General features: G+C 35.9%; 1 pseudogene; it reads left to right on the plus strand.

Moving 5' to 3' along the window:
- Positions 1–5,165: 5,165 nt before the first annotated feature.
- On the plus strand, positions 5,166–55,034 carry LOC136391380 (elongation factor 1-alpha 1 pseudogene; annotated as a pseudogene).
- The last annotated feature ends 17,055 nt before the right edge of the window (positions 55,035–72,089 follow it).

The raw sequence follows: 72,089 nt of genomic DNA on the forward strand, positions 1-72,089 counted from the left end.
ATTAGAACAGGCACTTAGAGGCAGGCAGCATCTTAGGACACAAATAGGGATTGTAGAGGTCTAAGCTACACCCCACACCCCTGCACTGCTGAGTGCTTGCTGGGGGCAAGCGGGCTGGAGGCAGCAGGGTGGTTTGAGTGAGCATGGGCAAGCTGGCCCATGGAGGCAGGAAGTGCCACTGCCACAGCAGTGGTCCGGGCTCACACACAGTCCTGAGTGGGCTTGCCTTGGCAGGGGCAGAAGTCTGAGCATCAGAGAAGGGGGTATAAGCAGGCATGCGTGAGCCTGCCAGTGACAGCGGAAGTTGCAGCCACTGTGAGGATACTGGCTGGGGTGCAAACCTTCCCAAGGTATGGGCATGCCCTCTGCAGCAGTGGCAGCAGAAGCCGGGTGACCTCAACAGTGGTCCCAGAGGGCGCACATGGCCACACTTACCCCCCACGTGCAGTAGCTGCTGAGGTCTGAATCAATGTGCAAACCTCCAGCGACATGGATGAGCCCTCTGCAGCAGCAGAGGCCGAGGCAGCACCTCAAGTGGTACTAGCATGTGGGTGCAGCCCCACTGGTGGGTGCAAAAGCTGCAGTAGACACTGCGGAAGCCCAACCCCATGAGCAAAAGTACCAGTGGTGCAGGCCAGCCCTCAGAGGCAACGGAGGCTGGGGTGGCCATGGAAGCAGTCCAAACAGCAGTGCGCAGGCATGTGCGAGCCCGCCCAAGGTAGCAGCAATGGCGGCAGGCTGGAGCCAGCAGCACCTGAGCCCAAAAGCCCTAGGCAGCAATGGTGGTGGTGGCCGGGGAGACAGACCACACAATGGGAGCATAGGGTCTACACCCACTGGAACCCTGTGACTAAACCTTACTGAGTGCTGAAAAAAATAAATAAAATAAAATAAAATGTCTGGATAGAATGATACCTGAGGCTAAGGAGTAGGCCACATCCAATACCATACATAATCACTGATCCCAACAAGTAGTCAGCAATGAGAGGCAACAGAAAGTGGATTTTAGGGGAACTTGAACTTTTAAAGGAACTTCCCCCAGGTCAAGAGTAGATAAAAACAAGCCTAAGAGTACAGTTGATATTTGAAAGGGCACCTGGACCCAGCAGAGGCAACCAAAAGATCTGGATAGCCTGTAGCTTCCAAAAAGGTGAATAAGACAAAGTCATAGGCAGTGCCCCCACCGATCTGTGCCAGGCCCCAGCCAGGGAGGTCCAGGGCAGGCACATTCATTGGCCAGATACGGAAAGCACCAGTTCAGGAACTAACAACCATTGTTAGAGGGGAAGCTTAATAAAGGGCTCCTCACACCTGACCCAGCTAAGACATAGAAAACTCTGACACAAACAGCAAAAAAACAAAACAAAAAACAACAACAGTGATAGCAGATAAGTAGCTCACAGCAGATTACAAACAACAGCTAATGGCAATCCAAGAAGACCTAGAAATAAGATCATTGCTGATGATCAAATCAGCAATTTAGAAGATAAGATAAATGAAAACAAGAAGCAGATCAGCAAAAATAAAAAAAAAGAGGCTGAAAAAGTCTGAGAAAACTCTAAGAAAGCTCTGTGACAACCTAAAGAGAAACATTATCTGCATCTTAGGGGTTCCTGAAGAAGAAGAGAAAGAACAAGGGATAGAGACCTTGTTCAAAGAAATCACAGCTGAAAATTGGAGGCAGACAACACCAACACTAAACTTAGCTAGCTTTACAAACAACACAACCAAATGAGGAGTGTATACCCAGATAAAATGGGAAGACAGAGAAGTGCAATCCAAATGAATCAACAAGAGAAACCCCCAGAAAATGAACCGAGTGAGATGGAAATAAGTAAACCACTGAATGTAGAGTTTAAAATAATGATTGTTAGAATGCTGAAAGATCTTAGAACAAGAATGGATGGACACAATGAGCACATAAATAAAGATATAATGAAGCAGAGGATCAAATCAGCAACTTAGAAGATAAGGTAAATGAAAACAAGAAGCAGATCAGCAAAAATAAAAAAAAAAAGAGGCTGAAAAAGTCTGAGAAAACTCTAAGAAAGCTCTGTGACAACCTAAAGAGAAACATTATCTGCATCTTAGGGGTTCCTGAAGAAGAAGAGAAAGAACAAGGGATAGAGACCTTGTTCAAAGAAATCATAGCTGAAAACTTCCCTAAATTGAGCAGAAAAAAGTCACACAAGTTCAAGAAGCCCAGAGAACTCTACTAAAGAGAAACTCAAAGAAATCCACACCAAGACACATCATAATTAAAATACCAAAGCAAAGAGATAAAGAGAAAATATTAAAAGATTCTAGAGAAAGAAAGTCATTCAAATTCAAAGGAGCCCCAATAAGGATGACATCTCATTTCTCAACAGAAACACTTGAGGCCAGAAGGGAATGGCAAGAAATATTCAAAGTAATGCAGAACAAGAACCTATAACCAAGATTTCTTTATCCAGCAAGGTTAACCTTTAAAATTGAAGGAGAAATAAAAAGCTTCCTAAAAAACACAACAAAAAAAAAACCTCAAGGAACTCATTACAACAAAACCAATGGTGCAAGAAATGTTAAGGGGCCTGTTGTAAACAGAACAAAGGGGGAAAATAATATAGTAAAAGAGGAATGTAGCTTTAAAAAATAAAATGGCAATAAACAACTGCATATCAATAATAATCATAAATGTAAATGGATTAAATGATCCAATCAAAAGTCATAAGGTAGCTGCATGGAAAAGAAAACAGGACCCATACATAAGCTGTCTACAAGAGATACACCTCAAAAAAATATATAAACATAGACTGAAAGTAAAAGGTTGAGAAAAAATATTTCATGCAAATGGAAATGAAAAAAAGCTGGGGTAGCAATACTTATATCAGATAAAATAGATTTTAAAAAAAAGGCTATAGTAAGGGATAAAGAAGGTCACTACATAATGATAAAGGGAGCAACAGGAAGATATAACCATTATAATTATCTACGCACCTAACATAGGAGCACCTAAATATATAAAGCAGACTTTGATGAATAAAAAGGGTGAGATTAATAGCAATACTATAATAGTAGGGGATTTCAATACCCCACTAACATCACTAGATAGATCCTCAAGAAAGAAAATTAACAAAGAAACAGCAGACTTAATAGATATTTTCAGAAGCTTTCACCCTAAAGCAGCAGAATATACATTCTTTTCAAGTGCTCATGGTACATTCTTTAGGATAGACCACATGTTAGGGCACAATAGGATTCTCAACAAATTTAAGAAGATTGAAATCATATCAAGCATCTTCTCCTATCATAAGGGCATGAAACTAGAAATCAACCACCACAGAAAAACTAAAAAATACTCAAACACATGGAAACTAAATTGCATGTTATTAAGTAATGAATGGGTTAACAATGAGATCAAAGATAAATAAAAAATTCCTAGAAACAAATAATAATGAGCATACAATAACTCAAAATTTATGATACACAGCAAAAGCAGTACTGAGAGGAAAGTTTATAGCACTACAAGCATACCTTAAGAAGCTAGAAAAAGCTAAAATAAACAACTTAACCCTGCATCTAAAAGAACTAGATAAAGAACAGTAAGTAAAACCCAGAGGTAGTAGAAATAATAAAGATCAGAGTGAAAATAAATGACAAAGAGGCTAAAAAAAATACAGTGGATCAATGAAACCAAGAGCTGGTTCTTTTTTTTTTTTTAACAGGGACAGAGAGAGACTCAGAGAGAGGGATAGATAGGGACAGACAGACAGGAATGGAGAGAGATGAGAAGCATCAATCATTAGTTTTTCGTTGCAACACCTTAGTTGTTCATTGATTGCTTTCTCATATGTGCCTTGAGCATGGGCCTTCAGCAGACCGAGTAACCCCTTGCTTGAGCCAGTGACCTTGGGTCCAAGCTGGTGAGCTTTATGCTCAATCCAGATGAGCCCATGCTCAAACTGGCAACCTTGGGGTCTCGAACCTCAGTCCTCTGCATCCCAGTCTGACGCTCTATCCACTGCACCACCACCTGGTCAGGCAAAAAGAGTAAACAAGACAGATGAACCTTTAACTAGACTCACCAAGTAAAAAAGAGAGAGGACTCAAATAAAATCAGAAATGAGAGTGGAGAAATAACAACTGACACAACAGAAATACAAAATACTGTAAGAAAATACTATGAAGAACTGTATTGCAAAAAATTAGACAACCTAGGTGAAATGGACAAATTCTTTGATATATATGATCCTTCAAAAATAAATCTGAAAGAATCAGAAAACATAAACACACCGATGACAACAAATAAGATCAAAACAGTTATCAAAAAACTCCCAACAAACAAAAGGCCTGGGCTAGATGGCTTCACAGGTGAATTCCACCAAATATTCAAGGAAGAACTAATTTCTATCCTTCAAGCTATTTCAAAAACTCAAGAAAAAGGAAGACTTCCAAGCTCCTTTTATGAGGTAAACATAATTCTGATTCCAAAACCAGGCAAAGACAACACAAAGTAAGAAAATTTTATGCCAATATCCTTGATGAATTTAGATGCTAAAATCCTCAACAAAATATTAGCAAACTGAATTTCGCAATATATATATAAAAATCATACATCATGATCAAGTGGAATTTATTCTGGGGAGGCAAGGCTGGTACAATATTCGCTAATCAATAAATGTGATTCATCACATAAACAAAAGTGTCACAGTCCAGCCATGACAAGTATATTATGGGATCTTTGAATGGGAAAAGGTATGGAATTGAAATAAATGATAGACAGGGACTTGAAGATATATATATATATATATATATATATATATATATATATATATATATATACACACACACATATGTATATATATATACACATATGTGGATATATATATATATACACACACACATACACACACACATATATACACACACAGAGATGGGTACAGGAGGATATCATGGCAAACAGTCTCTACTGTTCCTTAGGTGTAACTTTCCTGCTCCCAGAAACACATCCACTTTTATTCATAGAACATAATGTGGTCCATCAGCAATTCAATTAAGTTTCCAAGGCAACTCAAAGACAACCTCCACCATACCATGAAAATCCACTTTACACTAATAAGAAACTAACTTTCAGCTTTTTTGCAACAGATTTGCAGCCAGAAAACAGGTGTCGTGAAAACCACCACTAAGTCAAGGTCAAAATGGGAAAGGAAAAGACTCATTTTAACATCGTAGTCATTGGACACATAGATTTCGCCAAGTCAACCACTACTGGCCATCTGAGCTACAAATGCGGTGGGATTGACAAAAGAACCATTGAAAAATTTGAAAAGGAGGCTGCCAAGATGGGGAAGGACTCCTTCAAGTATGCCTGGATCTTGGATAAACTGAAGGCTGAACATGAGTGTGGTATCACCATTGATATCTCCCTGTGTAAATTTGAGACCAGCAAGTATTATGTGACCATCATTGATGCCCCAGGACACAGAGACTTTATCAAAAACATGATTACAAGCACATCTCAGGCGGACTGTGCTGTCCTGATTGTTGCTGCTGGTGTTGAATTTGAAGCAGGTATCTCCAAAAATGGGCAGACCTGTGAGCATGCCCTTCTGGCTTACACACTGGGTGTGAAACAACTGATTGTTGGTGTTAACAAAATGTATTCCACTGAGCCTCCCTATAGCCAGAAGAGATATGGGAAATTGTTAAAGAAATCAGCACCTACATTAAGAAAATTGGCTACAACCCTGACACAGTAGCATTTGTGCCAATTTCTGGTTGGAATGGTGATAACATGCTGGAGCCAAGTGCTAATATGCCTTGGTTCAAGGGATGGAAAATTACCCGTAAAGATGGCAGTGCCAGCGGAACCACACTGCTTGAAGTTCTGGATTGCATCCTGTCACCAACTCGTCCAACTGACAAGCCCCTGTGCCTGCCCCTCAAGGATATCTACAAAATTGGTGGTATTGGTACTGTACCTGTGGGCCGAGTGGAGACAGGTGTTCTCAAACCTGGCATGGTGATCACCTTTGCTCCAGTCAATGTTACAACTGAAGTCAAGTCTGTTGAAATGCTCCATGAAGCTTCGAGTGAAGCTCTTCGTGGGGACAATGTGGGCTTCAATGTCAAGAACGTGTCTGTCAAAGATGTTCGACGTGGCAATGTGGCTGGTGACAACAAAAATGACCCACCAATGGAAGCAGCTGGCTTCACAGCTCAGGTGATTATCCTGAACCATCCAGGCCAAATCAGTGCTGGCTATGCACCTGTGTTGGATTGTCACACAGCTCATATTGCTTGCAAATTTGCTGAGTTGAAGGAGAAGATTGACCGCCGTTCTGGCAAAAAGCTGGAAGATGGCCCAAAGTTTTTGAAATCTGGTGATGCTGCCATTGTTGACATGGATCCTGGCAGGCCTATGTGTGTTGAGAGCTTCTCTGACTATCCTCCTCTGGGCTGTTTTGCTGTTCGTGACATGAGACAGCCAGTTGCTGTGGGTGTCATCAAAGCGGTGGATAAGAAGGCATCTGGAGCTGGCAAAGTCACCAAGTCTGCCCAGAAAGCTCAGAAGTCGAAATGGATACTATCCCCAATACCTTCTACCCCAGTCTTAATCAGAGGTGGAAGAATGGTCTCAGAACTATTTGTCTCAATTGGTCATTTAAGTTTGTTTGTTTTTTTTTTTTTGTATTTTTCTGAAGCTGGAAACAGGGAGAGACAGTCAGACAGACTCCCGCATGCGCCCAACCGGGATCCACCCGGCACGCCCACCAGGGGCGACGCTCTGCCTACCAGAGGGCGATGCTCTGCCCCTCCAGGGCATCGCTCTGTTGCGACCAGAGCCACTCTAGCTCCTGAGGCAGAGGCCAAGGAGCCATCCCCAGCATCCGGGCCATCTTTGCTCCAATGGAGCCTCGGCTGCAGGAGGGGAAGAGAGAAACAGAGAGGAAGGAGAGGGAAAGGGGTGGAGAAGCAAATGGGTGCTTCTCCTCTGTGCCCTGGCCGGGAATCGAACCCGGGACTTCTGCACGCCAGGACGACGCTCTACCACTGAGCCAACCGGCCAGGGCCAATTGGTCATTTAAGTTTAATAGTAAAAGACTGATTAATGATTACAATGCATTGTAAAACCTTCAGAAGGAAAGGAGAATGTTTTGTGGACCATTTGGCTTTTGGTTGTGTGGCAGTATTTAAGTTATTAGTTTTTACAAATCAATACTTTTTAATGAAAACAACTTGACCAAAAACCAGTCACAGAATTTTGAGACTCATTAAAGCAAAGTTTAATGAGAAAAAAAAAAAAAGAAACTAGCTTTCAGCCTCCACCGGAGAACATGGGTAAGACAGATGAGAATCAGGTGTAGTTCTTTGTTAACTAGGTAAATGAGGTGAGGTTTGGGTCCAGCACTTCTGTCCAGATTTCAAAAATACCCTGTTTATTTATTCAGTCCCCAACACAAAAGGAAGGAGAAAAACCACATGGTAATTTCAATAGATGCAGAAAAGCATTTGATAAAATCCAGCACCCATTCATGATCAAAATTCTCAGCAAAGTGGGAATACAGGGGACATACCTCAACATGATAAAGGCCATCTATGACAAACCCACAGCCAACATCATACTCAATGGGCAATAATAAAAGCAATTCCCTTAAGATCAGGAACAAGGCAGGGGTGCCCCCTTTCACCAGTTATGCTGAATAACTCGTATTCAGCATAGTTCTGGAAGTCCTAGCCACAGCAATCAGACAAGAAGAAGAAATAAAAGACATCCAAATAGGAAAAGAAGAAGTAAAACTACTATTTGTAGGTGATATGATACTGTATATAGAAAACCCTAAAGTTTCAGTCAAAAAACTACTGGACCTGATAAATGAATTCAGCAAAGTGGCAGGATATAAAATTAATACACGGAAATCAGAGGCATTTTTATATACCAACAAAGAACTGTCAGAAAGAGAAATTAAGGAAACAATCCCCTTCACTATTGCAACAACAACAAAATAAAGTACCTAGGAGTAAAATTAACCAAGGAGATTAAAGACTTGTACTCGAAAAATTATAAATCATTGATAAAAAAAATCAAGGAAGATATAAACAAGTGGAAGCATATACAGTGTTCATGAATTGGAAGAATAAATATCATTAAAATGTCTATATTATGCAAAACAGTTTATAAATTCAATGCAATACCAATTAAAATACCAATGAACTACTTCAAAGATATAGAACACATATTCTAAAAATTTATATAGAACCGAAAAAAGAACACGAATAGCCTCAGCAATCTTGAAAAAAAAGAATAAAGTGGGAGGTATCATACTTCCTGATATCAGGTTATATTACAAGGCCATTGTACTCAAAAAAGCTTGGTACTGGCATAAGAAAAGGCATAAAGATCAATGGAACAGAACCCAGAACCCAGAAATAAATCCACATCTTTATGGACAATTGATATTTGACAAAGGAGGTAAGAACATACAATGGAGTAAAGACAGCCTCTTTAACAAATGAAGTTGGGAAAATTGGACAGCTACATGCAAAAAAATGAAACTAGACCAGAAACTTACACCATTCACAAAAATCAACTCAAAATGGATAAAAGACTTAAATGTAAGCCATGAAACCATAAGCAACTTAGAAGAAAACATAGGCAGTAAACTCTCCAACATCTCTCACAGCAATATATTTGCTGATTTATCTCCATGGGCAAGGAAAATAAAAGACAGAATAAACAAATAGGACTTTATGAAACTAAAAAGCTTTTGTACAGCTAAAGACAATATGAACAGAATAAAAAGACAAACCACACAATGGGAGAACGTATTCAACAATACATCTGATAAGGGGTTAATCACCAAATTTTATAAAGAACTCGTAAAACTCAACACCAGGAAAATAAACAATCCAATAAAAAAATAGGCAAAAGAAATGAATAGACACTTCTCCAAAGAGGACATACAGATGGTCAATAGACAGATGAAAAACTGTTCAACATCACTAATCATTGAGAAATGCAAAATAAAACCATAATGAGATACCACCTCACACCAGTCAGAATGGCGCTGAAGTGCTGGCGAGGATATGGAGAAAAGGGAACCCTCCTGCACTGCTGGTGAGAATGCAGACAGATGCAGCCACTGTGGAAAACAGTATGAAGATTCCTCAAAAAACTAAAAATGGAACTGCCTTTTGACCCAGCCATCCCACCTTTAAGAATATATCCCAAGAACACCATATCACTGACTCAAAAAAAGAAATGCACCCCATGTTTATGGCAGCATTGTTTACAATAGCAAAGATCTGGAAACAACCCAAGTGTTCATCAGTGAACGAGTGGATTAAAAAGCAGTGGTACATATATATGATGGAATACTATGGGGCCATGAAAAGGAAAGAAATATTACCTTTTGAGACAACATGGGTGGACCTGGAAACTATTATGTTGAGCGAAATAAGCCAGGCGGAGAAAGAAAACTATCATATGACCTCACTCATTTGAGGAATCCAAGGAACAATGTGAACTGAGGAATGGAACTGAGACAGAGGAGGGATCAAAGGGAACAGAGGAAAAGAGGACAGAGGGAAAGAGGATGATAGAATGGGATAAACCTGAAGGGAAGGGGGAGAATCTGTGGGGAGGAGGATAAGGGAGATGCTGAGGGGAACACGGGGGAGGGGGGAATTCATTCGGGGTGACACCAGAATCTATGTAAACACAATAAATTAAATTAAAAAATTTAAAAAAATAGTGTAAATGGACAAGAGGGATAGAAAACCAAGCAAAACCAGTGAGTCGGGTTTAATTGAATGTAGGTGACCCCATTGCAGTTTGAGATATTATCCTTTTTAAGCAACCACCATAGAACATAGCAATAGAAGCAAAGGCCTTTCTGTTAAGGTGATATGAACATTTTTTGTTATTTGCATGCACACAGACATAAATGTAAACACATACACATATATGTATATATTTACAAATCTATGAGTTGCATTAAATAGAAGAAAGCAAAGGGAGCAATAAAGAAATAATTACAAAATTTGAGAAGAAAGAACTATCTTAGTTGAAACTTGATTTCACAAATGTTCTGCTTAGGCCAATAATTTAAGGTCATTTGCTAAATTTATGGGAGAACAACTTCATAAATCCACATTAAGAAAATAATAAAAAAGATAAAAGCCCTCACAACAACTATATTTTTCAAGAAAGATTAATTAATGTGTGTTCTTTCTAAATAACATGGAATCAATTATTATTTAGCCCTGCTAAATGATATATCTTGAATTATACCTTCATAGTATTTTGAAGTTAAAAAGAATTTGAGTATCTTGTTCAACATCTTTTTACCTATTATGAGAATCCTGAGTTTTGCAACAATGATTAAACTACCCAAAGATGTTCATGCAATTATTTTTTTTAAAGTTGACTTCATGGTTAATATTATATTTTTAGTTCGAACAGGACTTGAATTGCCTTCTTCCATTTTACAATTAGCAAAGTAAGTATGAAAATTGTATGTGAAAAATATAACTATGCATTATGTTTACAGAGTTTTAATATTGAAATCTAAGAAAATAAGATGTGTAGATACCTGGGAAGGCTTTAGAATTCCTCTTTGACCTGGATATAAAAAGAGATAAATTATCTTTAATTGCCTTGTAATTAATAAATTATTTCTTCTTTTTCCTCTCCCAAGCTAATTGTTAAAAAAAATAATAGTCATTATAGACAGTTTCTTGGTGTATATTAATGGGAATTATTTCAAAGCTATATGTAACTCTGTGTCAAGTTATGCTGAAAGAGATCTTTCACTTTTTCCCTTGGTATATCTTAGATCCAAGAGATCAATGAAATTTACAAAGTTCTTACCAGTAAGATTTTATCCTTGTCTTTTCTTAGGTTTCCTGAGACACTGCAACTGCTGGGCAAAGTTCCTTGTCAGTAATACATTGAAAACTAAAGATAAGACTACAGACAGTTTAGTTGGCAAATAAATTAATAATTACTTATGAGAATAGCAAGAAAATCGTTATCAACTTGCTTAACTGTTTTTTTTCCCTGTCTATAGGTTGTATCATACATTGCCCAAAAGAAAAAGTGACCATTATCATAGAGCTCTCAGTCTATTTTCTGAGATAAAGAGGTGTGCTACTCCCAAGACTTGCTCCTCTCCCACCCCACAGTTCATAGAAGAAATTCCCATTGAAACAATTAGACAGGGAGCTTGGATGTCATTAAAATATCTTCCCTTGTATCTCCCCACCCCCACTCCCATCCTCACTGCCCCACATCGTTTTCTTTTCATATTTGTTTTAAATATTTTCCACACAGAACAGGGCAAGTTGTGAAACATGGACATGACCAATTCAGATTTGACTCATACACTAAAAACTTAGCAACTAAAGGAGAGATTCCTTCACAATTACATAATTCTGGGAAAGCATTCTTATTGGTAAAGTGTGTGTCATAAATTGTCTATATTTCAATTGGTTTGTCTGAATAAATAGAACATTATTCTTGTTTTGGTTTAAATCATGTACACAACCAATTGATCATGGTGGCAGCCACTACGATTTCCATAAAACATTTGAAGGATATGGCTTGACAAGCATTTTTCAGAATAAGGAAGGGGTTGTTTATGTTCTACAATAATTTTTATTTATTTATTTTAAATTGGTCAGTTCAACACAAGTAGATCCATTCGTCTTTTAATTTCCAACTATATCATTAATTTCTGATTAGACTTTCATTTTCCATTCCATTTATTTATTTATTTATTTATTTATTTATTTATTTATTTATTTATTTATTGACAGAGACAGAGTCAGAAAAAAAGACAGGGACAGACAGACAGGAAGGGCAAGAGATGAAAAGCATAAATTCTTTATTGCAGCATCTTAGTTGCTTTTTGACTGCTTGTTCATTGATTGCTTTTTCATATGTGCCTTGGTGCGGGGAGGGCTACAACAGTTGGAGTGACCCCTTGCTCAAGCCCGCCAATTTGAGTTTCAGCCAGCGACCTCGGGCTTCAAGCCAGCGACTTCATTCTCAAGCTGGTGAGCTTGAGCTCAAACCAGATGAGCCCACACTCAAGCCAGGACCTCGGGCTTTCAAATCTGAGTCCTCTGCATCCCAGTCTGATGCTCTATCCATTGTGCCACCACCTGGTCAGGCTCATTTTCCATTTTTACAGTGACAGAGATACAAAGTCTCTAAAAATTTTAAGCCTTGGTAGGAAAATACAAAACAGTAATCAAGAGCAAATATGTATTCTCTCTAAAAGGATGAATAAACATTGGGTAAATGATGTCCGGGTTATATTTAATATATTTTTAAGGGAGATACTTAGTTTCAAAGGACATTTTGTTCATTTTTGTGTGTTCCTCTAAGTGCAAAGTTAATTTAATGTAATGATTTAGAATATTACTAATACCATTCATTTTTCTTAAATTCAGAAATTAAATTTAAAAAGTGCTGCTCTTTTTAAACCACAATCCAAAATACAGAACTCTATTGGGTAAATACTGAAAGCCTTCACCTTTAAAATTTTCTCATTCTCCCAAGTGAATCATTATTAACAATTAATAGGCTATCTGTTCAGATATTTTTCTGTACACATAAATATACACTCTAAAATATAATTTTTCTGCCACTTGCTCTTTTAAGTCAATTAAAACCAAGAATTTCAGCAGTATATGCTTACTTGTCTAATTCTTTTTTAGTTCCATACTATTCCATAGTGTTAATGAATACTATAAAATAGAGTACACACTGTATGCAGGTTGGTATTCTGAGTACTTTAAAAGACATACAATCTACATACCCCCCCCCCAAAAAAAATCTATGATATGAGTTAGGAATTGTAACAATTTTGTTGATTTGGAAACTGAGGCAAAAAATTTCAACTTTACCTAACCATTCTTTTAGTAGTAGGCATTTAGGATATCTGCAATATTTTAACCATTATAAATAATAAGGCACTAGAAAACCGGAATTAAACTTCAGCAAAAAAAGCTGTAACTTCAATTTTTAGAATTATGACCCAACTGCCCTTCAAAATTGCTTACTGCCATATATAATACAGATTAATTTAAATCTTTTAATGTTTTTGCCAAAGTTTTGTAAAAACTTCTATTTAACTATCACTTGACTTCATCTTTCTTTGATATAAAAGCTCTTTGCTTAAACAAAGGTAAACATATTTTCATAGATTTTTAAAAATGATACAAATACATTTTTTACATTCAGATCTGCTCATATCCTTATCCATTTCTGTTGAGTTATATTATTCTTAATGATTTATGTTTATATTCTCCCCCCTATCTTAAGAAATAGAAATTAAATGTGCTACTCAGATCTCCCTCTATGGAGAACAATATTGATTCATGTCCTAGTGCTTCCCAGCTGGATTAACTAACTGTCAAGTTCACTTACATAAGATGCTTACTGAGAGCTGCCCCCGACAGTGAGCAGGTAGGGATACTAAGGCAAGTCCATTCCAGTGAGAACTGGTAGTTTTCTATATGTGACTATGTCTGGAGGACTCTGTATCATACTGGTAGAAATTAGCTTGTAACTGTACAGTTGAAAATTCAAGACTCTTCCTACTCATACCTCCTTTCTTGTTCTCTCTAAATTTTCTTCTAATTTCTGATCTGAAGCCTCCACCGACAATTCTCACTTAGGGTTTGCTTTTAGTGAATCTGAACTAATGTACTTTTTAATTTTGTTTATGAGAATCTTTCACTATACAGACATTTTATAGTTGTATATCTTTGTGGGTTTTTTTGTCAAATTTATCTTTTTCCACTATAGTTTCTAAGTTTCATTCATTCTTTAAAAGATTTTCCACACATTATATTGAAAAATAAAATTTGTTTTCTTTCAAAGGCATTTTCTTCTATGCCTTTAAAGTACTCTTTAGGACCATAAATCATTAAAATGTTTAATGCTATGAGGTAAAGATCTAATTTTACATTACTTTCTAGATACATTGTTAGCTGCCACATTATCATTTATGAAATAAGCCAACTGTTCCCTGTCACCTTTAACCCCTAAATTCCCATAGAAATATATATCTATCTCTCAATATTTCAGTAAGTTCTACTAATTTATCTGCAAATATTACTCTAACTTTGATATAAAGTTTGGTTATCTAGTATAGTGTATTTCCTTTAATTTGTTTTTCTATATTGCTTTTTGGGGATCTATACTTATATTCTTGGATATTTATTTTTTCAGTTGATCATGAGCATTAAATTACCAAGAGTTGGGACATATTATTAAAACTATACTGACTATAGCCTGGCCAAGCAGTGGCACGGTGGATAGAGTGCTGGTCTGGGACGCTGAGGACGCAGGTTTGAAACTCCAAGGTTGCTAACTTGAGTGCAGGCTCAATGGCTTGCACATATGCTCACCAGCTTGAGTGTAAAGTTGCAGCCTTGAGTGTAGATCATAGATATGACCCCATGGTCACTGGCTTGAGCCCAAAGTCACTGGCTTGAGCAAGGGGTCACAGGCTTGGCTGGAGCCCCTCATTCAAGGCATTTATGAGAAAGCAATAAAAGAAGAACTAAAGTGTCACAACTATGAGTTGATATTTCTCATCTCTCTGTCCGTCCCTGGCTGTCTCTCTCTCTCCTCTCTCTTTCTCTCTCTCTCTTGCTAAAATATAAAATAAAATATTATATTGAGTATATAAAAAAATGGTACAGAAGACATATATATTTGGAATATTAGGTCTGCTTATTTAGTAACATGATTGAACTACCAATTATTCAGTATTCTTTGTGGCCTTCTGTAAAATTTTATAATTTTTGGCATATAGCTTTTGTTGGTTTCTTGTTAAATTGATTCATAGGTATTTCATAGATTCTTCTGTATTTCTTAACTTAATTTTAAATTCTTTATTTTGTTGTTTAAATGCTTTATTTTTATTGAACTACAACGTACTTGAATTTTCTTAACTGTACTAGTTTATATGGAACAAAAAATATATTCATACAGTGTATGAACCATAAAGCAAAATAAATAGATAAATAAATTTATCAAGTAAAGATAATATGTTTTTGAGCATGATATGTTCTATCCATAAGCAAAAATATTATATACTATATTTAATAAATATAAAAAAATAAATATAATTACTTTAATTAACCTTGGCTACTTAATTTTTTTCTTAACCTTGTTTATAACCTAAGCTATCAAAATCAGTGGATTCTATTTGCCTTTTATTCTGTTAATTCTTAAAGAATTGTAAAAATAATTTTTTTCAGGGATTATGACTAATTTTATATTCTTTTATATCTTAGTTTGATTTATAATTTAACTAGCATATTTTCAAAATATAGAAACAGCTCTTTTAGATACTATTAAAGATGAAAGGATTGGAAGCAAGTAAGAGCAAGGTGAAATACCAAATTTACAGCTTCCCATCAGTCTTATGTAGGATATATTTGACAGAACCCCAGGTTACATTCCAAGTAACTGAATATATTGTGCAGCATTAGAAGGGTCTTTTCAAATTCTAGTGTGCTGCTTGTTTTATTAGAAATAAAATATACCAAGAAGCTTTTAATCGCTTAGATTTTGGGCTTTGAAACTTATACATATTAAGCCTCATGATACCTCTGACACAAAATACAGTAATTGTTATTTAAGAAAGACTATCATTTTGTTTTGTGTATACAAACAAAACAAAGCAACAATTCACTTGGCTACTCACAATGGAAAATATTTGTTGTAAATGGTTAACAAAGCATAATAAGATTGTCACTTTAAATTTAAAATCTATCAGGTGCATTGTAAAAATAAATTATGTAAAATAAGGCAGAATTGCTAATAAACACCGTATCTTAAACATTTTACATATCAGAATAACATTCAATATAAACATGCTGAAATAAGTGGTTGAAGGTACATGCTTAAAAAACAAGACAATTATTTGTCTAGCTTGCACAGTTTGCAAAGAACGTGTATGTGAAGCATGTCTATGAAGAGTTTCATATTCAGCAGCTTACAGGCTGGATCTGGTTCTGCCTCGGTCCTGTTCAGCTCAGTGGTGATGAACCAGTCACTTAACTTTTCTGTTAAAGAAGACATTGGATTCTTATGCCTCTCTTACAGGAATTTTTGTGAAGATAAAATATCAATGTGCAAATAAACATTCTCTTTTAAAAAATACTATGCAAATGTCAGTGATGATGATTCCACAAAACCTGTAATTCAAGCACTTCATTTTAAAATAATTTAAACATTAAGCAAGCCACTGGAAAGAGCTGTGCTTGTTTCTCACCCATCACACCCCACATTTACAAAATTAGGTAACATCAGAGAAATGTACTTTACCACTAATGGGTAGCAATATCAGGTAAGGAAAAATAACTTGTTCGATAAATATTTAATTTGCCTCTACATTCATGAACCTAGGTCTTAGTTAATGATGTATTTTATAGTAATAGGAAAATTTGTGCTTTAATTTAGAGGCTGAAACTCGTTTCCTAATTATACTTTTCATTTACTTACCTGATTCCATTTTCTCCTTGATTTCCTTTCCCCCATCTGTGGTTAAAGGAAAGATGTTACTTCTTTCCTACTTCCTTCTCTTGTGACAAAAAAATAAATAAATAAATATATATACACATATAAAATATATATTAATATATATACATACACACATATATATGTATAGAATAAAAATACACATACATGATGAAAATATATATATGATCAAAATTCTCAACATTTCATTCAATCATCCTTTAAAATAGTTGTTTTGTGTATCTGATATGTGTCAATCATTAAGGAGATAATAGTGCTTAGATACAACTTACTGTAAGGATAGGGAGAAAGACCATTTAAAAAATACATACATTTCAGCATGCAGATGATGTATTAGGAAATAGTACACTTGAAAAATATAATTTTATTAACCAGTTGCATCCCAATAAATTCCATTAAATAAACAAATAGTGTATAGAGATAAAAACATATCAGTGATATTGCTTAGAAGAAAAATAATAAAAATATAAAAACATTTTAAAAAGAGTATTGAATGGTGCTGAGTGAGGAAGTTTTATATTCAATAGTCTAAAAAGGCTTCTGAAAATTAGTTAGTGATTATTGAGTAATTAACTTAAGTTGGAGCTTAAGTATTAGGAAGGAACCAAAAGAAAAACAGGTACTGGGGAGAAGTGTTCTAAATGGCAGAAACAATCTCAGCACGTTTCAGTAACAAGGAAAGCTGCTCTGACTGACTGACGTTAAGCAAACAAATGTAAAATTGAAAAGAAAGGTGTAGGCAGGAATGGTGATTTCAATGGCTAGATACAAGAATAAGGTTTAGATTTAACTCCAAGTATGACAGAAAGTAAATTTACTGGCCAATGTGAATATAATTTTCCACTAAAAAGTTTTGTTTATTTCTTAAGCATTCTAATATTTTTTCATGGTCAACTACAGAGCAAAACAGAATATGCCAATTTAAATTATAATGTTTAAATATGCAGTCTATTTTGATAAAGCTTACCTTGGAATGCCCGGCAAAAGGCTACAATAAAAACAACTTCAAATTTAAAAGGAAAAAATATATATATATACAGCATTGCTCTGTGGTTGACTGCATACAGTGTAGCTTGGTGTTTCCCAACGTGGGGCCCACGCCCCACAGGGGGGCAATTCGATAGTTAAGGGGGGCAATTTGAAAATGGACTCTACACGACTTTAACTCTTTCGCCCCGGGCCATTTAAATGCAATGCTAGATATCGGTGCCAAATTTAACAAAAAATGCAATTCTTAAATAATTGCGGTAAATAATTATTAAGTATAATTTTGTTTGACGAGACCAAAATATCAACTGGGTGATTGGCGTCGTCAAGTAAACTTCGTCCTGGGTTCACCGCGGAGCGTGCCGTCTGCTGCGGGGAACCCCGGACGTTTTAAAAACTTGCTAAACAACGCAGTTATTCTCACCTAATTGGCCCATCGCAACTTCTGTAGTGTTTCACATCATTCAGTTGGTGTTAATTTGAAATAAGTGTCAGTCAAAACTGTTGTAAAAGCTCGTTGATTTAATAAATATACATATATATATTGTATAGATATAATTGGTAAGTATTTGATTTTATTTTTATCAATAGTAAACTCTTTATTAAGTACTTCTTTCATCAGGGCTAGAAAGCAATAATATTTTATAAATATTATTGGGGTTATAATAGTGCATGCATGACAATTTTAATTTTAGAAGCATAACTTTCCAGAAAATTTTGTCAAGTGGAAAAAATATAGATACCTTTTGATTTGCGGTGGTAGTGTAGTAAATATGTTATATACATTTAAATAAATATGAATTTTTAGTATATGTTTATTCTATGTCACATTGAATATATTTTAACACATATTTTAATATTAGTTTTTAATTGATCTTATTTTTATTATAGCCCATAGTAAAATAAGTGGTGCAAGCAAGAAAAAAACTCGTCAATATTCGGAGGAATATTTAAAATTTGGGTTCATACCCGCTGTTCACGATGAGCGGATTCCTTTTTGTCTTTTATGCCGGCAATGCTTGACCAATGAATCAATGAAACGAGGTTGTCTTGAGGCGCATTTGAAGAAAAATTTTGAAAAAAGAACATTAAAGTCTCTATTTACTGCTCATACTTCAACTAATAATTGTGTTCTTGAGGCTAGTTATCAAATTTCTTTATTCATTGCTAAAACTGGAGAAAATCACACTATAGGAGAGAATTTAATAAAACTGTCAATATCAGCATTTCTTAAAACGGTTCTTGAAAAAGATGACAAAGATGCAAAAGCTATGCCACTCAGTAACAATTCTGTTAACAGAAGAATAGACGAAATGAGTGAGGATATTGAAAAACAACTTATTGAAAAGCTGAAAACAAGAAAATTCTCCTTGCAAATGGATGAATCAACTTTGAGAGACAGTGAGGCAGTATTGATAACTTACATAAGATATATTTATAAAGGACATTTTGCTGAAGAAATGTTGTCCTGTAAAAGATTAGAAAGCACCACTACCTCCAAAGATATATATAATAAGCTAAAAAACTACTTAGATGTCAATGATATACCAATGAAAAATATAACATCTTGTGCTGCAGATGGTGCTCCCAATATGATGGGCAAGAAAAATGGCTGCTTCAAATTGATGAAAGATGCGAATCCAGAAATGATTCTTGTGCATTGTGTTATTCATAGGGAAAACTTGGTAGCTAAAAACATCTTGCCTGTTCTGAATGAAGTATTACATACAGTAATAAAGTGTGTTAATACTATTTAAGCTAGTGCCAAATGTGAGCGTCTTTTCAAGCTATTTTGTGAAGAACAAAATGAAGACCATGTGAGACTTTTACTTCATACTGAAGTAAGATGGCTATCTAAAGGAAACTGTTTGAAAAGATTTATGGAACTGTTTGATACTCTTAGTGATTTTTTAAGCGACAAACCTGAAATGAAGTATCTGTTAACAATAGATGGTAAAGCATTTGTGAGTTACTTAGCCGATATCTTTGAAAAATTAAATATATTAAATAAGCAACTTCAAGGAACAAATAAAACTCTTGTTGATGCAAAAGCAAAGATATTTGGTTTCATTACCAATATTGAGTTATGTCACAAACATATTAACAACAAAAACTTTAAACAGTTTCATTGGCTCCAAAAACGTGAAGTAACTGATACCGCTTTACTTGTTATTGTCAATCATTTGAATATTCTATCGGCTGATTTAAAAGAAAGATTTTCTGATTTAAAACAAATTGATTTCCCAACATGGATGATGCAGCCAATGTTAGTGGATTTATCTGATATATCAAATATGCAGTATCAAGAAGAACTCGCAGAATTGCAAAATGATGAGTCAGTTAAAGCTTTATTTAATATCAAAGGAGCGATGGCATGGCTTTGTGAGGAAACAGAAATCAAATACCCAAATTCAACCAAACGTGCAAGAAAACTATTGCTACCATTTCCATCTTCATTTTTAGCTGAATGTGGATTTAGTGCTGTAAATGATTTACTGGTAAAAAAAAGAAATCGGCTGGATATAACACAACGTGGAGACTTGAGACTAAAGCTAACCAAATTGGAACCTAATATAAAATCTCTGTGCAGCAAGCATCAAGTGCAAGGATCACACTAAATTAAAATAATAAATTAATATAGAAAAATCTGTATTAAAATTATTTGGAATTTAAATTTCTGTTTTTCATTATATGTTTTGAAATTTTACTTACTGTGTTTTGAAACAATTTCATAGTGATTTCTTCCTAGAACCTGTCATTTATGTTTATTAAGTGAACAAATCAATTTTTTAATGTTAAAAATTATGTATGTTACATAGGGGGAGACATAAAAATTTTAGAAAGGTTAAGGTGGGGCATGGCACAAAAAAGGTTGGAAAACACTGGCTGTAGCTGGTAGACACCAGTATGAGCTACATAGTCACTAAGCTCTTGGCTAGCACCCTTTCCCTTATAACCTATTTCTAAAAGGGCATGTTTTTATTATCACATGTATTACCTTTATTTTACCTCTGTGTCAGCCAGAACAATGATGCCTCAGAAATAAGTCTACATATTAATCTTAAAATTCTGTAGTTACATGGCAAGGGAAATTAAGGTTGCAGATGAAGTGATGTTAAGATTGTTAATCAACTGACCTAAAAATTGTGATATTATTGTGGTTATCAAGTGTCTCCAGTTATCAAGTATCACAAAGGTCTTTACAAACAGAGGAAGTAATCAGAAAAGAGAACCATAGAGATGCAATGTGAGAAAGACTAACCCAGACATTGATTCTCTGAGGATGGAAGAGGGAACTGAGTCAGAAAGAATGTAGCCTCTGGAAACTGGAAAACGGAAGGAAAAAATTTTACCCGAGAGCCTTCAGAAAGAAACAAGGCCCTTCCAATACCTTGATTTCAGTTCAGTGACACACTTCTTTCCTAGGAATTATAAGGTAATAAATCTAGCTTGTGGAATTCATACAAATTGTGGCAATTTGTTACAGTGGCAAAAATAAACAACAATGCCTTCCCCATACACTAGAATATATTCATTAATATGACTTGAATTCCTGTATTTTGAATTACTGATGTATGCCTATTATCTAAATTAGTGTCAGACACAGAAGGTTTCCAATAAAGATTTGACAAATAAATGATGATTTCAACATTCTGCTCAAGACCAATCAATAGCTTCTTACATCATTCAGAGAAAAAGCAAAGAATACTCTATCTCATCAGTACTGACTTCTTGCAGTGCCTCTGGATTACCAAACATACTCCCATCTCTGAGGTTTTGCCAACACTATATTCCTCTACCTTGGAAGCTTATCCCCAGATATCTACCAGTCTTTATCACTTCTTTCAACTCTTTGCACAAGCATCCTGTTAGCAGTCGGATCATCCCTGACCACACTATTTGAATATCCACCTCTCGGCATATCCCGTTCCTTTGTTTTATTGCTCTTGATTGCCTCTTTAGCACCTGAACATTTTTGACATATTTATTAACTTATTGTTTATTCCTAAATAGATAAACTCCAACAGAGAATTATTTTTTCTATGGTTTCTTCTTTGTTATGCTTGGCACATAGTAGATGTTCAAACAAATATTAACAGAATGGATCATACTATTCCCACAAAGACCTGTCTTTAAATGTGAAATACAATACTACAACACATCAAAAAGATTACTCCAGGAGAAACCTATTTATTGAAAAAAAGACTAACAAGTCTTAGATTATTGTCTGAAATCTGCAGCTCTATGCAGACACAGCCAACTGAAAGACAGCCCAAATGTCTAGAGAAATAAATATAAAAGATTTTTAATGTTAATATTGTTCTCTGAGCTCTAGTAATAATAATACTGAAGCAAGAACCAAGCCATCAAGCACAAACTTTAAGGGCAAGAGAACCAATGGACACAACAGTGAATCAAAATAAACAAGGTTATGTTCTTAGTCACCAAATTACATATTACTACATGATCTGTTTGATAGAAGGGATAGTAATATAAGATACCACTGCCTGACCAGGCTGTGGTGCAGTGGATAGAGCGTCGGACTGGGATGCGGAGGACCCAGGTTCGAGACTCCAAGGTCGCCAGCTTGAGCGCGGGCTCATCTGGATTGAGCAAAGCTCACCAGCTTGGACCCAAGGTCGCTGGCTCGAGCAAAGGGTTACTTGGTCTGCTGAAGGCCCACGGATAAGGCACATATGAGAAAGCAATCAATGAACAACTAAGGTCTCACAATGAAAAACTGATGATTGATGCTTCTCATCTCTCTCCATTCTTGTCTGTCTGTCCCTGTCTATCCCTCTCTCTGACACTCTTTCTGTCCCTGTAAAAAAATAAAAAAATAATAAAATAAAATAAAAATAAGACGCCACTGTACATCTATTATAGTTTCTTTTATACAAGGCTGTAAACTGTAGTTCTCATTCCTAAGAATGGAATAAGTGACTCCATTAAATTCTATCAGTATCTTCATAAAACTCCCTGTCTCTTTAGGCCCAATATATTGAGGTTATTTGGAATAAAAGACACCTTCTGACTGATAAGAATCAAGATCCTACTGTTTAATATTCACTAAGTCAGATAGAACAGCATGTGAGCCAAGTGTGTCTTACAGCACACTATCCTCACACTCTGTCAGCACTATTACCTGTAACACTGGAACAGTGCATAGCAACCAGTTTTCCATTTGTTCTAAATTCACAGCAAAAAAACCTATAGAGGGAATTTCTGAACCTTCTCTTCCTACCAAAAAGACAATAAATGTGCTCATTTTGCTTTTTGTTTCCTTTCACAGACTAAGCTTTGGAAACCAGAATTCAAGGGGGTATGGGGAAAAATACACATGCTTGCTTTGAAAAGTTGGAAGCTAGATTAACCACTGAACATAATATAGAGATTCCATAGATGAGGTGATGAGTGGAAGTTGTTTTGTTGTCATCTCTTGAATGATGGTCACACTTCACAGGCTTTTTGAATATAGGGCGTCCTCGGGTTACCACAGTCTTGACATATGACCCCTTGAGTCTATGATGCTTACGCCTATAAAAACTTGAAAAAATTGAGACATGAGTGTTTCAGCTTACACCATTAGTGTTGTATTTATGGACTATGTGAACAAACTATTTTGGTTGCACGCGGCAGAAGAATATGCAGTAACAGGGGTATGAGTGAGGGAGTTGGTATCCCCCAGTATGTTTACCTATGCCAATTTTGGTTCAGTTATGTTTTTGTGTTCTAGTTAATGACTTTGCAACTGTGTTAGGATAGGTAAGTGACTTAGGCTAGAGTGTGTTACAATTGACACGAAAATTTGGGTTACACCACTGTCCTAGGAACGGAACTGTGTTGTAACCTCAGGACCCTCTGTAACAAAAAATCAAGGGCCTTGTTTTGTTCATTCTAAGGTAGCTCACCACAGTTCTCCCTAGTCATGTCCTTAGTTTATCTTTCAATAGAGTTAGTCTAGAGCAGTGCAAATTACATCAAGGTATCAGAACAGACTGGTTCTACCTATGTTGATCTGGCTCTGCTTCTCCTTTGCATTTGTCATGGCCAATTATTTATATATCCACATAACAGTAATATGATGACAACAAATAACATTTCTGTAGATCTTTATAATTTACAAAGTAGTGTTTTATTAGCTTTTTTCAGCTTAATCTTCTCAATGACTTGTGAGATAGATATTTATATTTACTAGTCTCATTTTGTAGATGATGACAGTAAGAGTTAAGGTAATTTGTCCAAGTTATAAATGACAAATAAAAGATTTAAATGTGTATTTTTGATTCAAAGTCAGTGGTACCCCATGAATTAAAGTTACATGATTTTCTCTGGTTTGTTAAATGTCTATACAACTGAAGAAAAGATATCAACAATCCATTTAAGTTGCATTCACTGCCCTCCATTTTAGTGTAACAAATTTCTAACTAATAAAGAAAGACTCTTGGTAGTATGCATATTAAACACAATTCTGTAGCCAATTACCACTAGAGAAAAGACTCATTGTAAACAATAATATCATTTGTATTTACCCTATTAATATAATTATCAAATACCAATAAATATTTATTAAGGATAAGACAGAAAGCATCAGTTTCCTAATTTTAAAAGAACGATTACTTTGAACAAAAGTAACTGCAAATAAATAAAACACTGGATACAGAGAGCACAAAATTTTAGCCAAATAACTTTTGAACTAGGGTTTTTGTTGTTTTTCTTCAAAATAACTAAAATTATCAAGATGTCCAAGTAGAATTCATTCTGTGCCATAGAGTTATGGACTCTTATATCAGTCTATCTAACCTAGACATCTACATTTCTTCTGAAAACTTTTTTTTTTAGAATTGAGTAAAGTAAATCTTTCAACTTCACTAAGCTGAACAACACCACATAGGAGGAAAGTCCATGTGAAGAAAAATTTAGAAAACATGCTAGACTTTATTTATTTATTTATTTATTTTTTTTTTTTTTGCATTTTTCTGAAGCTGGAAACAGGGAGAGACAGACGGACTCCCGCATGCGCCGGATCAGGATCCACCCGGCACACCCACCATGGGGCGACGCTCTGTCCACCAGGGGGCAGATGCTCTGCCCATCCTGGGCGTCGCCATGTTGCGACCAGAGCCACTCTAGCGCCTGAGGCAGAGGCCACAGAGCCATCCCCAGCGCCCGGGCCATCTTTGCTCCAATGGAGCCTTGGCTGCGGGAGGGAAAGAGAGAGACAGAGAGGAAGGCGCAGCGGAGGGGTGGAGAAGCAAATGGGCGCTTCTCCTGTGTGCCCTGGCCGGGAATTGAACCTGGGTCCTCCGCACACTAGGCCGACGCTCTACCGCTGAGCCAACTGGCCAGGGCCACATGCTAGACTTTAAATAATACTTTAAACAAGAAGCATTTAAAAATAAATTATTTAGTAATATTTGTTCTAAACCCGAAATTCACTGTTTATAGCTTTAAATTTATAGTCAGTTAAGAAATCCAAGGTTTAAGAACAATTTCAGTTTAAAGAAGGGTTTCATTAATTTTGATCTAATGTAGTTCTTTCATTTCTACATAATACTGATTACCTTTGTGAATGTCACTTAATTTTAGTTTACTCTCTTTCTTTTCCAATATTTCTCCTAATAATTATGTTTTTCTAGCAATGAAATATATTCAAATTTTCAAACTTTTATCTCAGTAAACTATTAACGCCAAATGAACACAGTACAAAAATTGTTACAGTAATAGCCTTTAAAACACGAGGACTTAGATGAAGAAAATACATGGCTAGTGTGAATAAACTTTAAAAATTATTTTTATCTATAAAATCTGTAGGAATACCAGGTACCAATTTTGGCAAACATGAGCTTGATTCACACTTAACTCCTCCATTCTGGTTTAAATGTCACTTTTAACTTGTTCAAGATTCCTCAACTAACATGAATAAAACATCTTATAATATACAATAATCAAATGACTGTTTTGTCAGCTAACATTAAACGTCCTCTTAAACTTTTCACAAGCCCAATAATGTTAATTCAGAATCAATGTCAATATTGTAAATGATTACTATACCTATTCTTATTAATTTCTATAGAATCACCTATTGTGACTTATTCTCAGTAGCTACACTAAAATGCATCCTCTTTTTATTAAACACATGCTAAAAAAACAAACAAAAAAGAGCTATAATAATAGCAATAAAAGTACTGCTTTAATTTTGACAGTGCTTTAATATCCATTGTATCTTTTGCCCTTCTCAGAAATCAGGCAGTTAAGAAGGGCCAGTTATTATTCTCTTTTATAGAGAAGAAAACCAGCACTCATAAAGTTTGTGACATGTCCAAGGTCACTTTGCTAATATGTGGAAGAGCAGTCATGAAGGTCAGTGCTAGAATTAGAATTCCAAAGTCAGCACTTTTTATCTTTCACAAAATAGAAACACTGCTTTGATACAACTTTGAACTTTAATAAAGAACAAAACATTTTATTGTTGCTATATATAAGAGCCAAGACGCAGCATTTTTATTTTAGCTCAGAAGTAGAACTAATTGACTTTTTTGCATTTTGATGGTGATTATAGAGTGTATTTCATTTATGAGGTAAAATAAATAAATTTAGGTGCTAATAGTTATGAAAATGAATACCAAATAATGTTAAAAGAGAATATAAAAAAAGTATGACTTATTGGCATTTTTCCCCTTTTTGAACTAAATTTTAAAAGATGAAAATTATCCAGATGGATTTGCTACACAAAAAATGTCTTAAAACAATGTTTATTTTAAATACTTATATACCTATAATATTATGGGATACACAATTATCAAGGAAGACAGCATACAAAAACTCAATTATCTTTATTTTTAATTTAACTTTAATGAATTTATGGAAGTGAGATTGGTTTATAAAATTGTTTCCAATGTATAATTCTATGATTCATCACCTATGTTGTTCATGCTACAAATTATCTCCATCCATCACCATCTATCTCCCCTTACTGTCTTCATGTTGCCCCCATACTCCTTTCCCGCTGGTAATTACCATACTGTTGTTTGTGTCTATGAGTGTGGGTTTATTTTTTTTTTACTTGCTAAATTCTTTCACCTATTTCACCTAGTCTCCCCAACAACATGATCCTCTGGAAGCTGGCAGTCTGTTGTCTGTATAGATGGATCTGTTTCTGTCTTGTTTGCTTGTTTATTTTACTCATTAAATTATACATAGAAATAAAATCATATGGTATTTTTCTTTCTCTGACTGGCTTATTTCACTTATCACAATAGTGTCCAGGTCCATTCATGATGTCACAAAACCTAACATTTGCTTCTTTTTTATGGCCAAGTAGTATTCCACTGTGTAAATTTACCTTAGATTTTTAAGTTACTCATCTATTGATGGGCACTTGGGCTGCTTCCAAATATTAGCTATGGTAAAGAAAGCCGCAATGAACATAGAAGTACATATATTCTTTCAATTTAGTGTTTCAGGTTTCTTCAGATATATTCCCAGAGATGAAATTGCTGGATTATAAGGCAGTTTCATTTTTAATTTTTTTTTAGAAAACTCCATACTGTTTTCCACAGTGGCTGCACTAGTTTTCATTCTTACCAACCGTGTATGAGGGTTCCCATTTCCCCAAATCCTTGCCAACACTTGTTGTTTGTTGATTTATTGATGATAGCTGTTCTGGCAGATGTGAAGTGCTATCTCATTATACTTTTAATTTGTATCCTCTGGTGATTAGTGACATTGAGTATCTTTTTGTATGTCTATCGGCCATCTCTGTATTGTCCTCTTTGGAGAAGTATTTTTTCAGATCCTTTGCCTATGTTTTGATTGGATTGGTTGTTTTTATAATGTTGAGTTGTAAAAGTTGATTTCTCAACAAAGACATTTCAGGCTGAAAGGACCGGCACAAAATACTTAAAGTAATGAAAAGCAAGTACCTAAACCAAGATAACTTTACCATCAAGACTATCATTTTAAAACTGAAGGAGAAATAAAGAGCTTTCCAGACAAAAGCTAAATGTGTTCATTACTGGCAAATCAGTATTATAAGAAATGTTCAAGGGTTTTTCTTTTTTTAAAGAAGAAAAAGAAAAAAGACACAGAGGAACATGGTTATAAAGAGTAAAATTGCAATAAATACCTACGTATCAATAATCACTTTCAATGTTAATGGCTTAGAGACTCCAAGCAAAAGCATATGAATAAGAAAACAAAAATCATATGTAGGCTATCTTAAGACCTACCTCAGAGCAAAGGATACACAAACAGCCTAAAAGTAGAGGGATGGAAAATAATATTGCATGATAATGGAAGTGAAAAAAAAGTAGAAGTAACAATACTTAATCAGACAAAAAGACTTTCAAACAGGGTATAATAATAGAAAAGAAATGGCATCACATAATAGTGAAGGGACTGATTCAACAAAAGGCTATAATTCTTGAAATTATTTATGTACCTAACACAAGAGCACTTAAATATATAAAACAAATATTCACAGACATAACGAAGAGATCAACAGTAATAAAGTCATAGTAGGGAATTACAACACTACTCCATTGATATGCATAACTGTATCTTTAAGACAGAATATCAACTTGGAAATAGTGGCTTTAAATGATATACTGGATCAGATGGATTAATTGATATCTTTAATATATTAATTCTTAAGCCAATTACTATTAGTTTGCTAGAATAATTGTCTGTGCCATTTATTATTTAAATGGCTTATAAAGCTGAAATATTCAATAATTTTTGTCACTCAATTAAAACATCAGTTATTTCACCTTAGTAATCATTTCCCTAGAAGTAATTTCTCAGACACTTCTGAAGAGGTCACTGTAATTCTTTTGAAGCACTCATTATCATCACCAGGCTAACCATTTATCTTCTTTCTGTGACCTTAGTAAAAAGATTAAATTCAAAAATCCATAATGTACTTTGTGAGGATTTTGGTAGCTTGCAATAAAATAGGAGAAAGAATACATATTTATGCAAAATTTAAATCATTATAATTATTGAAATAAAAGTTTTCAATAGATGAAAACTTTCAAGATGAATAAAATTTAGCATAAATAAAAAATCTCAATAGAAATAACTTAGCCACTATTATGATATCAAACAGCTTTTGAGAATATTGAATCCAGATATAGCCTAGCTGGGTGGTTCTGGCTCAAGGTTGTTCATATGGCTTCAGTCGTGATCTCCCTCGAGGTTGCATCATCTGAAGGCTTGACTGGGGAATGAGGAGTCATTTCTAAGAAGGCTCATGCATGCCTGAAAAAACTTTTTTATAAGGCTTTTAATTCTAAAACTTTCTGACAATTAGAGTATTTAAGTTTACCTAAATTGCCTTGAGAACCTAAGAATACATCATTCATTTATATTTTTCTTTTATATAATTTTGAAAATGTTAAATAATCTCTATATATTGTAATATGTTTTAAGCAGTCTTTAAAAAATAGCCTATCAATATTTAATATGTTAAAAGATGAAACCCTTATAGCAAGAGAAATTTGTAAGGTAATACAATTTCAATGATTTAGATTAATACAAGTCATATATTCTCATAAATTGGAATGTTGGCATATGACCTTCTTTTATATTAATCTGAACTATAATGGAAGGCTTTGACATTTCAGGCTTAAAAAAATGGCTCAATACTTCTATGATATAGACAGTCACCTTGCATTTTTAAAAATATTCCTTCTAATTGTGCTCAAATTAAGATTGTTCTGAGAATCAAATATCTTCTACTAGAGTTCTTCATTTATGGAGATCCAGGTAGTGTTGCAAACTGCAGTCAGGTTGTAGCAAAAGAATTTTCCAGATATTGAAAAAGAAACAATATTATAATTCTGAAAGAAAAATACCAGGAAGACAAAGTGGGGTAAGAAGACTTTCATCCTAGACAAGATTGCAAATAAAAACTTTAAATCATATTAGATATTGGGAATCTGCAATTTATTATTTAAGAAAAAATGTACATTCAGAAGAAACAAATTTACAGAAAACTTATTAGAGTTGCACTTACTTCAAAGCAAACTTATTTCCTTTAGTAAAATTTAGTTTAGTTACCATGTATGAAGCCTTACTATAGAACATACAATATACCAAAGAATTATTTATTGGTATCATGTCTCCATTTTTTTCTTAGTGGAACAAAAGCTCAGCAGGATCAGCGAACTTGCCCAACTAAGAGCTGGACCAAGAATTCAATCTCAGGAGTGGTTATCCCAATGTGAGGGCTCTTACAGCTCTATTATTTGAAATAGCATTCTAACACTTGTTTTCTTATTTATAAGAACTTTTAAACAGACCTATAGTCTACAATATTCATTTTTATTCATATATACAATAACTAGATTAGTATATTTGTCATAAACATAATATAATTTGATATTGATTGCTCTTCTCCCTTGATTGCTATTACAGAAAATGTAAATATATAACAAAAATTTCTGTTTATCTTTTTCCATAATACTGTACTTTTTCAATACATTATAAATAATGACTGATGAAATGCTATTTAAAGTTGCTAATGTCATGACCAATTAGAAGCCTTGTCCAAAAACTAATGTGGAATATATATCTAGGAAACATCCAGTAACTCTTTTCAAGAATATTGAGCAATGCAGCTCATTTTCTTTCTTTCTTTTTCTTTTTTTGTATTTTTCCGAAGTTAGAAGTGGGGAGGCAGTCAGACAGACTCCTGCATGAGCCGGACAGGGATCTATCCAGCATGACCACCAGGGGGCGATGCTCTGCCCATCTGGGGCATTGCTCTGTTGCAGCCAGAGCCATTCAAGCACCTGAGGCAGAGGCCATGGAGCTGTCGTTAGCGCGCCGGGACCAACTTTGCTCCAGTGGAGCTTTGGCTGCAAGAGAGGAAGAGAGAAACAGAGAGGAAGGAGAGGGGTAAGGTTGGAGACACAGATAGGTACTTCTCCTGTGTGCCCTGGCCAGGAATTGAACCTGGGACTTCCACACACCAGGCTGACGCTCTACAGCTGAGCCAACTGGCCAGGGCCTGCAGCTCATTTTCAAGAATAACAAGTCAAAATTTTTCATAAAAAGAGTTTAGCTCATTTTTCCTGCAGAAGAGATAAAAAAGGCTCCTTTAAGTAAGTTGATTGGTGACATAAACTGGATGATTATACAAAGTCAGATATCAAAAACATACTACAATATGATTGAAGGTGACCAACATCATACAGCCTGATGAACCCAGTGATTAAAAAAAGGAAGAAACAACAGCTTTTGGGGGTTGACCCAATTTCATTTCAACCAATTTCAACTAGTTCCTTCTTCCTGTGCCAAACTAATAGACATTGATTTTTACATATGTGCATATGTAAAAAACATATATTTATATATGTACATGTATTATATGTTTATTTGTAAGGATACATATATACTGCTCACAAACATTAGGGGATATTTCAATGCTTCATATTCATTTTGAAATATCCCTAATTTTTGTGAGCAGTATATATTCAAAAGGTTGAAAAGAAAGTGCTGTAATAAGCAATCATTAAAATGTTGTGAGTCTCTACTGGTATTGGTAAAGGTGACTACCAGAAAATATTTCTTTAGACTCTTTGTATTATTGGAAAGAACACAGGATGTGATAGCAGTGGAGTTGGATGATGTCTTAATATGTGCACATATTGGCTTTTCTGTAGAATGTGGAGGATTATAGCAAATATATTACATTGCATAATGAAAAATGGGATCCAGCCAGAATATCTGAATCTAGCTCCAGCAGTTAATCTTTATTACCTTGGACCCAATTTCAGTGTCCTTGACTATAAAATGAAAGTAGTCCGTTTTAATCCATTTAAGTCATTTAATTTTAAACAAGTAAATCACACCTTCTATTGTGTGATTAGAGGATTAAATGAGACAGTATATATTATATGCTTAACACATGCCTGGCCTATATTAGCTATTCCATAAATATTTAAAAATGTTATTATAGTTCATGCGGTTACTAACCAAAATACTCCCAAAGACAAACAAATAAAAACAACAACAAAAAACTCACAAAAATTGTCCTTTGGTGTATTTGGAAAACTTTAACCAAGGAGAAAAATATAAAAAGTCATTTAAAACCTCAACCTGTACTCATTATTTTTGACTAACACTATTATTTTTTGCTAAAATCTTTAGTACATACAAAATGCCTAAAATATAAATGTCTCAAAATCCAAAGCATATTGATAAATATTTATATATTTACTTTATAAATATATATACATTTAATATTGTTGAGACCTTTAATGAGTTATTGAACAATGCAGCTAATTTTATTTTTTTGTTTTACAATGCAGCTAATTTTAAAGAATAACCATTCAAAAAAACATCAAGGGTATTCATAAAAAGGGTATATCTCATTTTTCCTGCAAAAAAAAAGAAAGATAAAAAAATAGCTCCTTTGGAAATTAGTATATAGTTCCAGAGAGCATCTGCATGTGGAGAGGCTTTTCTTACCTGAACTTCTGAACCTGTTGAAAAATTCCTCATGAGGATCTTTGTTTCATTCACTGTTCCCTCTTTGAAATATTGATACTCGCTCTTCTTATTTCCCTTCATTTTGTATCATCAAGGATTGCATACTTCATATTCCTCTTCTACAAACTTCAAATATATCTGCTGTTTATTCTTCAATAGCCTGGCTAATCTGTTTAACTACAGTGTCAGTAAACCTGCAGAATCACTGAAGAAATATACCATATTTCCAAACAAAATAAGCTCTTTACCTATGAGCCCCTGTTTATGTCTTTTTTTTTTTTTGACAAAATTTTACGCGTATCCATTTTAATGAAGCAAATTTGTCCTTGGCATATCTTTTTACCTTTTTTCCATTACCTTTACTACATTATAAAATATGGTAGCTGGAGTCTAAATTGACTTCAAGCAGGTAGAGAAATGATTATGTTCATAAATCACTGTATCGGCTTAATAGAAGTTCTGTCCCTTCAATTCTTCTGAAAATTATTTGATGATGATTGGGAAGGTGGAGAACAGGTTGATTGGAGACGTGGAGAACCCATACTAAAACCTGGCCTGCCAGATATCGAAACCAAGTTGAAAATCTTGCTAAATGAAGAGGCTGATTCTGCTGTCTGCTGGCTGGACAGGTGGACCCTTCTCCCTCATGTTTTTAGATTTGCCTGCTCAGTTGAAAACACCTATATCCTCTGATAGAAAAAAAAAATTACACAAAAAAATAGAATCAGCAGTTAATATTACCTGATGAGACCAATTAAACTAATCACATTCTGTTTTAAAATAGCCTAAATGAGGGGTCTCTGCCTACGTTGTTCACATTGTGTATATGCGTTTTCAGTAAGATAGCTGAGACAGATAATGACATAAATATCTGTGTGACCTTAAATCAATCATTTAACTTTTCTTAAAGCTAGAATCTTCAGTGTTACATGGGCTATTCTCTATGTTTAATTTAAGATTATAAAATAAAGCCTGGGATAGTCATTTCAGATGAAAGGTTGTTGAGTTTAATTTTTGTTGTTTGAATAAAGAAACTTTACTCAAAAAAAAACTTTACTCATTAAAAGCTATTAAAATGTTATAATAACAAACATTTAACTCATTTAATTGTTAGCCCTGCTATTACTAAACTGCTCTCTTTATAGTTGCATTATTAAATACTTGGTTCGTGTCTAAGAAATAAAGATTCTAACAACAATACCTGCCATCATTCATAATTTACCAAATATCCAGCACTATGCTAATAGCTATGGGAAATTACAAAGAAACAAGCAAACTTCTTGAAAAGGAATGACTATATAATCTATTATCCAAATATGAATACAGTGGTACCTTAGATATGAGTTTAATTCATTCTGTAACCGAGCTCATAAATCAGTCAACTTGTATATCAAACAAATTCCTCCCATTTAAAATAACTGAAATAGATTTAATCCATTCCAGCCCTGTAAAACATCCCCAAACCATCCTAAATTATGAAAAATGACATGTTTTTAATTAATAAACATACATGTATACTTTACCAATGCATAACAAAATATATGAAATAAAAGAAAAAAGTGTTATTTAGTACTGTATTCTTACCTTGGAGACAGAAGAGTGCAGCTAACAGAGGTGAATGGCGGAGGAGGAGGGAGGGAGGAAGGGATGCAGGCACTGTAGACACGTAAACTAAAACCGCACTTTCTTAACACTAAATGTAAATTAAAACTGCATTTTATTTACTTAAAACAAAACTAAAACTGCACTTGGTTACTTAAAATAAAATCACAAAAACTTCATTGTAAAAAATGGTACTTTCTTAACTTTAAACTTAATCTAAGCTTAACATTACATATTTTTCATTTAATCATCACCTGTTTTTGCCTTTTTGGCTGCACCTTATGCACTTACACTTGCACTACATTTGAATAAAAATCTATCCAAAGAGGTCTGCTTTTGCCTGCCTTTTAAAATGTTACAGAAATGTGACAAACAAGTGTCATTAAAAAGTGCTGAAGCACGACCAGTTGAAACTTTCTCTGGGTGTTTCTTTTCAATGAAACTTGAAAGCTTCTCCCACATTGCCAGCATGTCTTTAATTTCACTTGTAGAAATCACTTCCTCCGACTCTCCCTCCTCCTCACTACTAATCTCTTGCAGAAGCTCCGTAGGTTGCATCATCTGTAGCTCCTTCAACTCCTCAGTTGAGAGTTCCTCCTCATGTTCCTAGATGAGCTCGTTTACGTCACTCTCATCTACCTCCAGACCCATCGACTTTCTGAGGGACACAATCTCCTCCAACGCTTTTACCTTGGTCTCAGTCTCTGGTTCGAATCCTTCGAAGTCCCTGTCTGCAACAACATCAGGTCATAACTTTTTCCATGCCGAGTTCAAGGTTCTTCTTGTAACCTCTTGCCATGCCAAGTCAATAATGTGTAAACATATCACGATGTTGTAGTGATCTTTCCAAAACTCTCGAAGGGTTAGAATGGTATTCTCAGTCACCTCAAAGCAGTGGCGGAACAAGTGCTTTGTGTAAAGCTTTTTAAAGTTGGAAATGACCTGCTGATCCATAGGTTGCAAGATTGAAGTCGTTTTGGGTGGGAGGTAGGGGACTTCCATGAATTTGAACTCGAGAACGTCATCTTCAAGACCAGGTGGGTGGTCTGGAGCATTTTCAGGGATTAGTGATGCTTTTATCGGGAGTTTATTTTCTTGAAGATATTTCTTCACTGCAGGACCAAAGACAAGATTTACTCATTCAATAAAAAACTGTCATGTAACCCATGCCCTAGCATTGGTGCACCACATAACCTGCAATTTTTCTTTAAGAATCTTGTGAGTCTTAAAGGCTCGAGGATTGTTGGAATGATACACTAGCAGTGGCTTTACTTTTCAGTCACTGCTAGCATTTGCACACAATGCAAGGGTCAGACGATCCTTCATGGGTTTATGGCCTGGCAGTTTCTTCTCCTCTGTGGTGATGAAAATCCTTTGGGGCATTTTTTTTTTCCAAAACAATCCTATTTCATCACAGTTGAACACTTGTTGGGGGATAAAGCCTTCCTTTGCAATAAGCGCAGCAAAACATGCAATGTACTCCTCAGCTGCCTTAATGTCAGCACTCACAGCTTCACCATGCCTCATCACCGAGAGGATGCCAGATGTCTTCTTGAAATTTTCAAACCAGCTATGACTTGCCTTAAATGTATCTTCTGCTGCTTCTCTTGAGGTTGATGGTTCATTCTTCTTCAAGTTGCCGTAAATAATATGTGCCTTTTTGCCTATTACAGTCTTTGTCACTGTATCTCCAGCCAGCTCTTTCTCTTTCACCTATACCAGCAGGAGCTTCTCCATTTTTTCATGAATATTTGTCCTTAATTGGGACATAATTATAGTTCCTTTCATTGGATTTGTGCTTTTGATGGCATTCTTTTGTTTAAGGATGGTACAAATTGTAGATGTATTGCAGTTGTACAGCCTTGTCAGTTCAATCACTCATATACCATGCTCATGTTTTTCTATTAGTTCTTGCTTCACTTCTATCAACATTATTCTTTCTTTTCACCACTGTCCTTTACACTCACTCTCTTCGGCCCCATGATAGCACACAAAAAGAGTTAGTAAAAAATGCAAAAATAATGCAAGAATGAGTACAGCACACGAGATTTGACTTGATTCTGCAGGTAACATGTGAGAAAGAACGAGAGGCTGGTGTTGTGCTGCCAATACTGGACCCGTGTGCCAACGCGCCAACTAGTGGCAGCTTCCCGAATCACAACTCGTATCTTGAAATTTTGCTTGGATCTCGAACAAAAATATGAACCGAGTCACAGCTCTAATCTTAAAGGAAATTCGTATGTGGGTCTGCTCGTATCTCAAGGTACCACTGTACTTTTCTTTCCATCATACCAGATCTTCTTTATGAATACAATTTTTTCCTATTTTTTTAAATTTAGAAATTAAATTTCATGGGGTGATACTGATCAATAAGAGTACATAGATTTCAGATAAATATCTCCATGGCATTTGAACTGTTGATTGCATTTGCCCGTCACCTAAAGTCAAATAATTTTCGATCATCATTTATTTGTCCCCTCTTAATTCCTTCATCCCTGCCCTAAACCTGTATACTTCTGAGAACAAAAGGAGCATTATTAATAATTACACTAGGAAAATAAGATTAAACTAATTTTCTTGAGAAAACTGCACATAAGGTCACCTACATATATATATAGTATAAATGTTTGCATGAGCCAGGAGAAAAAGATAAATGTATATGCACAGTGGCATGAAAACTATTTGCCATAGTTGGCTGAAATCAGAGACAGTAGTGGCCTGACCTGTGGTGGCGCAGTGGATAAAGCGTCGACCTGGAAATGCTGAGGTCACCGGTTTGAAACCCTGGGCTTGCCTGGTCAAGGCACATATGGGAGTTGATGCTTCCAGCTCCTCCCCCCTTCTCTCTCTCTCCTCTCTTTCCCTCTCTGTCTCTCTCTCTCCTCTCTAAAAATGAATAAATAAAAAAAAATTAAAAAAAATTTTAAAAAAGAATTAAAAAAAAAAGAGACAGTAGTGGAAAGAAAATTATAATTATAAATTGTTTATTATATTGTTTCATTGCTTACAATAAAGAATTTATTGCTTTTGAAATTTATAGTAACATTAAAAAATTAAAAAGAGGAATAACTAAAAAATCTGTCAACAATCTTAAAATGTGACTAGAAAATGTTTCACTTCTCAGGCTCTAGATGAGTAGAGTAGGTAAATCGGTTAAAGTGTTATTCCAACATGCTAACGTTGTGGGTTCAACCCCTAGTCAGGGCACATACAAAAATCAACCAATGACAGCATGAATGAATGAAACAACAAATTGATGCTTTTCTCTCTGTGTCTCTTTTTCTCTCTCTCTCTACAAAATTTAATAGAAATATTTAAAAGAAATATGCAATAATTAATATAAAAATGTTGGAATAAACATTGACCAAAGACACATAGTGAACACATCCATTACTAGAACAGTCCTTTGTGACATTCATCTCATAAACATCATGCCACAGCGGTTTCTCATTAGAGCACAATATCTAGTATATGGAAATAATATATATTATTTATTTAGTATATGAAAATAATATATTTATTATTTTACAGTTATAAATCCAAAGTTTTCACTAAAGTGCATGAACATATAATATTAAATCATATTTAAATAAATATCAGGTGTGAAAATGTGCAGAAATTATAAATTATTCCTAAACTATATTTTGTATCTCTTATTGTCAAAAGCGGATTATAAAAATGAGAATATATTGCATATTGTGTGGTGACATAGACTGATATTTTTCTTCTTCTTTATTACATATTTGGACAATACATACAAATTTTGTAGAAAAAATTTAAAATAGCATTATTGCACTAATTTGTAATACAGACATTTAAAAAAGTGGTCAATTTTGTCATCAGATTATTAAACATTTTGACCATATGAATAATAACTGGTAGTTGTTAAAGTTGCTAAATTTCATCAAGCAGTTAAAATATTACTATTGTTCTTAAAGTTATATTTGAAAAAAAACTTCTAAAAAACATGTATTAGCTTGGTATAATGTGTCAGGCATTCCAACCATTGAGAAATATAAATTTACTAGCTAGTTATATAAAATAATAAACTAAAAATGGAATAATAGAAATCTCCTATTTATTCAATCAGTCATTCACCATATATTTATTTAGTTTCTACTATGTACCAGGCATTTTGCTAAGTTCTAGGTTATAGTGGTGAATAACATATGTACTTTTTTTCTTATAAAGCTTAAACTTGCTTCAGAAGTTAGCAATTAATATGCTTTATGAAAAAAGTGCAAGCTGCTAAAGGGATGTGCAAACACAATTGTGACTTAGTGTGATGAGTTAGGAAATGCCTTCAAGACTTCAGATGTTCCTGGAATTTAACCTATCAGGTTTCAGATTGTGCTTGATGAATAAAAGAGAGAAATTTTAAAAAAACTATGCAAACACTCTGAGGGAAGCAGCAATCTGGTTAAAGTATATCTTGCAGCTATGAAATATTTAATACTTCTTGATACTTTTTAACTATAGTGTACATTTGGGTATCATTGGGGTTAGGTTCCTCAAGTCATTTTTTTTGTTGTTGCTCTGAGTTAGTAGGAAAAAATGGGGGAGAACAGTGAGAAGTGTGTAAACAAAATTCTAAGAGCTCACAAGTTGGTGTCACATTTTTTGGAGGGTAATTTGCTAGACACTAAACTACTTTCTTTTAATTGTTAATGATTTTCTGCACTGTTACACCTAACTGTACTGTTTTAGTAGTTTTGTTTTTCTTTTCCTTTTTTCATAAAAACATCTCTTATTTTATCAAGAGTATGATTTTAAAATTAGGATCCTGTAAGCAGGAAAAACAGTATTGGATACAGGAAGACATGTTATTGATCATTGGGTTAGCAGGTCATTGTTTTATTTTTCATTGTGAGAGTATAATTTCCTTCAAGTATCCTGCAAGTAATCTAGATTGTGAAACTATGTAGTCATGAAAATATACATTATACCCAATAATTAATCTAGATTAGAAAAGCAAAATGTTCCTTCAGAATGAAACAATACATAAGGAGCCAAGCAGCACTTACAAAATAAAGGCATACCTTTGCACATATTAATGAAACTACTGATTATCCAATACAAAGAAAATCTTTAAAAAGCAAAATAGTTAAGAAAAGGGAGAAAAGATTCAGTGGGACATCAATTATTTTAATAGCCATATTCTCATCAGATCCAACACATGCAAGAAGAAAATGAAGTAATGTCTTCTAAATTTTGAATAAAAATTCTTATCAATATAAAAGTGAATAGTAGCTAAGATATTAAGAGTGAAGGCAAAATATATTTTATCATCCTTATCTTTCTTTCTTTTTTCATTCAGTGAGAGGAGGGGAGGTAGAAAAACAGATTCCTGCACTGGGGTCCACTTGGCAAGAATAAATACTAGGGGGCAATGTTCTACCCATCTGGGGCCCTTGTTCCATTGCTCAGCAACTGACCTCTTAGCACCTGAGGCAGAGTCCTTGCCAAGCTGATGTTTTACCATTGAACCAACCAGCTAGGGCCTTATCCTTATCTTTCATTAATAGATAAATTTATGTATTCTGTTCAACAGAAATGTTATTAAAACTACAGTAGAATATGCATCAACTCAGAACACATAAAATTGAGTTATAATTCTGGCTTTTGTTGAGAGGAAGCTGTCTTTCCACTCAGAGTCAAAGGGAGAGATACAGAGTCCTCAGACACAGGTAGTCTGTGGCAAAAGTCTCCTGACCAGAGTGCTTACTTTTCTGAAGGGACTACGCTAGTCCTTGGCAACTCTGTATGAAGGAAACTGGAAAATAAATACCCCAGTCTCCATTTTTCACTCTAAATGGGAGGAAACAAGGACCCATTAATGAAGTTCATATATTTCAGCCTCCAGGAAAAAAGAAGGGTTAAACAGGGATCGCAAACAAAAATAGCATATTTTTTAAGACCAAAGACTTGCTTTTGATATTCAATCCTTACATTTATGTATCTAATGACATCTGGTAGGCAAGCTTGTTGTGAACAGGTATTTACACTATTCCATGTATTGAAAGGTAAAAAGAAATCCAAATAGTTGTAGAACTCAGAGAGAAAATGAAAAGCCTAACCTGTGGTGGTACAGTGGATAAAAGCATCAACGTGGAATGCTAATGCTGAGGTCTCTGGTTTGAAACCCTGGTTTTCCCCGTAGGAGCACATATGAGAGGCAACTATGACTTGATGCTTTCTAATCCCTCCCCTTTCTCTCTCTCTCTCTCTCTCTCTCCTTTCTCTGAAAACCAATAAATAAAATCTTTAAAAATAAACAGGAAATAAACATGCACATAAAACAATTTTTAGCTTCTTCCACTGAGATTTATATTTCAAAATAAATTTTAAAAAATTTAATGGACATAATTTATAAAATTAGAAAATAGAAACTTCAAACACATTAAAACAACTGTCAAATTTGTTATTACCATATTACATTAATTAATAATTTTATATATATATATTTTTAATTTTACATTGTCAGATGTCAAATGGTACTCAGGCTGTAATAACAGATACAATATACATTTCTCTTAAGAGTGATATGGAAATCTACAGAGAAAATCACAGAAAATTGGTAACTTGTATTTTACTCATTGCACTTCAAGGATCTATAAAGAATGGTTATTATGTACCAATATATTCACTGTTCATTGTACTAAATTAAAAATAGTAAATTATATTAATTCCATATTAAAAAACCAGTTTTTTAACAATAAATTTAAATAAAATATATAAATTTCTTATGTTATTTATTTAAAAGAAAGCTAAATATTAACCATTTTGTAGAGAAAAATATATAACAAAGGTTAATAATTGTTAAAGTATTTAGATAAGATAAAAATCAATCAAATCTAAGTCAATACCTCAACCTTGAATTCTGAGTTAAAGTCTTTTTAAATATATATTCTCTATGTACAATATATGTAACTTTATAGCATAGAAAATTATGTGTGAGAAAATTGAGCTCGCTAGTTTATAGTCACACCTTGCATGTGAGTGTGTATATATTGTAGGTACATGTGCACCTTTTTGTGTGCTTTCCATGTAAAGGAGTTCATAATACTTTTATGGGTAGCAATTTTTCTATATGTTATTCAGAAAGTGCTTAGGGTTTTGTCTTTTTCTTCTAAATAACCAAACTAAACTTTATGAAAAAAGAAACATACATTTCTCCCTAGTAATCTGGGGAGAAAAGGATAACTTTTCATATCTCCTTTTAAAAATATATCACAAGCCAAATGTCATTAGGTAATAGTTCCATTGCATCAAGCATCTGATTCTTGTAGTGAACATGGTATAAGGATGACTAGGAAACCATCCATCTTATTCTTGACAGGTGACCTATTTTAGAATCAGGAAAGCCAAGATTCAAGGGAAGTTACTTTGCCAATGTATATTACTTACAATTCACTTGAATAATTTGCAGGACATACTTTTCTTTACTAATTTTATTAACATAAATTAGGATATGTTGTGCTATTATTTTTGAAAAATTTTTAAATATTTTTCTTTTTTTAAAAATTGGTGATATATACAGATGGTACAGAATTTTATTTTATTTATTTTTCACTTTAGAGAGAAGAGAGAGAGAGAGAGAAAGAAGGGGGAGAGTAGGAACAGAAAGCATCAACTCCCACATGTACTTTGACCAAGCCCAGGATTTCAAACCAGAGAACTCAACATTCCAGATCTGTGCTTTATCCACTGCACCACCACAGGTTAGGTCTGGTGCTATTATTTTTGATAATATTGTTAAATATTTTGAATAACCAGTTTTAGGACTATAACAAGCAAGAGGTAAATTTATTTTTTCATCAGCACGTATGACTTTCTCTAATTTTATCTTTCTATAGAGTTTATCAGTCAACATTTTTGTGTATTTTATTTGAAGTTCACATATGCAGAACACTAAAAAATGTAATAAACATTTTAAATAACACCAAATCAATTGTGAAAACTGCAACAGCTTTATTTTCTAATGATTGTTATTCATAAAGTTTAAAAAAATTTTAATTAATTAGTTTTACCATAAATGATTAGTCAGCAAATCAGTCTCTTTTAAGATCTATATTAACTTTAATATCCACAAACCAAATGTAATTGAGATCAGAAGGGCCTTTGGTATTCTGATCTTGCTGTCTTAGCTCCAACATCAAGATAGCAGTTTAGCATCATGCTATAAATAGAAAAATATAGTAGACAGCATTGGCTCATCTTTTGCTTTTTATATTCTCTTCAGGGTAAGGTATGACATATCCTAATTACTGTGATGGAGTTTTCACTGTAGGAGAAATTGTTATTATTTCATTTGACATTCAAGCAATTAGCTTTGCTACTGGATGATTTATTATATCTTATTAACCAAGATATACACTGGTATAAAAGTATATTTAAAAGTTAGTAAAGATACTGCTGTTATAACATTAAAGAAAGCACCTCAATATAATGCAAATTTATATTATGTGATTTTGTTAAATAAACATATTCACATTTCTCCTGTAAAATGTTATAACATATTCATATGGTGGTTTGAGGGTAAAGCCCAAGACATACTATATGTTGTAGCTTGTTGAGTAATTTATATTATACAACAAGCATTAAATAGCAGGTATAAATTAAGAATTATTAGATTTTAATAATTTATTGTTTTAAACATGATGGTAAATTTACAGTATTTGTCTAAATGTGTATATTAATATCATAGAGTTTCTTGTTGATGATTACTTAACAAAATCTCATATTTTAACTATTCAAATTTAGTGAATAATTTACTTGATTAATTTAATGCAGATGATTTAGTAGTAATTTAGTTTATTGGTTTGAGTATTGAAACTCTAATTCTTTGGGATGCTAAGAATTATTTTGTGGTAAACATGTATAAAGAACACCTGAATATCTTGTAATTTACTGTTTCAAGAACTAGAACCTAGTGGCTACAATTCCTGGAATGGACTCGCATATCTCTAACACAAATGAAAGGCAATAAGACAATTATTGCAATCTATTACATAACTACAAGTGTGAAGGTTGTGTGAAGGAATGTGGTGAAGCAAGATAAACAATAAAGATTTGATAGTTTGTAGTGGTGTCAAAAAGCTTTCTCTCCTGCAAGACTTCTAATAAAAAAACCCTGAAGTATGAGTGTTAGTAAATGGAGGAGGAGGGAAGCCATCCACATGCTGAAATCTAGAGGCAGGAAATATCAGGGGACAAAAAATAAACTAGAAAATTTCTAGTGTGACTCCAAAGAATATGGTAAGTAATCATGTTAATCATTCTACCACTTATTAGCATGTACCCTTAAGCTAGTCATTGAAAAACTCTGCATGAAAATTTTTTGAGAAACCTGAAATTTCCCCAACAATTTGTCATGAAAGGGGTTTTTAGACTGAGCTACATAAATCACCCCTTAGTAATTAAAAAAAAATAGGTCAAATATCAGCAAATGTATATGGTTTATAACCTAATGCAATTTTAGAAGAGGCACTACCAATTTTATAGCCATGAAAGAGCACTGAATTTTTATAATTAAACCTTATCAATAGCAGTCAAAAAGTGTAGGAGACAGGCCTTAAGCTAAAAATGTTCTTATAGCCTAGGGCTTTTATAGCCTTAAGCTTTTCAACACCCTTTTAAAATTTAGATCTTCCCACACTCTTCTAAGACTAAGATCTTCTCAACATTCTTTTTAAGACTAAGTTTTTCCCTACACCCTTGACCAGGTGTGGCCAACAGTTTTTGCCCCTGGCCAGATTAGAAAAAAGACTTTTTCATGGGCCAGATGAAATATTAAAATTAAAAAATGTTAAATACAAAAACAATTCACTTAAGTAAACAAAATTTTATTATGTAATTTGTTTATGAATAAATGTAAGTAATTTAGTACAACAAATTAACAAAAATATTAAAGTGACATGTTGAGGCGCTTTGCATCGCGTATTATTTTTTTAATATCTGGCTCTATACTTGTAGTAGCTATTCTTAACACAGCCTCCAAATGTAAATTAATCAATCTTGATCTTGTACTTTTATTTAAATTCATTAAAGAAAAAGTTTGTTCACAAATGTAAAGCCAGTAGCCACGGCCACCATCACAGCCACCTGGCTCATGCAGGTTTGCATTAGATTTGAACAGAAGGTAATGAAACAATGAAGTAAAAAACTCCATTGGTGGGCCATCAGCTTTAATCATAGCTTGCACCCAGCGGGCAAGCAGTATACACAGTGGGAAGACACTTCCCTTTCCATTCAGGGCTCTCAAAGCCACTGACTTACCCGAGTTTCCTAGAATCAAAGGTTTCTAGCTCACCAGCCTTATTCATCTCTGTTTCCCATCTCCTTCTCTCCACACAAACTCTGCACAAACTGGCTTCTCCTTCAGCATTCTGCCATCTTGGCTGCCTCTCCTCTTCTCCATGTGGTCTTTCTCTGCTCTCCTCAAACATGGGATTCTCCTAGAATGTAATCATTTTTCACCCAGAACAATGTGATCTCTCTTTCTTTTAAAACCTTTTGGCATGAAAGCCCTTCCCCAACACATATTAATATAATCATGCCCATTCCAAGCAAGAAGGGCAACTAAACTAATATTATCACCTGGTTGACAGGCTTCCATGTGGACAGTGCCATCTTTAACAAAGTGAACATAATATATTTTATCTTCCCAACAATCCACCCCTATGCGCACTTTACTACCCACAATATATAGCACCGGCTTCCCTGTGCAAGGAAATTAGGCACATTACACAAAGTACAACAACATGACAAATCATACAATTTTAACAGTTACAAAGATACACTTCACCAGTCTCTGAGCACTTTGCCAAAAGCACAAAACGTCCCTGGACTTCTTTCTAGCCATTGGAAAAGCTTCCTGGGGCAGGGGATGGCCTCCAGCTAAGCTGCCCCCTACCCTCATCAGGGTATTTCACATTCTTCAAAATCCATAAGTCCATCCAACAAAGGAGCCAGTGCCAACTCCAGTCGTAGTCCAGGAATCAGTCTAAGCACATGGGGCCTCAGCCACCATCCTCATCCCTGCCATCCTGGCAGGTCTTACTCTATCCCAAGCAGGAGCACGTAGCAATGTCAGTTAACATTTCCATCTCTGCTCTAGAGAGCATAATGGCACCCACCCCTATATCCCAAAATCACAGACCTACCAGGGGTGTAGTAGGTACTCCTTACTGCTGGGCTCTCATCTTCTGGATACTGTGGATTGCAACTCCAGCCCGATTCTCCTCATCCTCCAAAGAGGAACTGAAAACACCAGCTCCTGCTGCTGGGCTCGAGCCCCAGGCTGCCGCCACCTTCTGCTCTGCAGACCTAGCAGCCTCAACCCCAGCCTTAGCCCTGGCCTCCTGCCACAGCTGGCTCTCCACGACTTCCAGGGCAAGCTGCAACTCACGAACCTGTGATTCCTGCTCCAGTGGCTGCTCCATTTCCAAGTGAATCTCATGAAACTGGTCGGCCTCCTCCTCTAGCACTTCCTCCAACTCCAGGGTTGGCATCTCTTTCTCCCACGTTTGCTCCAGCTCCTTCCACTGCTCAATTTGCAGGTCCCAGGCAGTCTCTTCCACAGAACTCTTGGTTTCCTCATGCATGGCTGTAAAAGTCAGCCAGCCTATGATCCCCAAAAGGACAAACATGGGGAACCAGTCTTCTACTCTACCACTCAAAGATGGTGGTGGCTCCATACCAAATTCCAAATCCTGCCACAGACTATGCCAAATGTATGGCCAGTAGCCACGGCCACCATCACAGCCGCCTGTCTCATGCAGGTTTGCATTAGATTTGAACAGATGGTAACGATACACTGGAGCCAAAAACTGGTGGGCCATCAGCTTTATCCTAGCTTGCACCCAGTGAGCAAGACATATACACAGTGGGAAAACATTCCCTTTCCATTCAGGGCTCCCAAAGCCACTAACTTATCCAAGTTTCCTAGAATCAAAGATTTCTAGCTCACCAGGCTTATTTATCTGTTTCCCATCTCCTTCTCTCTACACAAACTCTGCACAAACTGGCTTCTCCTTCAGCATTCCACCATCTTGCCTGCCTCTCCTCTCCTCAACGTGGCCTTTCTCTGCTCTCCTCTATCATGGGCTTCTCCTAGAACATAACCATTCTTCACCTGGAACAACATGATCTCTCTTCCTTTTAAAACCTTTTGGCACAAAAGTCTTCCCCCAACACATATTAACATAATCACGCCCATCCTAAGCAAGAAGGGCAACTAATATTATCACCTGGGTGACAGGCTTCCACGTAGGCAGCGCCACCTTTAACAAAGTGAGCATAATATATTTTATCTGCCCAACGACAAATATAAGTTGAGCTGAAGATTACTAAATATTCCTTGGCAAGTTTTTTTAAATTTCCATATTTTCCATTATTCAATTGCTTTTAAAAATTGCACAGATGAGTACAAAAGTTGTAAATCTTTATAATGAATTTTTTTTAATTGAAGTATCGTGAATCTATTCAACCAATTATTGAAAGTTAACCCTAGATTAGTCACATGTGGAATTCTTTTCCATGTATCACTATCTTCTTAAATATCTCGATTTCCAATAATTAAAGATGCTTTTACTTCTGAGTAGCTGAGATTTTAACTTTCATTGTTATACAATGGTTAGATATCGTAGTTTATGTATAACAATTTAAAAGTACCACTTATTTTATTTTCGCAGGGTATTGTGCTTAGAATATTAAAAATTTAATTACAGACTGTATAAACTCATTACACAAGCTGGATCTGGCATGCAGGCCCTATTTTGGCCATGCCTGCCCTTGATTGTTGCATGGTGGGGGGTGATGCACTCTTATGAGGATTCTAGTTTATGCTTCAGATGTGTGACTGTATCAGAGACTTCCTTATTTGCATATAGCTCTACATTATATAGTAAAGTAGACTGGGGGCTTTGCTTTTGCTCTGGCTTGTCATCAGCTTGCAGAGACCTTCTGATCCCATCCTTTTTTCTCTGTGAGTTTATTTCTTCATTCCACACTATTCTCACTCAGGACCTGGATAATTACTAGCCATGCTGGTTTGTGGCAGGTGGTGCCCGAACAGGGACCCGAGGAAGAGAAAACTAAACTAAAGGCAGGTGACAGAACTTCTCAACTGTGCACAGTGTGTAAAGTTTTGGGGGAAAGTATAGTTGGGAGTAATAAATTATGGGACAATTAGGGTCAAAATTAGAGAACTTTTTGTAAGAGTAGTTATGCAGCTAGAATGCTTTTTTTGATATATTCAAAATGTGTGCCCCTGGTTCCCAGAAGAGGTAATGGTTAGTTCTGCTACAGGGGAGCAAGTAGATAAAGTTCTGAAAATACAGTGTTATGAGGACACTATGACAGGTGGTGCTGTACTTTGCAGCTTGAGGGCCGAGGAATGTGGGACAGTGTGGCTGCTCCTAGTTCTCTCTGGCTGCTTAATCTGTCACTCAGCTGAAATTGAGGTAGAGGAGAAGTCTTGTCATGGTCAACCTAAGCCCCAGTTATAGCAACTATGGAATTTGAGAATGGTTAGGAGACTCAGCTATTAAAGCGACAGCTTTTCCTGTTATTGTCTAATTTTCTTTAATGATTTTAGCAACAATCCTCTGAACTATTATTTTCTTTCTTTTCTATTCTTTGCCTGCAAGTTTAGGCAGGCGATCCATTGTGGATCTGACTACAAATTTTCCCATGCAGCTGCTAAGAGAAAATTTTCTCGGGGAGATTTTGTTTAGTCCCATCCTTCAGTCCCTCTGTCAGAAAATGCCCTGACTGAGGTCAGGCAGGCATCTTTCTAGTCTGGTTGTGCTCTGAAATCCTGGGTTTCTCTCTAGTTTGTTTGATTCCAGTTTCTGTTTAGTTTTTGTCTGATGTTGTCTAAAATATGATATTTAAGGCCTAAATTAAGTTTGCATGCAAAAAATTGGAAATGCCAACTCTTATATTGAAAAATAAAATAGTTTTATTTTACATTTTTGCTTTAAAATTGGAACATGTAATGAGTACTCATTTAAATTTAAATAGAATGGAATGTAAATCCTGAAAACTTGCTAATTCAGTTGGTGCTTTGTAAAGGTGTTGTGTTCTTTATTTTCTGAGTTGAGAAAATAGCAACTCAGGTATTAGGATTAATCAGATTTATAGCATGTCCACCAAACACTTAAAAGTCAATTAGAAAAAATAAAAAAGGGGGAGTCATATCCTAGAACTCCTGTGAATCTTCCTTATCATGCTCTTTTTACTTTAAATTAAAAATTTTTGCATGCTGATGTACAGGGCCATTCAGTGGCTTAGAGACTCTGAAATCCAACAAGGAAAGCCTTCACTGAAGTGCCATGGAAGGACCTGCTCACAAGAATTTGATGAGGGCTAGATCCTGTTCTCTTATGGGACAAGGATATGTTTGTATTTTTCCTAGGTCTGCTGAGTCTCCTCGGTGGGTTCCTGAACATTTGGTGAGACACCATGAGCCAGGAGGAGAGACTTACTCCACAAGAGCAATTGTATAAGGCAATTTTACTTCACTCTTGTCCCTCTCTCTGTTAAGCCTGTCTCCACCTATTAAATCCTCTTAGCACACTCCAAACCTCCTTCTCCTGCAAATTATGCTGTCCCTCTGTCTTCCAAACAGCCCCCAATATATGGAAAAAAAAAGATTAAAAAGGCAGAGGAGGGCCCTCAAACCCTCAACAAGATCTTTTAAGGTCTATAATGACCGAGAGGGACAAGAGAAGGTAGACAGAGCCCAAAATAATCAGGCAAAATGCCGGCTCTTGGCAGCCACCCTTAAAGGCTCCAATGCCCATAAGGTGCCTCATAAGACTCCATCAGGGCCCTGCTTCAAGTGTGAAAAGGAAGGTCATTGGGAAAAAGCCTGTCTGGCTCCTCAGCCCTTACCAGGGCCATGCCCTCACCGTGGGAAAAAGGGAAACTGGAAGGGGAAGGTAGGCTGTCCCCTCGCTCTTTCAAGGGAGGGTTTAATCACTTCCAGCCCTACCTTAGCCACCTCTGACCTAACCTTGTTCAGCCTGCTGGGACACGCCACTGAAGAATGAAGGTGCCAGTGCTGTCGGCCCTGTCTCACATCATCATCAATGAGCCTAGGGTGACCATCTAAGTACCTGGTAAGCCTATCTCATTTCTTATAGACATGGGGCAACTTATTCTGCCTTGCCCAAATACTCGGGTCCTGCTCATCACTTTAATATCTCTGTTGTGGGTACTGATGGTCTTATTTTCCTCCTTGCTTGCCACAGATCCACTACTTTATCTAATACATAGTGTCTTCTTTATACACTCTTTTTCTCCTCCTGCCTCGGTGCCCCAAACCTATTTTTGCCAAGACCTAATTTCCAAAATCAGAGCCTTCTCTCCTTTCACTTCCCATCCTCAGAATTGGCCTTGTTGTTACTCTCGGCCAGCCAGATTTGCCCACTTCTGTTACAAATTTACCTCTACTACCCAGCATAGTGAATCCCAACATTTTCCTCACCACACCCAAAGATGCAAAAGTCCAGGTAAAGGCTCCTTGGCTTCATTTCTCCAGGTTAAAGAAAACAAAACCTCCATCTCCACACATGCCTATAGATGGCCCTTCCAGTCTACCTGAATCATCACCAGAAACCCAGAATTGACATTAAGCTTGAGACAAAAGTTTAATGTGCTGGAAGCAGTGGTCATGGGACTTGGAGGCTAGCTGCAGAGTGTGGAAATGTGACAACAGTTCCAGTGCCATGTGGAATTTTCCTGGATGCTCCTTGTGACAGTTGTCAATGGGACTGAAGTGGGCTTGGGTTGAATCTACAGGGAATGTGGAACAGTGATGTGTCAGCATGGACTTGATGAACATATTAAGATCATTCAAAACAGCAAAGACTCTATTATAGATCCTGCTATATTGGCTAAGAATTTCCTTAATGATCTAAAAGGCTTTAATCCTTTTAATGTATTAAGACACTTGTTTTAGTATCTGTTAGCATTGGCTATGCTAATTTTGTGTTTATTTTGTATTTTTCCAATTTGCCCCTGAATTGGAATCTGGGAGATCAGACGAGTGCAAATATCAGCACATGAGCTAAAATTAAAAAATAAAAAAATGACATGGGCCTGACCTGTGGTGGCGCAGTGGATAAAGCGTCGACCTGGAAATGCTGAGGTCGCTGGTTCGAAACCCTGGGCTTGCCTGGTCAAGGCACATATGGGAGTTGATGCTTCCAGCTCCTCCCCCCTTCTCTCTATCTCTCCTCTCTCTCCCTCTCTCTCTCTCTCTCTCTCTCTATCTATCTCTCCCTCTCTTCTCTAATATGAATAAATAAAAAAAAAATGATATGTGGGAGACAAGCTATAAGCTGATAAAGTCCTTATAGCCTAGGGCTTAGTGTAAGACTAAGCTCTTCCCCACCCTTATAAGACTAAGATCTTCCCCATATGCTTCTAAGACTAAGATCTTCCCACACCTTTTAAAAATAAGATCTTCCCCACACACTTCTAAGACTAAGATCTTCTCAACACCTTTTTTAAGACTAAGCTTTTCTCCACACCCTTAACTGTTGCATGATGGGTGGTGGTGCACTCTTATGAGGATTCCAGTTTATGCCTCAGATGTGTAACTATATAACAGAGACTTCCTTATTTGTATATGGCTCTACACTGTATAATAAAGCAGATAGGGGGCTTTGCTTTTCTCTGGCTTGCCATCAGCTTTCAGAGGCCTCCAGATCTCATCCTTTTTTCTCTCTGAGTTTATTTCTTCATTTTGCATTATTCTCACTCAGGACCTGGACAATTACTAGACACACTGGTTCATGGCAAAAAAGTATTTAAAACATGTCTCCTTTTGAAACTGAATATTTTAAACTTGCTCTTATAAGCTTGTGGCAGAACAACAGCATCACTGCAAAACAGACCTTCCCCTGAGAGCCATTATAATTTAAACTTGTGGGGATTCCAAGAAGGTGACAGAGTAGGTGGGTATTCCAACTTCCACCTCCCAACCAAGTTGGATTACAACTAAACTTAAGAGCAAACATCCTGTAAAACCAACTTCATGAGCCTCTTACTATCCAGGCAGAGGCAGCAGTAACCCCAAAGCTGGATTATCAGGCTACTAATTGAGGAAGGAAAGACTAGGAGAAAGGCTCCAGGAACATGGACTCTCTCACTGTCGGAGCCTATAAATGCTAATGAGCCTCGACTGCCAACAAGACTAAAGCACAATACATGACATCGCCATAGAGACTTATCAACAGCAAACCTCTACCTGAGCATGTCAAAGGGGCAGAACACGGGGTACAGAGTCACCGACTAGGAAGAGGGAGAGAAAAGAAAAAGCAAGAAGATAACCTCTCAAAATCAAGAATAATCCGCAGACTTTATAACCTATCCCATTTTATTATATTTGTTCGTTTGTTTCTCTTATCTTCATTCTTGATATTTTTTTTTCTTCCTCCAGTTTGGCCGATTAATTCTCTGCCGGTCTTACTCTCTCCTCTCCTTGAACTACACTACCCATAAGTGTTACATCTCCCATTATCTTTTCTTTCTTCTTCCTTTCTCTCTATGAGGGTTGCACTCCAAAACCCTTAACTCTCTCTCTCTCTCTCTCCTCTTTTTTCTTTTTTCTTCTTTTAGTGGTTCCCTCTTTTTTTCTCTCTCTCTCTTTCTTTTCTCCCTCTATATTAGTTTCTTCCTCTCTCCTTTACATCTCCTCTCATTCAAACCTCAATAATGAACAAATGATCTTATCTGGGACTCAAACTTATGTTTGTAGCATTTTGGGGGCTTTTTAATTCACTTTTTAACCCATCCCTGGCTCTCCATTTTATCTAGTTCTTGTTCCACTAAATACAATAGTAATTTTTTCATTTTTCCCCTCATTTTCCTGTTTCCTTCTTATTCCTCTCATCATAACTCTTAGTCAACCAACACCTAAAAGCAAATCATTTTATTCTTGACCCAAAATTTTTCTTTATTTGCTTTTTGTGGGTCCATACCCCCTTCTTTTTTCTTTTTTCTTTTTTTTTTTTGCCCCTTTATTACTTTTCCCCAATTCAGGCCCTCCATTACAGGCATTGTTTGTTATAATTCACAGTTCACCACAAGATTTTCTCAAGAAAGAGGGGAGAAGAGAGGAGAGGAAAAAAGGAGGGGGGAAATAATTTCCTTTTCTTAAAATTTTTATTTTATTTTTCTTTATTTCATTATTAATTTTTTTAAAAAAAACAACTCTTTTCGATTTTTAATTTTTTTAACTTTTTATTCTTTATTAAATCTCATTAATACTATCAACAAAACCACCCTCAGATGCCATTAAGGAAGAGAAAATCGAATATCATGGATACAAAAAAAAGAGAGGTAACACAGCTAGATGAGGAAAAATCTATGGAGAAAAAATTTAATATATTGGAAACCTTGGAGCTAAATGACAGAGAATTCAAGATAGAAATCCTAAAAATACTCAGAGATATACAAGAAGACACAGAAAGGCAATTTAGGGAGCTCAGAAAACAACTCAATGAACACAAAGAATATATTTCCAAGGAAATTGAAACTATAAAAACAAATCAAACAGAGATGAAAAACTCAATTCACGAACTGAAAAACGAGGTAACAAGCTTAGCTAATAGAACAGGCCAGATAGAAGAGAGGATTAGTGAGATAGAAGACAAGCAACTTAAGGTACAACAGAGAGAAGAAGAAAGAGACTCAAAAATTTAAAAAAATGAGATAGTCCTACAAGAATTATCTGACTCCATCAAAAAGAATAACATAAGAATAATAGGTATATCAGAGGGAGAAGAGAGAGAAAATGGAATGGAGAACATACTCAAACAAATAATAGATGAGAACTTCCCAAGCCTGTGGAAAGAACTAAAGCCTCAAATTCAAGAAGCAAACAGAACTCCGAGTTTTCTTAACCCCAACAAACCTACTCCAAGGCATATCATAATGAAATTGGCACAAACCAACGGCAAAGAAAAAATTCTCAAGGCAGCCAGGGAAAAGAAGAATACAACATATAAAAGAAGGCCCATTAGATTATCATCAGATTTCTCAGCAGAAACTCTACAAGCTAGAAGAGAGTGGACCCCAATATTTAAAGTCCTGAAAGAGAGGAACTTTCAGCCACGAATACTATACCCATCAAAGCTATCCTTCAAATATGAAGGAGAAATAAAAACATTCACAGATACAGAAAAGATGAGGGAATTTATCATCAGAAAAACCCCACTCCAGGAATTACTAAAGGGGGTTCTCCAATCAGATACAAAGAACAAAAAAAAACAAAGCCACAAGTAAGAGCTCCAAGAAGAATACAATAAAACCAAATTTAAACTGTGACAACAACAAAAAGAAAGGGGGGGAGAGGATGGAGATTAATAGTAGCAAAGGATGATGGAGTGTAAAAGTACTCAAAAAATAGTTCGCTACAATGAACAGGGTAAGAACCCTTTTCATTACTTAAATGTAACCACCATTGAAAACACCACCACAGAAGCACATGAGATAAAAAAGATAGCAACAGAGGAAAGATGTATGGAATACAACCAAATAAAAACAAAAGATAGAAAAATGAAAGACAAGGATCAAACAAGACACAAAATTAACAGAAAGCAATCTATAAAATGGCAATAGGGAACTCACAAGTGTCAATAATTACACTAAATGTAAACGGATTAAACTCACCAATAAAAAGGCACAGAGTAGCAGAATGGATTAAAAAAGAAAATCCAACTGTATGCTGCCTACAGAAAACTCATCTAAGTAACAAGGATAAAAACAAATTCAAAATGAAAGGCTGGAAAACAATACTCCAAGCAAATAACACCCAAAAAAAAGCAGGCGTAGCAATACTCATATCTGATAATGCTGACTACAAGACAGCAAAAGTACTCAGAGACAAAAATGGCCATTTCATAATGGCTAAGGGGACACTGAGTCAAGAAGACATAACAATTCTTAATATATATGCACCAAACCAAGGAGCACCAAAATATATAAGACAGCTACTTATTGACTTTAAAACAAAAACTGACAAAAATACAATCATACTTGGAGACCTCAAAATCAACTTCAGACTAATGAAGAGGAGTCCATAACCAAGGATCACAGAAGCCACACCAAGACTTGTAGGAAGATATAGATGCCAAAAGTGCTGCTTTGATCCAGGAGTGAGTAGCGATAGAGTGTCAGGAGGGACTTTCACTGAGGGGAGGTTCACCCTGAGAGGGGAAGGTCCTAAACCCCAGGCTGGGTGCCCCTGCTTAGAGCCCCTTAGACTGGAAAAGGGGCCCACACAGCATCTGGCAGTAAAAAGAGCCAATGTTTATGTCTGTAAAGAGACAGGAGCTGTCAGAGACATAGGCTCCATCTTAAAGGGACAGCACAGAAAATCTCATTCACAGCCACTTACCTGGGGTTCTGGGAGATGGAGATTTAAGAGGACTAGTGTTGTGTGAAGAGATGTGAAGTTGGTGGCCCAGGGAGACACAATGTCAGGGATGGCCAATGGAACCCCTGTGCTGAGTAATTCTACAAAACTACAGTCTCCATCTTTCTTGGGTGGAGCAAACCCCTCCATGTGCCATCAGCCTGGGGGAAATCAACTGTGCTGCCCTCAGGAATCTTTCTTGCCTCACCCTATGGATATTGGGTCATTCTGAGACTTAATCCAGGAATCAGGGGGCAGGTCAATGTCTCAAGTTTTCTGACATTGAGGTTGGAGCTTTTCCCACACTCTTCTGAGAATATGACTGGCGCTTCTGCCTCATGGGAGACTGAGTAGAAACTGTCCAGACTGTAGGCAGGCCACATCCCTGGGTTTCAGAGGTCACACCCACTGTACTTCTGGTGGCCACAACCTACTGAGGTCTGTGAAAAAACTTTGGACAGACTGACACCAGGGGCCTTGGGGTGGGTGCTACACCCACCACCTTTCCTAATCCATGTACTGCTCCAGGCTCTAGACTACCAGAGGTTTTTTCAATGGTCAAGCCCAACAAGCAGACAGGCTGCAGGATGCAGAACTCAAGGAACCTTGGGCCTTTTGCTGACTTACCCCAGGCCCAGGGTTGGTAAAAGCCAGCCTAGGTCTGCATCTTGGTATTTCCATGTGCACCTGGGCCCATCAGAGGTAGCCACAAACTCTGGATTGCTTGTAGCTCCAAGAAGTTTGCTGAGGACCAGTCATGGGCAGTTTCCTGTACTGGTTTGTCTCTGGTTCCCTCCAGGGAGGCCCAAGGTCAGCACATCCAGTGGCCAGCTGCAGAGAGCAGCGGTTCAGGATCTAGTGACAATGGCTGGTGGTGTGTCCAAAGGGAGAGCTCATCACATACTGGACACAGCTGAAGTAAGCTCCACTTTCTGGCTCAAGTGCACATTGGACACAGTGTAGCTTTATGGTCAGCTGGCCCCAGTCTTGGATATCCTGGTCTACTGAGTCTAGGTTCTAAAAGCAGAAAGGAGAGAGGCTTGGCATGAACATTCAAGGTGTGGGTTCCCTGGAGCCTATTTTTGGGCCTAGTAGAGAGGGTTTAGCCACTTTCAGGGGAGTGCACATTCAACCCCAGGAAAGGTCTCTCTTAGACTTCCTCCCACAGACTAGGGGCTCAGCAGCTGGAAAAACTTCTTTGGAGGGAACTGTCAGCCTCACCCAATCTGATCCTGCTGCTGCTCACTTTGCTGGGAAGAAATAGATTTGGAGTATCCAGCAGTGTCTAAGGGATTAGGCTCTGGAGAAGGGACCACTTTCCCCATATTGAGCTCCTTACCAAGAGATCCCTGAGGTAGAGGGTTCCACTAACATTGTATCTCCAACCTCAGCTGCCCGCCCTAATCCACCAAGCTTGAAAGCTGCAGAGGGGTTGAGGGGGGTGAGGTGAAGCCAGTCTGAGCCCACTCTACAGTCTCTACAGAAGACTCTGTTGAAAGATCAGGCAGCTGCAAGAAGAGGTGAAGCAACTTACTAGTGGAGGAAATTTTTACAGAGTTTGGGTCATTCTATCTAGCTTTTGTCAGCTCTAAACAGGAGAAAGCTAATCAGGTTGGCACTTTCCACTCTACCCAGGCATAGTAAAGGCAGACACAAATAGAGGACTGAGTCATGGCAATAGACAGGTAGCTAATAGCATTTTACAAACAACTGCTGATGCCAGCCCATATTTGAACCCTGCCCAAAAAGACCCAGAAGCAACACAACCAGTAGTGGGTGGCAGTCAGCACCAATGTTACACTCAGCTTGTTATGCAAATGGCACACCCTAAGGAAGAGTCCAACAGGCACCAGACACCATAGAGACCCGGCATAGCAGCTAATACACATTACTAAGGTATGTGCTTAGAGCCAGACAGCCTGAAGGGATAAAACTACCCACAAAAGGACCAACTGCATTCAATACTCACATATAGCAGGAGGGTAAACATAACCCTCAGGAAACAGTCCTAGATCAAGGAACTCAGGTGATCCAAAATTCAGTACCACTGGGTAATCTTCCTTATAGACACCACAAAAATTTTGCAAGTCAGAGCAGAGCTACTTAATACACAGACAAAATTGGCTAACAAAGAGATATAACCCAAATGAATCAACAAGGCAAATCTCCAGAAAAAGAACTCAAATAAAAGTAACCAAACTGCCAGATGCAAAGTTTAAAATAGTGGTAATTAGGATGCTTAAGGACCTTAGAGCAAAATTGAATGATCACAATAAGAACTTACACGAAGTGATGGAAAGCATGAAAAAGGACATTGAAACCATAAAAAAAGAACCAGTCAGAAATGACAAATACAGAAATGAAGACTGAAATAGAAGAAATCAACAGCAGGCTGGATAGATCAGAGGACCAAATCAGCAATTTTGAGGACAAGATAAATGTAAGCACAGAAGCAGAGCAGCAATAAGAAGAGGCTCAAAAATGTTGAGGAAACTAAGAGACCTCTGTGACAATATAAAGAGAAGCACCCACATCATAGGGGTTACTGAAGGAAAAGAGAATGAACAAGATATAAAGAATTTGTTTGAAGAAATCATAGCTAAAAATATCCCTAAGTTGATGAAGGAAAAACTCATACAAGTTCAAGAAGCACAGAGTATCCCTTTAAAGATAAACCCAAGAAGGCCCACACCAAGACATATCATAATTAAAATGCCAAAGTTAAGAGACAAAGAAAGAATACTAAAAGCTGCAAGAGAAAAGTAGTTAATTACCTACAGAGGAGCCCCTGTTAGGATGACATCTGACTTCTCAACAGAAACATTTCAGACCAGAAGGGATTGTAGGGAATATTCAAAGTGATGAAAAACAAGAATCTACAACCAAGACTACTTTGTCCAGTAAGGCTATCATTTAAAATTGAAGGAGAACTAAAAAGCTTCTCTGACCAAAAGAGGCTCAAGGAGTTTATTACAACCAAACCAGAACTGCAAGAAATGTTAAAGAGTTTGTTATTTAAAAAGTCAAAGGGAAAAAGAAATTGAAAGAAGAGGACTGTAGGCTTAAAGAATATAATAAGTAATGAATAAATACATATATATAATAACCTTACATGTAAATGGATTAAATGATTCATTCAAAAGGCATAGAGTGGCTGAATAGATAAGAAAGCAAGACCCATATATATATACTTGCCTACAGGAGACCCACCTCAGAATGAAAGGCACAAATAGACTAAAATTAAAGAGTTGGGAAAAAATATTTCATGAAAATAAAAATGAAAAAAAGGCAGGGATACCAATACTTATATCTGACAAAATAGCCTTTAAAACAAAGGCCACAGTAAGAGAGAAAGAAGGTCACTACATAATGATAAAAGGAGCATCCAACAAGAGGATATAACCATTGTAAATATTTATGCACCTAATAGAGGAGCACCTAAATATATAAAACATATTTTGATGGACATAAAGGGAAAGATCAACAGCAATGCTATAATAGAGGATTTTAATACCCTACTGATAATCAATGGATAGATCCTCCAGATAGAAAATTAACAAACAGTGGCCTTAAATGGCACACTAAATCAACTGGATTTAATTGATATCCTCAGAACCTTTAACCCCAAAGCAGCAGAATACACATTCTTTTCTTTTCTTTTTCATTTTTTCTTTTATTTAAATGAGAGTAGGGGAGATTAAGAGACAGACTCTTGCATGTGTTCTGACAAGGATCCACCCAGCAATCCCCATCTAGGGCCAATGCTCTGCCTATCTGAGACCAATACCAGCAACCAAGTTATTTTTAGTGTTTGAGGCAGAGGCTCCACAGAGCCATCCTTAGCACCCAGGCCCAATGTGCTCAAATCAATTGAACCATGGCTGCATGAGGGGAAAGGAGAGAGAGAGTGATAGAAACGGGATGGGGAGGGGTGGAGAAGCTGATGGTCGTTTCTTTCTTTCTACTGTGTGCCCTGAACAGAAATTGAACCCAGTAATTCCTCGTGCTGTTCAATGTTCTACAACTGAACCAACCCACCATAGCCAATATACATTTTCAAGTGCTCATGGTACATTTACTAGGATAGACCACATGTTAGGACACAAAACAAGTCTGAATAAATTTAAGAAGAGTGAAATTATATCAATCATCTTCTCTGACCACAATGGCTTCAAACTATCAACTACAATAGAAAAACTGAACAACATTCAAAACTTGGATGCTAGATAGTATTTTAATAAATAATCATAAGATGAAGGAAGAAATCAAAAATTGCCTTGAAACAAATGAAAATGAACATACAAAACCTCCAAATCAATGGGATACAGCAAAAGCCGTAGTATTGTAGGCATACCTTAAGAAGCAAGAGAAAACTAAAATAATCTAATTTAGCACCTAGAAGAACTAGAAAAAGAACTAGAAAAAGAACAACAAATAAAGTCCTGAGGAAGTAAAAGGAAGGGCATAATAAAAATCAGAGTGAAAGGCATGACATAGAGACTAAAAAAATTATACAAAAGATCAATGAAACCAAGAACTAGTTCTTTGAAAAGGTAAACAATTTTCATGAACCTTTAAGCAGACTCAAGAAAAAAGACAAATAAATAAAATGAATAAAATTAAAAGTGAAAGAGGAGAAGTAACAATTGACATCACAGAAATACAAAAGATTGTAATAAAATATTATGAAGATCTATATGCCAAAATATTGGACAACCTAGGCAAAATGGATAAATTCCTAGAAACATGATCTTCCAAAACTCAATCTGGAAGAATCAGAAAACCAAGCAGACTGATGACAAAAAATGAAATTGAAATAGTTATCAAAAACTCCCAGCAGGCCTGACCTGTGGTGGTGCAGTGGATAAAGCATCGACCTGGAAATGCTGAGGTCGCCGGTTCGAAACCCTGGGCTTGCCTGATCAAGGCACATATGGGAGTTGATGCTTCCAGCTCCTCCCCCTTCTCTCTCTCTGTCTCTCCTCTCTCTCTCTCTCTCTTTCTCTCTCTCTCTGTCTCTCCCTCTCCTCTCTAAAATGAATAAATAAAAAATTAAAAAAAAAAACTGCCAGCAAACAAAAGTACTAGACCAGATGGCTTCACAGGCAAATTTTACCAAATAGTCAAAGAAAACTAATACCTATTCTTCTCAAGATACTCCAAAAATTTTTTTTTAAATATTTTATTTATTCATTATAGAGAGGGGAGAGAGAGAGAGAGCAGGAAGCATCAACTCCCATATGTGCCCTGACCAGGCAAGCCCAGGGTTTTGAACCAGGAACCTCAGCATTTCCAGGTTGACACTTTATCCACTGTGCCACCACAGGTCAGGCGATACTCCAAAAAATTTAAGAGGAGGAAAAACTTGCAAGCTCATTTTACAAGATAAGCATTATCCTAATTCCAAAACCAAGTAAAGACACTACAAAGAAAGAACATTATGGTCCAATATCCCTGATGAATATAAATGCTAAAATGCTCAACAAGATATTAGCAAACCAGGTCCAGCAATGCATTAATAAGATCATACATCATAATCAAGTGATATTCATTCCAGGGAAGCAAAGCTGGTACAATATTTGCAAATCAATGAACATAATTCATCACATAAATAAAATGAAGGATAAAAATCACATGATCATATCAATATGTGCAGAAAAAGCATTTGATAAAATCCAGTACCCATTTATGATCAAAACTCTCTGCAAAGTGGGAATACAGGGAACAAACACCTGAACATAATAAAGGTCATTTATGACGAATCAACAGCCAACAACATTCTCAATGGGCAAAAATGAAAAGCAATCCTCTTAAGATCAGGAACAAGACAGGGGTACCCCCTTTCACCACTCTTATTCAACATAGTCCTGGAAGTCATAGTCACAGCAATCAGACAAGAAGAAGAAATAAGATGCATCAAAATTGGAAAAGAAGAAGTAAAACTGTCATTTTCTGATGACATTATACTTTACATGGAAAAATCTGAAGTCTCAATTAAAAAACAGACCTGATAAATGAATTTAGGAAGGTGGCAAGATATAAAATTAATATTCAGAAATCAGTAACATTTTTATATACCAGTAATAAACTGTCAGAAAGAGAAATTAAAGAAATAATCCCCTTTACTATTGCAACAAAAAATAATAAAGTACCTAGAAATAAATTTAACTAAAAAGGTAAAAGACTTCGGCCCTGGCCGGTTGGCTCAGCAGTAGAGTGTCGGCATGGTGTGTGGAAGTCCCAGGTTTAATTCTCTGTCAGGGCACACAGGAGAAGTCCCCATCTGCTTCTCCACCCTTCCCTGTCTACTTTCTCTCTATCTCTATCTCTCTCTTCCCCTCCTGCAGCCAAGGCTCCATTGGAGTAAAGTTGGCCCGGGCGCTGAGGACCACTTCATGGCCTCCACCTCAGGTGCAAGAATGGCTCCAGCTGAGACAGAGGGGCACCACAGAAGGGCAGAGCATCGCCTTCTGGTAGTCATGCCAGGTGGATCCCTGTTGGGCACATGCAGGAGTCTATTTACTGCTTCCCCAATTCTAACTTCATAAAAATAAAAGGTAAAAGATTTGCACTGAAAAATTATAAGACATTGAAAAAAGAAATAGAGGAAGATATAAAAAAGTGGAAGCATATACCTTGTTCATGGATTGGAAGAATTAACATCATTAAAATGTCCATACTACCTAAGCAATCTATAGATTCAATGCAATTCCCATTAAAATACCAATGGCAAACTTCATAGATCTAAAACAAATATTCCAAAAATTTATATGTAACCAAAAAAGAACCTGAATGATCTCAGCAATCTTGAAAATGAAGAACAAAGTGGGAGATATCGTATTTCTTGAAATGAAGTTATACTGTAAGGGCATTGTAGTAAAAACTGCTTGGTACTGGCACAAAACAGGCATACAGAAGGAACAGAGCAGAGAATCCAGAAATAAACTCAAGCCTTCACGGTCAATTGATATTTGACAAAGTAGGCAAGGGTATACAATGGAGTAAAGACAGTCTCTTTAATAAATGGTGTTGGGAAATTTAGACAGGTACAAGCAAAAAATGAAACTCTCCTACCAACTTATACCATTCACAAAAACAAACTTAATGTAGATAAAAACATTTAAATGTAAGTCGCGAAACCATAAACATCTTGGAAGAAAACAAAGACAGTAAACTCTTCGATGTCTTTCATGGCAATCAATATCTTTGCTGATATATCTCCACGGTCAAGTGAAATAAAAGAAAAAATAAACAAATGGGACTATATCAAACTCAGAAGCTTTTGCACAACAAAAGACATCATTAGCAAAATAAAAAAGACCACCCACTCCATGGGAAAACATATCTGCTGATATATCTAATAAGGGGTTAATAACCAAAATTTATAAAGAACTTCTAAAATTCAACACCAACAATCCAATTAAAAAATGGGCAAAGAAACTTCTCCAAAGAGGACATACAGATGTCCAAGGGCACAGGAAAAAATGTTCAATGTAACTAATCATCAGAGAAAATTAAATTAAAACCACAATAAGGTACCACTTCACAACTTTCTGAATGGCTCTTACGAACAAATCAACAAACAAGTGCTAGTGAGGATGTGGAGAAAAGGGAACCCTCCTGCACTGCTGGTGGGAATGCAGACTGGTCCAGCCACTGTGGGAAACAATATAACATTTCCTCAAAAAATTAAAAATGGAACTTCCTTTTGACACAGCTATCTCACTTTTTATACAGAGAAATTTTTATTTATTTATTTATTCATTTTAGAGAAGAGAGAGAGAGAGAGAGAGAGAGAGAGAGAAAGTGGGGAGAAGCAGGAAGCATCAACTTCCACATGTGCCTTGACTGGACATGTGCAGTGTTTCAAACCATTGACTTCAGCATTCCGGGTCAATGCTTTATCCACTGCACCACCACCGGTCAGGCGACAACTATCCCACTTTTTGGAGTATATCTTAAGAATCACAAAACAGTAATCCAAAAGAAGATATGTACTGCCATGTTTATTGTAGCATTGTTTACAATAGCCAAGATCTGGTAACAGCCCAAGTGTCTGACAGTGGACAAGTGGATAAAAGAGCTGTGTTACATATATCGATACATCATAGGATACTACACAACTGTGAAAAAGAAGGGAATTTTATCTTTTGTGATGGCATGGATAGACCTGGAGATTATTATACAAAGTAAAGACAGGCAGAGAAAGAAAAATATATGTTCTCACTTATATGTGGAATCTAATGAACACGGTGAACTGAGGAATGGAATAAAGGCAGAGGCAGGGTCACAGAAAGATGAGGTACAGCTGTCAGAAGGAAGGGGGATGACAGGTAGGAATCAGAGAAGGTTAGGATTTAGTAAAATTATATATACAAAACACATAGATACATATAACAGCGCAGCGAGTCTCAGAAGACGTGGAGGGAGATAGGCGGGGAAAGAGGAGAAAGGGCTATAATGTGGGCACAGAGTGGTGTGTGAGGGTTTTATATTACTGTGACACCTGAAATAATGTTAACACAATAAATTAAAATTTTTAATTCAAAATAAATAAATAGATCTTTGGGTAACTATCTAGTACTGGTTTTAGCACTGCTGTGGCTGTCTAAATCAAGATAAGACAGATTATACCTAGGCTGAATTGGTAAGAGTTAGAGTACTTCAGTGAACTATCTTTTTGATCGCTAGATTGCACTTCTCTTGCCACTTCAGTATAAATGTAATTTGAGAGGCTTGTTTCTGATTTAAAGATGAGAATATGTAACACTGGTTGACTCTACTTGGAAAAGACAGAACTGTCAGCAAGGAGGAAGAAAATGTTTCATCATTTACATTAGTCCCCAAGTATGTACAAGATCTGCTGTGTAAACAAAGTTGAAGTACGTTTTTATGCACTAATGTTTTGCAGTTCCAAAAGAAGGACTGTTGTGGTCCCCATTAAAAAATATTTATGATTATTTCTTAAGAGAAAATATCCTTATGCCTGAAAAAAAATAGTTTAGCACTTTTGAGATACATCAGAAAATAGGGCAAAACAAATAGCCAACTTGAAAGAAAAATGATAGAAAATGCTCACTATAGATAAAACTTTATCCTTTAAAAATATATGCCACTTGAAATATATAATTGCCTTTTATTTTTAGAAAGGATAACTTTGCAACTTGAAAATAGGAAAGAAATAATAATTAGGCAACACACAGAAATCACCAGTACTTTCAAATATCTCTCATTAGTGTTCAAGGAATATATACATGAACAAAGTTGTGATGCTAGGAAAGTTAATTTGGTTTCATCTTCAGGTCTTTGGCCATTTAAAATATTGTCTTGGAGAACATAGTGATACTTTATGTTCATTCCAGAACACTACTGTTATTTTGTGTATTATTATTCCTCAATATCTCAATAAATAATACATGCCTACTTATGAGATAGACATTTTCATTTCTTTATTTAATAGTTAAAATAAAAACAATGACAAAAATCCCCGATTGGCTTAAGTACTAAGAATGATGTAAATTATGATCTTGGTCATAAATTATAATTTATTTTTTGGCAGTTTCTATATAATGAGATGAGGTCAGAAGGTACTATATACTCAAACCTGGTAGGTTTGTTTTTATGGTTGTTATTTCTTGTTCTTGATATTATTTTTCCTATTTCCAGTTTTCTTCATTTCCATCTGCATGTCAAAATTTGGTACTAAATTATGTGCCAGACATAGTGTTTTTCATTGATGTGAATTTTCATTTCCTTCTGAGCGTTCATGAGTATTTTAGTGAGAAGTTGGGGGAGGTTGTATTGATAGTACAGGTATATGCAAAATGTGAATTTGAACCAGATGTCAGTTGCAATCTTTATGTTACATTTAGATTTAAAAATTCTATAGCTTTAAGGATAGCTGGATTTAAAGATAGAAGGGATAAAATAAGTGATGAGCAATGGGAGATAATAGTGTTAAACTTACAGGTAACACATTTAGTATCTTTAATGAAACAGGAAAGATGTATTGAACAATATAAAGATAATGGAGAAGAGAAGTGATGGACAATTATGTGAAGAAAGAAAAAAAGTAAATTCATGGCAATGCATTAATTTTTTAAAAATAAAATACTATAAATTAGACACCTACTAGGCTCTAAAGCAGGGTAACCAGTAAACACATATTTGAAGTTGCTCATATTTATGCATTTTGAAATTTTCTCTAAAAGTGCTCTTTGATCCTGAAACTCAATTGGAGACCTGATAAATGAAGTAGATTCAGGATTGACTACTGGATGACAATTTCAATATAATATTTAGATATTTATATAATAGAATTTTAAATAAAAGGAAAATACTAAAATGATGGAAGTAGTAGAGTAAGCTTGAAATTGAGTTAAGTGGACCCAGAAAGAGTAGGGAGAGTTAGAAAGAAAAGGACAAAGACTAATCAGTTACAGTGATGTTTGGACAAGAGGTATACGGAGATTTTGGTGGGGATGGGAATGGCACCACCACATGTGAGGGAGAGGCTGTTTGTAGACAAGTCCCCAAGATGACTCTGAGTGGACAGCTGAAGTAAAAGAGAACTAAGGATAAGTGAGACAAAAGAGGGCATGAAACAGAGACTGGTATGTCAGATGGGCTTTAATTTGGGTATTGATATTTCTGAGAATGAGAAAAACAACCAGTGCTGGAGAAAAGAGTCTCAGGTACTTCTTTTGATGGGGAAGTTGTAAAAGAATTTTGGAGAATAAGACAAAGATATGATAAAATGATTTGTAAAGGGAGGTAAAATAGGTTAGGATTCCTCCTCTGACACACTGGATAATATTGTTCTCAAATTCTGAAATTTTGTTTTATGCATCCAAATATTCCTAATACCGAACTCAGTACTTGAGTATATTTTTAACAAAATTTAGTTTACGGAATAAATGAGAGTATTTTACAATAGCTGAGAAAACTTGCACTTACTATGGATTATAATTAAACTATACATTTTACATGTGGTCATTAGTGCTTTTCACCAAATATTTCTAAATTTTATACATTTAGGAATTTCTATATCTTCACCACCTTTCATAGTTAAGCATACTATATGACTTGCTGTTACTAAAATAATGTGAGAAAAAATATTTAGGAGCCAATGTGTCATTTGTTCGCTTCTCTTTTCTTCTGGCACAGCTACCAACAACATTTGAGTTGATGGAAGAAGCATAAACACACGCTACAGTATACAGAGATGTGTTGTAGAAGTAGGTATCTGAAACCTGTACAATGTTAACTAGTGTCACCCCAATAATTTCAATTTACTTTTATTCAGGGAAGAGAGGGGAGACAGAGACAGACTCCTTAATGCACCCTGACTGGGATCCACTCAGCAAGCCCACTGGGGGCAATGCTCAGCCCACCTAGGGCACTGCTCCATTGCTCAGCAACCAAGCTTTTATTAACACCTGAGGTAGAAGTCATGGAGCCATCCTCAGCACCCAGAAATAAATCACTCCAATTGAGCCATGACTGTAGGAGGGGAATAGAGAGAAAGAGAAGAAAGAGAAAGAGAGAGAGAAGTGAGAGGGAAGGGAAGGGATAGAGAAGCAGATAGACACTTCTCCTGTGTGCCTTGACTAAGAATCGAACCTGGGACATCCACACTTCGGGCCGACACTCTACCACTCTGCCAAACAGCCAGGGCTCAACAATTTCAATTTTAGAAAAGAAGCATAGATTTGTTTCTCTGCATGCATTCACACTATGCAATAAAGTCTCTAGCTGCTCTGCAGTGGTGAAAGCTCTATAGTCATTCTTTATATATAGAAAAATGGAGCCCTCAGCCAAATGGCAATAGATATATAGAATAAAGGTAAAGTATATATTATTGTTAAAAACTACTAGTATTCTTGTATTAAAAGTTACTGTGACATAACCTAGCCTATCGTGAATAGCATACTTATGTAACTGAGTGTCTGCTGACAATGAAAAGTTTGTTATTAAAGTCATCATTGTTATAGATGAGGAGACTGAGGATCAGCAAGTTTAAGGAAGAATGAAATAATATTGGCATTTTACTTGACCCTTTATAGTCTAAAACATTGGATACCTTGATAATAGTGATAGAGTTCAGAGAATTTCTATGACCACAACGTCAGACGTTCTGCATCACAAATTCTGAATATTTCTTACTGGAATGATTTCAAATTTCTAACTAATCATAAAGGACTAACAGAACTATATGTGGGTAGTATGTACAGATGAATTGAAAAGTAAAGCAGAAAAAGGAAGGAAATATTGAGAAAATGCAATGGGTGACACTGGATGTCTTGTTAATTGCTTCGAACAGTGCTTAGAAAAAAATTTGCATTTTTCCTCTTTATTACATTTAACCAAGCAATTACAATCTTGAAAATGTGTGATTTAAAAAAATTCATGCCTACATATTTCTCCACTTCCTTTATGTTCAAAATTTATGTATAAAAATCAAATTAGACTTCTATTTTAGATAGTATATTCTCAAAGGAACAATTAACATTTAATTAGCAATTGTTAGTCCCTGATAGGTAATTTACATGTCAGTTTTATATGAATCCTTATACATTAAAAACATGTAGGTATAGAAGGACTTATAAATTCATACAATTAAGCCCTGGCCGGTTTGCTCAGTGGTAGAGCATCATCCTGGCATGCAGAAGTCCCAGGTTCGATTCCCGGACAGGGCACACAGGAGAAGCACCCATCTGCTTCTCCACCCCTCCCCCTCTTCTTCCTCTCTGTCTCTCTCTTTCCCTCCCTCAGCCAAGGTTCCATTGGAGCAAAGTTGGTCCGGGCGTTGAGGATGGCTCTATGGCCTCTGCCTCAGGCGCTAGAATGGCTCTGATTGCGGCAGAGCGATGCCCCAGATGGGCAGAGCATCGCCCCCTGGTGGGCATGCCGGGTGGATCCTGGTCGGGCGCATGCAGGAGTCTGTCTGACTGCCTCCCCATTTCTAACTTCAGAAAAATACAAAACAAAAATTCACACAATTAAGATAGAGAGAAAGGACTGCTGTTATAGCTAGATGTTGAAAACAAAGCTCTAAGAATATAAAACACATACTTCATTTCTTTTTCATAAAGTTTCTTATTCTCTGGCAAGCAATTTCAATTAGTAACTATTCAACCAAATCCAAGTCACTCAGATATTATAGTTTCTTAACTTAAACTTGACACCAGTAATGAGATTTCAATCTCCAAATGATTAATCTGAGATTGTACTTATGCCACACTCTTAGTCAAGGCTCAATAAATAGATGTTAAATAAGACAGGAAGTGAAAATAGCTTTTATAATTTGGGGACATTCTCCCATATTCATATTATACTTTCTAACACTGTAAATTAAGTGACTCTTGAACTGAATAGTTGAGAGTATGTATTAGTTTCAGGTAAAAGGATTTATGCTATATCCTTAATTCTTTTCTACAAACCTCAAAATCTAAAGCTTGCAAAGTTCTAAAAATCAAACTCAGCAATTGGAATTCTGTCTGCAAACTGTCTCCAAACCAGGTCAGGTTTACTTACCCTGTAGGTGATTCTGAATACTGATACTGATTGACATCCAAAAAGATCCTTAATGAAAAACATTAATACTCAAAAACTAGCTAATGCTCTCATAAATTCTAGCTTTTGTCTATGAAAGCTAACCATAGTTTCTATAATATCTGCTTCAGTGTATACCTAGTAAAATTTAATGTAAAAAATGAGAATGTAAGAATAATACAAATAAATGTCAAGACTATATCTTAACTCTTCTTTTGGTCTAATGTTAGTGTTCATATAAAAGGTACTCTTGTACTTTTTTACATTTCTAAAAAAATGGCCTAATAGTACCACAATTTACTTTTAAATATTCACTATTAATAATACCCAAAGAAGGAAGTTGATTTAATAATAAAGAATAAGATCGATAAAAAGGTATTATAACTTTCATTCTTTTCCTCCCTATGTGTATTTTTATTTTCTATAATTGAGCTTATTGGGGTGACAGTAGCTAATTATACAGCTTTCAGGTGCCCAGTTGTATATAACACATCTCTGTACACTGTATTGTATGTTTACTTCCCCCAAGTCTAGTCTTTATCCATCGCCATTTGTCCCGCCTATACCTTACCTTCTCCATCTCCTGCAATCACTGCATTGTTGTCTGCATCTATGAGTTTTTCTCTCTTTTTCTGTCCTTTTTTCTCAATCTTCCCACTTCCCTCATTCAGTCTCTTACTTCCTGACAACTGTCAGCCTGCTATGTATAAGTCTGTCTGTATTTTGCTTATTAGTGAATTTTGTTCATTGTGATTTTCATTCTTGCACACAAAAAATAGACTTTTATTTTAGAAAATGAGCTACATACAGTGAAGCAAGTTAATAATGTATTGAAGTGTTTACTAATATCCCGAAGAGGAGTGGAAACAAAGTTAAAGTTCTAGAATAGGGAGAGGGACATTCTCTAACTGTTGAAAAAAAAATGCCTTTGTGTCCATTTCAAGCATGCATGCTTTATAATGTGTATTTTTTGTTCATGTTTTAAGAGCACAACAATTGCTTGTGATAAGATCAATAAAAAAGAAAGCTCTGGCCCTGGCTGGTTAGTTCAGTCAGTAGAGTATCATTGCAAAAGGACAAGGTTGTGGGTTCTCTACTGGACAAGGCATACACATGGGAAGCAAACAATGAATGCATAAGTTAGTGGAACAGCAAAATGAATGCTTCCCTCCCCCTCTCCACTCTCTCCTTTCCTCTCTTTGTCTCTCTAAAAAAAATAAATAGATAAATAAAAATTAAGCCCTGGTCAGATAGCCTGGTTGGTTGGAGTGTCATCCGGAAGTGCAGAGGTTGCTGGTTAGATCCCTGGTCAGGGTCCTTACAGGAACAGCTTAATGTTCCTGTCTCTCTGTCTGTCTCTCTCTGAAAAAAAAAAAGTGCAAGCTCTCATGTTTTGTATAATGTAAAGGAAATTAAATCAACCACCTCATAATTATGAATCAATTTTTAAAATATATTTTTCAAATTCGTAACTCAAGCAAGTTTAATGAAACTCAAATTACAATCAGAGAAATCTGGTATAATTAACAACTACCTTATCTGTTTGACCTACTTTTCTCCTTGTTCTTCTCATATATGTATTATGGTAGCAATTAGATTACAAAGATTTTTCTTATAGAAATTCATAAAGTGAGAGCAGACAAGAACTACATAATTTTTTTTGGTATTTTTTTCTGAAGTTAGAAACGGGGAGGCAGTCAGATAGACTCCTGCATGTGCCCGACCGGGATCCACCCAGCATGCCCACCAGGGGGCGATGCTCTGCCCATCTGGGACATCGCTCTGTTGCAACCAGGGCCATTCTAGCGCCTGAGGCAGAGGCCATAGAGCCATCCTCAACGCCCGGGCCAACTTTGCTCCAATGGAGCCTTGGCTGTGGGAGGGGAAGAGAGAGACAGAGAGGAAGTAGAGGGGGAGGGGTGGAGAAGCAGATGGGCGCTTCTCCTGTGTTCCCTGGCCGGGAATCGAACCTGGGACTCTTGCACACCAGGCTGATGCTCTACCACTGAGCCAACCGGCCAGGGTATAACTACATAATTTTTAAAGCATGAAATACAAGAATATATGTGCCTTGGTTAACAGATACCTGAACCTGAAAATTAGCTATATCTCTGGAGGTGTTGTATTTGTTAAAGTAGCTCTTTCCTTAGTTATTTCCACTCCATGGACTACCTTTTTTGTGTGTTTGTATCTAAGGTTTAAAATGCAGGTCTGGAGAAGGAGAGTACTCTAGGTTAGCACCAGGTCAAATCAGTGTTGCAGATCAAGATGAAGAGAAATGAACAAAGCAAGGAAAAAATAAGTGGTACCAAATTGTACCTAGTTGCTAACAATCCTTTCTTTTCTTCCTTTGGAACTAGATCACTAATAGTGAATCATAGAAGGGCAGAAAAAAGAGAACCTTGACTTAAATAAGATGCATAGAGCTTGCCTCATTTATTTATCTATACATCAACCATTTAGAAACATCTAATAAGGATTGCTATTGGTTGTGAAGAACTTAGGATGTGCCTGTTGCTAAGTATTTAAGACTACCAAGAATGGCAGTTACTATCCGTTTCACCTGGGTAATAAAAACCTTCAGGTCTACAGATGTTGAAAAGCTAGTCCCAGCTGTTAGAGTTGGTTGATGTTATAACTGGGTTTTGGGCACATGTTGTCTTATTTCAAGTCTGTACTGGGACAGGCACTAATTAATGATAAAGAAATGTTGCTAAAATTCAAACAGGATAAAAAGCATTTTTTTTTTAATGTCTCAATATCGAAAGAAACAAAGACCTCTGAAGTCAGGCCTATAAATCATGGAAGCATTATATTAGCTATGATTCTCATGTTCTACTTATCTAACACTACATCATAGTACAACATTTAGTCAGAATTCTAGTTCACATTCTGAGATATATGTATTAAAAGAGTTTCAAATCAATGGATCACTCTAGACATGAATCAAAGTCTTGTAATGAAGCAAGAAGATTAATTTAGAATAAAAATTTCTAGTAATATTTACCACTATTGAAACACTTAAAATCTTAAAAAATATAATTGCTATTATTTCTAAAGCTGTACTCCCTAATCCAAAAAATACATTATTTCTCCTTTATTCAGTTGTTAATATCCTGTACATTCTAATACAAGTTCTGAGAGTCCAATAGAGATAACAGTGACTTTGATTTCTGAACAGGCAGCTTCGTGTTAGCTGCCATAAATACTGGAATTACAAGAAAACAGAATTAAGATAGAATATTTGGTATGTGTTTAATGCTTTCATCATCTGTTTAATACTTTCATATTTGGGGAAGTTGATAGTAAAGAGAAAGTTAATGATATACTGATGTTACATAACTGTTACATGTGCGAAACTTGGTTTAAGTTCAGAATTACCTAACCCTAAATAAGCAATTTTCACTATACTGTAAAGATCCTTTAAAGAAGATAATATGCTTGACTCCTACAATAAAAGCAAACAAACAAACAAAATATAGAAATTGGAGGTCAAATTATAGAAATATATGAGAGACACTGTTCTCTGGAGGTAGTCTCTGGATATTTATATTTTTCTGTGAAATTCAACATTAGAAGTTATTGCAGAATCAGGAGATATATTTTAAATAATAATAATTTAAGTTAAAGAAAATATATTACAAAACATAACTTTTGATAATTTTGACTGCATATAAAATTTTCTAGTATAATAAAGCAAGAGGTAGATTTTAAAGATACCTTTGGTTGAATTTCTTAAGTAGCCATCTGTATTGGCAGCATAGCCTTGTTTCAGGTGCTAAAATGACTCAGGTTGCAAAGGAGCAATGTTCGAGATGAGCAGAACATTGCCCCCTAGTGGGCTTGCTGGGTAGATCCCAGTCAGACACATATGGGAGTCTGTCTCTGCCTCCCCGCTTCTCACTTAAGAAAAATACAAATAATAATAATAATAATAATAAGTCATCTATTTGCAAAAAAATTCATGTAAGAATCTGCATTTTTATTGTTTAAATTCTTTCACATTAAAATTTACATTATATATTCTTTAGTAAGCATATTTGGTCAAGGGGGGGTAAGTTTTCTCTTTTCTGTTAGCTTCCCTGACAGTTGACAGGAAGTATATTTTTATTTTGTCCTGATTGCTAAGAATCTTAGAACTAACTGTTGGGTTTTTTTCTTTTATTTTCTTTGTATTTATATGGGTACATGTATTTTTATCCTAATGCACCACAAGCAATTTTTAGTACTTGTTTGGGTACAAACATACACACAAAATAACTGTGTTAGAAATATTTTGGTTTTATAATAGCTGCCCATTTTAAAAACATTTTTTGTTAATGTATTTTATTAAAAATGTCTTAAGACAGCTTCCTTTTTCTCTATTGGCAATATGATTAACTCAAGGTTATATTAACTTCTCTTTTTTTTTTTTTTTGTATTTTTCTGAAGCTGGAAACGGGGAGAGACAGTCAGACAGATTCC

Source organism: Saccopteryx leptura, chromosome 2 (genome assembly GCF_036850995.1).
Source record: "Saccopteryx leptura isolate mSacLep1 chromosome 2, mSacLep1_pri_phased_curated, whole genome shotgun sequence".
NCBI lineage: Eukaryota > Metazoa > Chordata > Mammalia > Chiroptera > Emballonuridae > Saccopteryx > Saccopteryx leptura.